This window comes from Pinus tabuliformis, chromosome 4_2 (assembly GCF_031772625.1).
Source record: "Pinus tabuliformis cultivar Carrire ecotype Pingquan chromosome 4_2, CPIR1, whole genome shotgun sequence".
Lineage (NCBI taxonomy): Eukaryota > Viridiplantae > Streptophyta > Pinopsida > Pinales > Pinaceae > Pinus > Pinus tabuliformis.
Window position 1 is genome coordinate 457558808 of NC_142304.1, and position 72089 is coordinate 457630896.

Genomic DNA, 72089 nt, shown 5'->3' on the forward strand with positions numbered 1-72089 from the left:
CTGACCTTTACCAATGGATTCATTCCAACTGGACCAACAATTGCAAGGTATTGTTATGCTCAAAGGGCTTTTTCATAGTAGTCTTCGTTCTAGATGAGGACTACCAGAAAGCTTTAACTGCAGGCCCATGGTTCTGGGGATCAGTAGGTTTATTCCTCATCGCCTGGTTCCCAGATTTCGATCCCTCTACAACAGTCATCACCAAGCTCCCCATCTGGGCCAGGCTTCCAAATCTCCCAGCGCATCTATGGCATTTTGCAGTATTCCAAGGGATCGAAAATTCTCTAGGCCGCTTTCTAGACACAGACGTCTCTAGAGGGGAAAAAGGAATTTACACCTTTTCCAGAATCTGTGCAGAAATAGACATGAGCAAAGGTCTCCCTGACCAGATCAATGTCAAAATTGGAGACTTCCATTGGACTCAGATCCTGGACTATGAGAACACAGCCTTTCGCTGCCATAACTGCCATCACACAGGGCACCTCAAGGGCTCTTGTCCCTCGACACCTGCCCAAAAGAAGAAAGTCAGTCCTTAGCATAAATCCAAGAGCTGGAAGCCTCATGATCCTCCCCCCATGGACGACTTTGATTTCAGCTCAGATGAAGAGGAACAGGTTGAGGAAGGAATGACAACAAAGATGGCACAGGACCCTCCCTTGACCGATCCTGAGGATTTGTCTGTCCCTCCAATCTCACAGAAAAGGAATCATGAATCCTCCCCCTCAGATTGAGATAAGGAGTCCTCCCCATCAACACAGCCCAATCTGCAAATCATGCCGGCTCAGCAAAATCCTCTTGACTGGGTCAAAGTTGGTAAAAAGAAAGGAAAAAAGTGCCGAATAGCTGATTCTACACATGTTGGGTAGAATCCTCTATTCTGCTCTTTCTCCTTTGTTCTTCTTGTCTCTTCTTGCTCTGCGCAACTTCCTTCTTTTTTCTTTCTAGGGGCCGAGGTGGATATCCTATCCTTTCCGGCAGCCTGTGTTCTTGCCTCTCTTGACTGTAACTTCTTATTGTATCATTTTTTTCTTTTAATAGAATTAGTCTTTACAGAGAAAAAAAAATACTATAATATATATTAATAATAGTAATTGGAGACTTCCACAGTTATCTATGTTGTTCGAGATTTTCGTAATAGCACTGTGGAATATTTGTGATTGGTCGAATGTTTTATATGGTAACTTCATCCACCATTAGCGCCAAAGATAGACTTTTCAAGAAACAAGGCTCTCTTTGGTACCCAATTATGGATGGAGTTACAAATATTACACAATGTTATTCCCTAAATCTCCAACAATATAAATTAATATTTTATGTTAAAAACATAGTAAAATAGGAAATTCAAATCTATACCTTCCAGATGAAATATTTAATTTTTATATTTATATATATGAAAATAAAATGCTTAATATTATTATTATAATAATTATATTTATAATATTTATGACTCTTTAATTTTGTTTATATTATTAGTCCCTGCCTGGGACTCTTAGTGATCGATTGTGCGTTGACTGCGTATTAATCTCTTTTTTGACTAAAAAATATTGTTGTACATCACAAATTTAACTAAAGTTTTCATATTACAAAATAATATAAAATTTATTATGTAATTTTTTATTGGACAATAAAGTTGGGGGTCTTATTGCGCGCTTCGCAGATTTCAAGACATTATGTTCGGGGTAAATATAAGATATCCAAAGTTCTTCCTTAATCTTCTTCCTCATTAGTATTTATTCTGCCTTATTGCTCTTCTTTTATCATCATTCTTCAACCCTGATGATGGATCCCACTTGGGATTTGAAACGTTGGTATAAATATGTTCAAACTGTGGATTCTCCGATCACTGATTCAAAAAATATCCAAAGTTTTCGCAGATGAAAAGTTTTTGTTATCCAAAGTTTTCAGAGATGAACATACATTGTGCTTCATGCTATCAATAGTGCAAGAAAAAACGTTTTCCATGAAAATCATATACGGGTAGAGACTTATTGAGGCAATGGGCCATGTACATCAGAGCCATATCGGTGGACCGGAATACCCGGTGGAATGTGAAAATTGGAGTCTGGGTTGCGGAAATTTGACGTTTTGTGGAACAATTTTTTATTCTCAAACGTATTTGAGGGTGAACAAAAATTACTTTAAATTTGAGGTCCAATTATTTAGGGTGCGTGTCATAAATGAGTAGTTTACCAATAAGTAATTTACAGATAAAGATTGAGTAATTTATATAAGTAGTTTGCTAATAAGTAATTTATAGACAAAGATAATGGAAGTTATATAAACGTAAGAAAATTCGTAGTGTCAGGTTCTAGTTTTACATTGTTGTTATATATTTGTTAAACTATGTCTTTAATAATTATAAAATTTTGAAAATGTGTTTTATTCATTTTTATTAAAAATGAAAATTTATTGTATATAAGTATATTTGATGATAATAGTTGAATTTTTCTTATTCATTATTTCTTTAGTAATAAACTTTTCCATTAGTAAGCAAAAGAAGTATGGTTGATGGTAGATTGCATTCTTAAGGTTTAGAATTTTTTTCCTTATTTAATATTAATGTGTATATGTGAAATAAACAATTATAAATAACCAAACATGCTTTAAATGGCATGTAAAGATTCAAAAATTAAATTCTATAATTACATATATTTTAAGATAGTGTGATTTAACATATATGCCATGTTATTCTATAGTGTTTAATTGCAAATAAAGTCTTGAAGTAAATTAAAATACCATTCATTATTATTTTATTTTTAGGTGTTGTCCTTCCCTAATTGACATAACTTTATGTTTGTAGCATCACTTTTATAAATTGTGGTGATTTTCAAGAATCACTTAAATCTCAACATATTTTTGGTGCTATAGGACCAAACTAATATATCTCTCAATTATTATGCAAAATGAGAATTTATTGTATATGTATACATTTGATAATAATAGTTGATCTTTTTCTATCCATTATTTTTACCATTAGTAAGCGGAAGAAATATGGTTGATCCTCAAGGTTTAGGAAATTCCTATTTTAACATCAATGTGAATATGTGAAATAAATAATTATAAATAACCAAGCATATTTTAAATGGCATACAAGGATGCAAAAATTAAATTTCATAATTACATATATTTTAAGATAGCGTAGTTTAACATATATGTCATGTTATTATTATATAATGTTTCATTGCAAATCAAGTCTTAAAATAAATTAAAATATCATTCATTATTAGTTTGTCCTAAGTTTTTGCTACCTGTTCTCCGTGTCATGCATGCAGTGTCCTGCATCCTGCAAGTGCCAGCTGTTTGCATATGCAGAGGCGTCCACGGTGGTCTACAAATGCCTTGTCCGGAGTGCGGAGTAAGTTCAGAGCAGAGAGTGTCGAGCAGCTAATTCTCCAGAGTAGGTTCAGAGCAGAGAGTGTGGAGCAGCTAGTTTGAGGAGCAGAGGAGCAGAGAGCATCGAGGAGCTTCACCTTTACAACTTGTAAGTTCCCAGACCGAACGAAGCATTCCCCATCTAATGTAATATTCACCATAAAAAAATGTTGAATTTCTACAAACGTTTAACATGGTTATTTGATGGCATGTAACTCTTTGCACTGTTCCCTTTGTCTATTCATGGCAATAGTTTTTCTTCTATCACTCAAGCTTTCACTATATAAAGTGTTTTCTTAATTCATCAGGATTTAATTTCACTCTCATTTCATTATTATTTCTTCGCTATGTGCTTCGGAGGTGGTTTTTCTGATTTCATATTTAAGGTTTTTCCATATGCTTCTATTTCTAACCTTCTATCATAGCAGACAATGTATCAAACACTCCAAAATCCTGAGCCTTTTGCAGTAAATAGTATCATCTTTCTATTTCAAAAAGAGTTATTATTGAAAATATGCATTATTAACCTTTGCAAGCCTGACTACGAATGGAAAATCTCTTTTATTCTGAAATTTGGTTGTTTTATTTGAAGTTTTATGAGTCTTTCCAAGTATTGTTTAGTGTCATAATCTGCATTGTTGAATCCAGATTTAATTTTCCACTCTAGGATTGCAGACCTAAGTGCATGATTTGGAATGAGGAACTTATTGTCTAGGGTCTGGTTAGTCATTGGGGATGTATTGATCTTGTTTTCAAGCCAAGTGTTGATGGTGTTGTACTCGTATGTGAAACCATCAGCCGTGATATGGGGATCGTCCATGACCTCCTGCATACAATAAGGCCAACATAGTTTCAGTATTAGAAACCAGACAATTTTTAATGGACAGATGTTTAGGAGTCATGCACATTCAGTTCTGTCCACATAGTTAAATGAGGACAGCCTCTAATGCAGATGGGTACTTTAATTTCAACTTAGATTATTATAGTCATTAACCCTTTCTTTAAAGGAAGTCTGGATGAGCCCATTGGGTTTGGGTTTTGGTTTGATAGTGAAGAGTGTATTGCTAAGGTACTTTATGTAATAGGTTACTGGTTCCAATTCCTATAAGTACTGATTTACAATAGAAAAAAGAAAAAAACCTAAATAAAAACACTCCATGCGATAAGTCATGGGTTCCGGTCCCCATAAATACTGATAAAAAAAACATGGATGAAAAAAACTAACCTGAAGTATAGGACAAAAGAAATGCTTTGGAGGCATAGCATCCATTTCCTCTTTGATATGTCTGGTTTGAACATATGGCTGCTTAGATTCAGGCGCTTTCTGTGCTTTCTTTTTCACTTCTGATTCTATTCTGGCTCTTATCTCTGCGTCTCTTTTGTGTTGCTCCTCCCTTTCAGCAAGTTGTCTTGCTATCTCTTTTGTTATCTGTTTTGTTAGTTCATTGGCCTGTCACCATCATTTAGCTAGTAAACATCAGCCCTTCAATGTACTACCTGGTGCCACAATGGCATACCTGATATTCAATTCGACTGTAGTTTTTATGATAGGATAGGCAGATAGACTCACCGTGATGTTTGCCTTCGTTGCTTCTTGCCTGGCAATAGCATATAACATGCCTTGAGTCCGCTCTAACTCAAGTTTCAGCCTTTCTACCTCCATCATAATATTCTGCTCATCAAATAAATAATCAAAATAGATCAGACCAAACCCATTACATGCCAAGTCCACATGCTGTGAAAAAAATTTCAGCCAGAAACAAAATTATATAAAAATGAAATCAAATTCATCTGGCTCATATTCTGTGGGTTTCCAGGGAGCGCTTGTCAGTGCCGTGTTTTGTTGTGCGCGGCAAATCAAGGAGTCAATTGGGTGTGACGGCTGGTGGAATAAGCTTATTTTCTCAGCCCTTCTTCTGTCAACCCTTGTTTCCTCGGCAACGATTGTCGTCGTCCTTTACGAATTCGTGGAGCAATTCGAGCTGCTCAAACTTGACTGCAACTTCGACAAGAACGCAATTCCCTAATCGACAGCTGCCTTCAAGATGGAAGATTGACGGGGAGTTGGCGATTTCTGCTGTCCAACTACAGAGGAGGGTTCGCTGTATCTGGAGATCGCAGGGAATCATATTGGTGGGTACTAAGATGTGGATTTCTTGTGATTTTAATCGCTTTCTCAGCATGTCTCCTCTTCTTCTGCACCTGTCTGCTAGGCCCATAACATTTCCAGTTTTGTAAAGTCGATATACCTGTTTTCATTTGTCGTTTCAGTCGGCGTTAGAGTTTACTTCTTGAATTAATTTGTGAATCTGGATGGGTAGTCCAAGTGATTGAATCTCTGTCAGGTTTTTGGCCCTGAGGGTGTGCATGGGTTCAATTTTCCCTAGCTCCATAGGGTCAGCAAAGGCGCAGGTTCAATTCTGCTTGAGTGCATCAGATTCAGGATCCGCTAAGCGTGAGGCCCCTTAGGGTGGGCCCGCATAGGGGTTATTACAAGAAAACCAAAGAAAACGTGTTGCGGTTTTAATCAACCTCTTGGATTTTGTCGTTCTAGCGGGTTTAGGGTTTACTCGAAGAAATGTGTGGAAACTAAGCAGTAACTTGTATTTTTTAATGATTTGTTTTTAGTGATATTTTGTTTGGAAGTTTTTAAGGTAGGTTTTTCTAGTATAATTTTTTTAAAATATAGCAAGAATTTATTAAAATCACAAATTTGATGGTTAAATTCTGTACAATAGAAGTGTTTTTAAGTTTTTTTAGAGTGTTGAATCTATATATACAGTGAAAAATCTGCACGTGAGTGCATGATGTAGCGGTCAGGGCGGTTGGTTTGCACGCTCCCGAGCCGCCTTTGAATCATGCGAAGCTGCTCAGATGTTGCAGCGTATATTGTTCCATGGAGATTCCGGTGATGGCGATTAAAAATATGTTTTGATGTTACCGACTGTCAGCATGTTCTGACACGCATATGTACTAATATATATGTAAAAAAAAAAGAGGACCATAACGCTTCTAAAGGGAACAGCCCCTCCCATTTTTTTAAATATATAAAGTCAAAAACCAATTTAAATAACACAAATCAAAATTTTATCTCAAATTTTTTTTTAGGGTGATAAATCCATATATAGTCAAAAATGCAGTTTAAATAACACAAATCAAGATTTTACCTCAAATTTTTCACCAGATTCCAGCACCAAAAAAAAAAAAAAATTCAAACCAACCAAAAAAATAAAATTATGTTCCGTTTTGGACATGAATGTGAAAATGCACGTTTCATGTTTTTCTTAATAACAAAGACAAAGTGATCATGAATAAGGGAAACCGTCGCTTTGTTGACAATTTGGGATCAATTGTCTCCAAGTTGGTTCTCCGTAATTCAAGGTCCTGATTTATCTCTATTCTTCCAACACCCTAATTCCTAGGTGACTTGGGAATCTAATATCGGTCAAGGTTTTGATATCTTGTTAAATTGTAGGTCTTAGTAAATTTCCAAACCTCTATTATTATTTTGAGTAGGAAGTTAGTCTCATATCCTTAAGGTAGTGGTCCCAATATATAACAGTTGATACAACACTAAATTCAGAAACAACATTTAAAAAACAAAAAAATGTAATCCAAATAAAAATTCTTCAGAAAACTAAAAAAATTGTAAATCATAAAATAGTTAGGAATGCCAATAAACCGTACTTACTATATATGTTGTGTTGTTTCCGAGATGAACACTCGAAGGGTATGCTCTGTCGATGCTGCTTGCTCCCATAGTTATGATCCAAGGTGCCACATTTTGAGCTGTCGCCGGTCTTGGACCAAGATTTGCGACGGAACAGAGGACAACCTTCCCTCTTTGAACTGCATGGAACGATCCAATTGAAATTGAATCTTGAAAATAATCCGGCATGGGAGGTTGACCTCCCAGAGAAACTGAGAACACATCAACTCCGTCATGTATCCCTTCATCGAATGCTGTAAGAATATCTGCATCATAGCAATTGTAGCCGCTTGAATCTCTAGGCCAACAAAATTTATAACTTGCAACTCTAGCATGAGTGGCTCCTCCTTTTGCAATCCCTTTTGCATGTCGATATATACTTGCATTTTTCATGAAATTCCCCCCTGCTGTAGACAGAGTATGAGTTCCATGTCCAGACTTGTCTCGCACAGAGAGAAATTCCCCTGTGTCAGAGAGATTCAAAGGTTTATTTTCAACATCACGCCCCTTGATCAAATATTTTCACCCAATCAATTTCCTATTGCAGACAACAATTTGGAGAGTGAAACTTTGGAAGCATATAAAAAGGCAAGGTGAAAGGCTTTCATAAAATCAACACAGAAGCAGTACAGCTTCGAGCGATTCTGTCTAGCCTCCTAAATGCTAGCTCAAACAGTGAATATGTGATGCACTGTCTGGTGCTCAATTAGCCTGTCTAATCTTTTCTTTCTTAAGTAGACTTGATTGACTACACTCTTTTGATGTTTCATCATCTCGTTTCTAGCTTTCCATCATTGGTCTATCTAAACATATATTGAGGTTTGCTTTTGATCCACTTATAACTGGTTTATCAACTAAGCATATCTTTATAAACATTTCGTAATATTTAGTAAACACATTATTTCAATTGTTTGAATCACGGTGCCTGTTTCTTTCACGGTTGCATATATATCCATAACTAAATTCGTTTAATCATTGTAGTTAGGGTCACTTCTTATATTCTAGTTTAAACTAAAATAGAATATGGTATTTAAGAGACTTCCAAACACAACTATTCTTTAATATAAATTATTTAATTTAGTCTAAATTTTTTTAGGGGTAAATAAAACAATTCAAATTTACTAGACAAGTTTGCAAATTATTCACCAAAAGGGGCATAGATTCTAGAGTGCAGCCTGGCCTGGAGTCTCCTAGGACCTGAAGTATCCATATCAACATAGATTTCCCTTCAATCTCTTCTCGAATTGGATCGGTGTTTAGTGGGTTTTCATGCTAGTAGGCATTACGCTTTTGATAGATTAATGTGCCCCATCTTGTCCATGCCAAGATGCTTGAGTATGTGATAAAAAACAATGTTACTAGAGAGTCATGGTAAGTGCCTTCCTAATTTACTGTGCAATGGACGATGAAGAAACCACCATAAGGAAATACCACTCAGGCATGTGCATAAGGTACTAAACAAGTCGTATTTTCCTTTATGTATATTCCCCTTAAGTACTTTGTGATACTTGTATTCTGGCTATAGTATTTCTATTTTTAAACAAATACACAACCTTCAAAAATACTTGTGACAAATATGGCTGCTCTCAGAGTTTCCATCTTCAAACAAAAAGGCAACGTGAAAAAATACCTCTGACAAATATGACTGCTCTCAGCGTATTTATTACGTTGTTGAAATTAATATTTTGAACAGTTTTTAAAAATGGTAAATTTGGAATAATGTAATTTGAATAATTTCTGTAGTTTAGTAATTTAAACATTTTTACAAGTATTGAGTTTATTTAGATATTTCAAAATATATTTTAAACAATAAAAATTTATAATCCTATGAAAAATATCAAATCAATTAGAATAAATTAAATCTTGATTTAAAAATAAAGATAATTAATGTAATCCACTATGTTAAATATACGCATTGCATTTTTTTGGGTTAAGTAAAATAACATAGGGAGTCCCGTACCTTCCCGTAACCTCCTCCACCAATCTCGTTATCAGGGGAGAAATTATTAGTAGCAAGTTTCAGTTCTTCAAATGAGAACAATCTGGCACTTTTTAGTTTGGGAGCATCTCGACTATCTCCACCGTATGCTAAACCCCAAGAAGCTAACGAAAAACCAACATGAATTAGTTTCCTCCTCTAACACAGAATTTATGTGGAACATGATAAAATCAGGAAGTCAAATAAGAAGGTCTAACACGAAATTTGTATGAAAAAATGAAAAAAAAATTGTATGAAGATTTCTTACCAAATGGATTTGTTGTTTCACAATCCTTCACTGCATTCCTTCTATTCTGTAACGCGTAAAATATTAGGGCAACAATGCCAAGGAACGAGGCTGCTACATCAACGGCTAGTCCAATTATTGACCTTGAACATAAACCCTTAGACTTATCTGAAATCAAACAACCAGAAACCTTATTTTCAGTTCAACGCATAGTACGTACAGTTCATCATGCTTGGATTTTGTGAAGTAGACTTCATAGTAAACAGCAGATGGCGATGTTTGGATTGGGTGAAGTAGATTTCATAGTAAGATAACAGATGGGAAAAGCTATTGGTTAATTATCCATGTTGTTTACTATCTCCATCTAAGTGTTACAAAATCGCCATGATCGTATCTCACCTTTCATATTCTTTGGCTTTGGTTAATGGGTTGTCTTCCAACAGTGGAGTTCATCAACACAAAAATCATATATTTAACCATAAAGAACTCTCTCTCTCTCTCTGTTGGTAGACAACTCTACATTCATTGACATGTTGAACGTTTGGTGGGAGGAATTGAACTGCATGGAACGATCCAATTGAAATTGAATCTTGAAAATAATCCGGAATGGGAGGTTGACCTCCCAGAGAAACTGAGAACACATCAACTCTGTCATGTATCCCTTCATCGAATGCTGCAAGAATATCTGCATCATAGCAATTGTAGCCGCTTGAATCTGTAGGCCAACAAACTTTATAACTTGCAACTCTAGCATGAGGGGCTCCTCCTTTTGCAATCCCTTTTGCATGTCGATATATACTTGCATTTTTCACGAAATTCCCCCCTGCTGTACACACAGTATGAGTTCCATGTCCAGATTTGTCTCGTGCAGAGAGAAATTCCCCTGTTTCAGAGAGATTCAAAGGTTTATTTTCAGCATCACACCCCTTGATGAGATATTTTCCCCCAATCAATTTCCTGTTGCAGACAGCAATTTGGAGAGTGAAACTTTGGAAGCATATAAAGAGGCAGGGTGAAAGGCCTTCATAAAATCAACACAAAAGCAGTACAGCTTCAAGTGATTTTGTCTAACCTCCTAAATGCTAGCTCAAACAGCAAATATGTGATGCATGTCTGGTGCTCAATTAGCCTGTATAATCTTTTCTTTCTTAAGTAGACTTGATTGACTACACTCTTTTGATGTTTCCTAGTCTCGTTTCTAGCTTTCCATCATTGGTCTATCTAAACATATATTGAGGTTTGTGTGTGATCCACTTCTAACTGGTTTATCAACTAAGCATATCTTTATAAACATTTAGTAATATTTAGTAAACACATGGTTTAAACAAAAAGACAAACAAGGCCAGTCCTCTGCACCAATAATGTTTTCATGGCTTGCAAAACAATTTGTAAAAGTAAACTACTTACATACACATTAAGAGGATTCTAAATAAAAGAAAATCATAGAATTCATACATAGATTGCTTTGAAGATGCAAAGTGAAAAGAATTTAGTAAGACAACATACATGTTGAGAGAGTTTTGATCCCGTAGTAACCATTAATGTACCTACTTGTGGTCTGGCATAATTAGTCAATAGGGGTCCCTGTCGACCATCCAATACCTACAAGCATTGTATGACTATTCAAATTAAGGACAGCAACAAGGAAACAACAATTTCTTAATGAATTAAAATTTATATGTAGGTTATATAATGGGAGGTTGTGACAAATATGACTGCTCTCAGAGTTTCCATCTTCAAACAAAGAGGCAACGTGCAAAAATACCTTTGACAAATATGAATGCTCTCAGCGTATTTATTACGTCGTTGAGATTAATATTTTGAACAGTTTTTAAAAATGGTAAATTTGGAATAATGTAATTTCAATAATTTATGTAGTTTAGTAATTTAAACATTTTTACAAGTATTGAGTTTATTTAGATATTTCAAAATATATTTTAAACAATAAAAATTATAAGCCTATGAAAAATATCAAATCAGTTAGAATAAATTAAATCTTGATTTAAAAAATAAAGATAATTAATGTAATCCACTGTTACTACACATTGCATTTTTTTGGGTTAAGTAAAATAACATAGGGAGTCCCGTACCTTCCCGTAACCTCCTCCACCAATCTCGTTATCAAGGGAGAAATTATTAGTAGCAAGTTTCAGTTCTTCAAATGAGAACAATCTGGCACTTTTTAGTTTGGGAGCATCTCGACTATCTCAACCGTATGCTAAACCCCAAGAAGCTAACGAAAAACCAACATGAATTAGTTTCCTCCTCTAACACGGAATTTATGTGGAACATGATAAAATCAGGAAGTCAAATAAGAAGATCTAACACGAAATTTGTATGAAAAAATGAAAAAAAAATTGTATGAAGATTTCTTACCAAATGGATTTGTTGTTTCACAATCCTTCACTGCATTCATTTTATTTCGTAACGCGTAAAATATTAGGGCAACAATGCCAAGGAACGAGGCTGCTACACCAACAGCTAGTCCAATTATTGACCTTGAACATAAACCCTTAGACTTATCTGAAATCAAACAACCAGAAACCTTATTTTTAGTTCAACGCATAGTACGTACAGTTCATCATGCTTGGATTTTGTGAAGTAGACTTCATAGTAAATAGCAGATGGCGATGTTTGGATTGTGTGAAGTAGATTTCATAGTAAGATAACAGATGGGAAAAGCTATTGGTTAATTATCCATGTTGTTTACTATCTCCATCTAAGTGTTACAAAATCGCCATGATCGTATCTCACCTTTCATATTCTTTGGCTTTGGTTAATGGGTTGTCTTCCAACAGTGGAGTTCATCAACACAAAAATCATATATTTAACCATAAAGAACTCTCTCTCTCTGTTGGTAGACAACTCTACATTCATTGACATGTTGAACGTTTGGTGGGAGGAATTGAATTGCATGGAATGATCGAATTGAAATTGAATCTTGAAAATAATCCGGAATGGGAGGTTGATCTCCGAGAGAAACTGAGAACACATCAACTCCGTCATGTATCCCTGCATCGAATGCTGCAATAATATCTGCATCATAGCAATTGTAGCCACTTGAATCTGTAGGCCAACTGTTGAAATTATAATTTCAACTGCAGTGAACAGAACAACAACAGCTACTTTATTCATTTGTCGCGATCCGGCGCCCCACATTTTTTCCCGATCTTTTAAGTCACCGCCATTACCATCTTTTCACTCTTTAATTATTTTTGAGTTCCTGAAGGATGAAGATCAGATACAGCACTACATCATTACTTCTCAACAACCATATTAATGAGCAGAACAGCTGAAAGAGAAAAGAACCAGCCTCGAGCCGACGCAGCATTTATCAGTCATAGATTTCATCACCACCGACTCAAGAAATACAGCAAAAGATTAAATCTGTTAATCATGAGCAGCAGAGACTTCATCAGCAAGTTAAAGCGGTGAAGACCCTTTCCTGCACTATAAAATGCAGACACAGGAGTGTAGAAAAATATAGATAGATTGAAAGTCCTTTTGTAACACACAGTAGTGTAGAACAAGAGAGTTTTTTTTTTGTATTGCACAGCAGTGCTGAAATTTTCTGAGATAGTTGTTTTGTGGAACTGAAGCGTTCCTGTTGTAATCCCTCTGTCAAGAGGAAGATGCTCTTTAGCATAATATTTTGTGAAGATCCCTCTACGTGAGGAAGACTTATTTTATCAGTTAGTTTATCATTCATAAATAGAAGTTTCTTTTTGCCTGTTGCTGTTACATCGTAACTCAAAAAATACTTGACGTCAAAAATTTACGTTGCTGCAACACCACGAACAGCGTTGCTGCAACACAAGTTACAGCAACTGAAAAAAAAAACTGTGTTGCTGCAACACCGTTTCCAGAGAACGAATTTTTCTGTTTTTCTGAGTTAAAAACAGAGTATTTTTCTGTGTCAAAAACAGAGTATTATTTTGATCAGTTTTTGATCCTAAGGCAAAGTAGAGTATTATTTTATGCTCTGTTCTTGTGTTTTTGAATTATCAAAAAACAGAGTATTACTCTCTGTTCAGATTTTTGTTGTTTCGGAATTTATCAGAAAATTCTCAACAGTGGAAACAGAGGATTTTTCCACTGTATTTTGTTTGGAATAACCAGAAATTCCTGACATGGTATCAGAGCTTGTCCAGGCTCTTTGAAGACATCAAAGAAGTTGAAAGAAGATTTGTTGCTGCAGCAAATTATCTAGCAGAGCGAAAACGCTGTCAAGGTATTTTTCAGATTAGTTTTTTGTGTAGTTGCTGAAGGCAATTAAGTGATTTTTTTTACAGTCAAGTATTGCAAGAATGGCCAGCACCAGCGTGGGTATGTTTAATACCCAGCTCGCACAGTTCAATGGGAAAAATTATGACTACTTGGCAATAACCATGAGAGCCGTGTTTGCCTCACAAGATTTATGGGAACTTGTTGAATATGGATTTGAAGAACCAGCAAATGAAGAAGAGTTTATTGGATGAACTCAGGCAGAGAAAGAGATGTTGAAGAGCAATAAGAAGAAGGACTCAAAAGCCTTTGTACTTTTATATCAAGCAGTGCATGAGAGTGTGTTTCTGAGGATAGCAGCAGCCAAGACATCCAGAGAAGCATGGCAAACTCTCAAGACAGCCTATCAAGGCATGGAGAAAGTGAAGACAGCAAAACTACAGTTGCTGAGGAAAGATTTTGAGAACCTGCGTATGAAGGAGTCAGACAATATTGACTCATTCTTCACACAAGCAATTGGTTCGGTCACACAGATAAGGTCTCATGGAGAAACTCTTGAAGAAAGGAGGATTGTGGAGAAACTATTGAGGTGCCTACCCTCAAAGTTTGATGTGATTGTCACCACCATAGAAGAGACAAAGGATCTCTCAAATTTTTCAGTTGATGAAATTCATGCATCACTGATAACACATGAGCAAAGGTTGAGTAGAAATCAAAACTCATCTCTAGAGCAAGCCTTCAAGACCCAGATGTCATTTGGAAGAGGAAGAGGTCAAGGCAGAGGAAACAAAAGAGGAAGAGGCAGAACCCAATACAGAGGCAGAAGAAACAGTCCAGCAAACGTTCAAGGAAGAGGCAGCAATCCAAATCAGAACCAAGGCCATGGCAGCAGCCAGCAAAGTGGACATCATCATGCTCAAGGACAAAGGTATGAAAAATCCAATGTCCAATGTTATTATTGTAAAAAATATGGGCACTATGCAAATGAATGTAGGAAGAAGCAGCATGATATGAGTAATAGATCTAGTGCAAATATTACTAGAGAAAATATCAGTCAAGATAATGTGTTGTTAGTTTGTAATATGGCTGAAACAAACAGTGAAGATATATGGTTTCTAGATTCTGGTTGCAGCAACCATATGACAGGAAACATAGCCCTGTTTTCTGCTTTAGATCAGAGTGTGCAGTCACAAGTCACACTTGGGACTGATAGTAAAATTTCTGTTATCGGAAAAGGAGAAGTTAAAATATTTACAAAGAAAGGTGAAAAGAAAACCATAACATATGTCTATTATGTTCCTGGAATGAAGTGTAATCTCTTGAGTATTGGACAGCTTGTTCAGAAGGGTTACAATGTTTTCTTTAAGAATGATGTATGCACCATCATGGACAGATTACCTAGCAAACGTTGTATTGCTGAAGTGAAGATGACAAGGAACATGATGTTCCCTCTCAGAATAAGGGCAGATCTGAAAAATAAAGAAGAAATTGCAGCAGTGAAACAAGAGGCTCTCCAAAGCGTACCAAAGGATGAAAATTGGTTGTGGCATTTGAGATTTGAACATCTCAACTTTGGAGGTCTTAATTTGTTGAGTAGAAAAAGAATGGTAAGAGGATTACCATTGATAGAAAAGCCAGACAACCTTTGTGAATGTTGTATATTGGGAAAACAACACAGAGAAAGTTTTCCAACTGGGAAAAGCATAAGGGCAAAAGCACCTTTAGAAATTGTCCACTCAGATTTATGTGGACCGATGCAAGCTCCATCACTTGCAGGCAACCAATATTTTCTAACATTTATTGATGACTTTACCAGAAAGACTTGGGTTTATTTTCTGAAGAATAAGAGTGAAGTGTTTGAAAATTTTCAAAATTTCAAAGCACTTGTAGAAAATCAGAGTGGGCTGCATATCAAGATTTTGAGAACTGACAGAGGAGGTGAGTATATCTCCAAAAAAAATTTACGTTTTTGCAGAGAAAATGGAATTCATAAGCAATTTACAGCAAGGTACACCCCGCAGCAAAATGGAGTTCCTGAAAGGAAAAACAGAACAATCATGGATATGGCGAGGAGCATGCTAAAGGCAAAGCATTTGCCAAATGATTATTGGGCTAAAGCTGTACACTGTGCAGTATATATTTTGAATAGATGTCCTACAAAAGCAGTGATGAACAAAGTGCCAGAAGAAGCATGGAGTAGGAGAAAGCAAGGAGTCACCCACATGAAAGTTTTTGGTTGTGTGGCTTATGCACACATTCCAGATCAGCTAAGGAAGAAATTGGACATCAAAGGGGAGAAATGTATTTTCATTGGATACAGTGAAGAATCCAAAGCTTACAGGTTATATATCCCATCCACCAAGAAGTTTTTTGTGAGCAGAGATGTTCAATTTATTGAAGAGGAAGCTTGGGATGGAAGCATAGAGAAAACAATTAATGTTAAAAACTGTTTGTCTCATGATGATGATGATGAGGAGTTGGCTGAAACACATCCCCAAACAGCAGCGCCAACAATAGAACAACAAGAGACACCCTTGAAGAGAAATGAGAGTGCTTCTCCAAGCACACCACAAGGAGGAAATTCAAGTGCATCTACAAGCACTTGCACACCGAATGAAAGAGGTAAGAAATTCAGAAATTTAAGTGATATCTATGATGAAGGAATGAATTCCCTGTTTGCTTTGTATTGTCACGTTGATGACCCTGTTCATTTTGAAGATGCAATTAAAGGTAAGAAATGGATAGAAGCTATGGATGAGGAGATGAATGCAATAGAAAGAAATAAGACATGGGATTTAGTTGAGCTACCAAAAGGTAAAGAAGTCATTGGAGTTAAATGGGTCTACAAGACCAAGAGTAATGTTGAAGGAAAGATAGAAAGGCATAAGGCAAGACTTGTTGTCAAGGGATACAAGCAGCAATATGGGAGAGATTATGAGGAGACTTTCGCACCAGTTGCAAGAATGGAAACAGTAAGACCAGTGCTTTCCATAGCAGCACAAAACAAATGGAAAGTTTACCAAATGGACGTGAAGTCAGCATTCTTGAATGGAGTATTAATGGAAGAGGTTTACATTGAGCAACCTCTAGGCTATGAGAAGAAAGGCCAAGAGCACAAAGCCTGCAGATTGAAGAAAGCTCTTTATGGGCTGAAGCAAGCGCCAAGAGCGTGGTACAGTAGGATAGATTCCTATCTACTGGAGAATGGATTTGAGAAGTGTGAGGGAGAACCCACTGTTTACATCAAAGAAAAAGACTGTAAAATTTTAATTGTTGTGTTATATGTTGATGATGTGATTTTTACAGCTAATGATGACTACCTCATTGAAAATTTCAAATCAGTCATGAAAGAAGAATTTGAGATGACTGACATGGGTTTGCTGAGATACTTCTTAGGAATAGAAGTAGATCAAAATAAAAATGGAATTTTTATTTCACAGGCAAAATATGTAAATGAAGTGTTGAGCAGATTTAACATGCAGGACAGCAAGGCAGCAATCACTCCCACAGTGATGGGATTAAAACTCAGCAAAGAGGACAGTAGCAAAGATTTTGACCCTAGTGTGTACAAGAGCATAGTTGGCAGCCTTATGTATTTAACTGCAACTAGGCCAGACATAATGTATGCTGTTAGTTTAATTTCCAGATTCATGGAGAAGCCAAAAGAAACACATTGGCAGGCAACAAAGAGAATTCTGAGATATCTTAAAGGTACAAAAAGATATGGCATATTTTATATTGTTTCAGAATGTTTAGATTTAGTTGGATACACAGATAGTGATTGGGCTGGAATTGTAGATGAACGGAAAAGCACATCTGGTTACAGTTTTCACATAGGTTCAGGAGCCATTTCATGGGCTTCTAAGAAACAGCCAATTGTGGCATTGTCTACAGTAGAAGCAGAGTATGTGGTAGCTACAGCAGCAGCATGTCAAGCGGTTTGGATGAGGAGAATGTTGAGAAGTCTATGCCAGGAGCAGGCAAAAGCAAAAGTTATTTTTTGTGACAATAGCTCAGCTATTGCATTATCCAAGAACTTAGTATTCCACAAGAGAACGAAACACATAGACACAAAGTTTCACTACATCAGAGAATTGGTGAATAATGGAGAAATCGGTTTACAACATTGCAGGACTCAGGAACATGTTGCGGATATTCTGACAAAGCCATTGGATCAGAAAAGTTTTGAGTTTTTAAGGAAACTTCTGGGTATGACTGATAACCCAACAGTTGAAATTAAAGGGGAGTGTTGAAATTATAATTTCAACTACAGTGAACAGAACAACAACAGCTACTTTATTCATTTGTCGTGATCCGGCGCCCCACATTTTTTCCCGATCTTTTAAGTCACCGCCATTACCATCTTTTCACTCTTTAATTATTTTTGAGTTCCTGAAGGATGAAGATCAGATACAGCACTACATCATTACTTCTCAACAACCATATTAATGAGCAGAACGGCTGAAAGAGAAAAGAACCAGCCTCGAGCCGACGCAGCATTTATCAGTCATAGATTTCATCACCACCGACTCAAGAAATACAACAAAAGATCAAATTTGTTAATCATGAGCAGCAGAGACTTCATTAGCAAGTTAAAGCGGTGAAGACCCTTTCCTACACTATAAAATGCAGACACAGCAGTGTAGAAAAATATAGATAGATTGAAAGTCCTTTTGTAACACACAACAGTGTAGAACAAGAGAGTTTTTTTTTTGTATTGCACAGCAGTGCTGAAATTTTCTGAGATAGTTGTTTTGTGGAACTGAAGCGTTCCTGTTGTAATCCCTCTGTCAAGAGGAAGATGCTCTTTAGCATAATATTTTGTGAAGATCCCTCTACGTGAGGAAGACTTATTTTATCAGTTAGTTTATCGTTCATAAATAGAAGTTTCTTTTTGCCTGTTGCTGTTACACCGTAACTCAAAAAATACTTGACGTCAAAAATTTACGTTGCTGCAACACCACGAACAGCGTTGCTGCAACACAAGTTACAGCAACTGAAAAAAAAAAAAACCGTGTTGCTGCAACACCGTTTCCAGAGAACGAATTTTTCTGTTTTTCTGAGTTAAAAACAGAGCATTTTTCTGTGTCAAAAACAAAGTATTATTTTGATCAGTTTTTGATCCTAAGGCAAAGTAGAGTATTATTTTATGCTCTGTTCTTGTGTTTTTGAATTATCAAAAAAAAAAGTATTACTCTCTGTTCATATTTTTGTTATTTCAGAATTTATCAGCAAAATTCTCAACAGTGGAAACAAAAGATTTTTCCACTGTATTTTGTTTGGAATAACCATAAATTCCCGACACCAACCAACTTTATAACTTGCAACTCTAGCATGAGGGGCTCCTCCTTTTGCAATCCCTTTTGCATGTCGATATGTACTTACATTTTTCACGAAATTCCCCCCTGTTGTACACAGAGTATGAGTTCCATGTCTAGATTTGTCTCGCGCAGAGAGAAATTCCCCTGTTTCAGAGAGATTCAAAGGTTTATTTTCAGCATCACGCCCCTTGATGAAATATTTTCCCCCAATCAATTTCCTGTTGCAGACAGCAATTTGGAGAGTGAAACTTTGGAAGCATATAAAGAGGCAGGGTGAAAGGCCTTCATAAAATCAACACAGAAGCAGTACAGCTTCAAGTGATTCTGTCTAGCCTCCTAAATGCTAGCTCAAACAGTGAATATGTGATGCACTGTCTGGTGCTCAATTAGCCTGTCTAATCTTTTCTTTCTTAAGTAGACTTGATTGACTACACTCTTTTGATGTTTCCTCGTCTCGTTTCTAGCTTTCCATCATTGGTCTATCTAAACATATATTGAGGTTTGTGTTTGATCCACTTCTAACTGGTTTATCAACTAAGCATATCTTTATAAACATTTAGTAATATTTAGTAAACACATGGTTTAAACAAAAAGACAAACAGGGCCAGTCCTCTGCACCAATAATGTTTTCATGGCTTGCAAAACAATTTGTAGCTAAGTAAACTACTGAAAAAGAAGCCATGTACATACACATTAAGAGGATTATAAATAAAATAAAATCATAGAATTCATACAGATATTGCTTTATTGCTTTGAAGATGCAAAGTGAAAAGAATTTAGTAACACAACATACATGTTGACAGAGTTTTGATCCCGTAGTAACCATTAATGTACCTACTTGTGGTCTGGCATAATTGGTCAATAGGGGTCCCTGTCGACCATCCAATACCTGCAAGCATTGTATGACTATTCAAATTAAGGACTGCAACAAGGAAACAACAATTTCTTAATGAATTAAAATTGTTTTTTTTCCTAAACAATTTTAGATGCAGTCTAAAGATTAAATAAATTGGTAGTATATGAACAGTTGTTATTCCTTACAGCATTGGCATATTTCTTATTCCAGTGAAGCTTCTAGAGTTGTATTTGAACCGTACAATTTGATTTTGAAATTCCATCCCATGCCGACAGTCCGTTAATGATGTAGTTATTGACGCGTTACAGTAGGTGTCGCCGTGCAGTGAGATGTCCAGTCCCATTTGGATTCTAATTTTTATGGGATTTATAAATAATAGGACGCCCAGAATAATAGGCACCTTTACAAGCATCCAAAATGCAGCGTAAGACGATATCGATTCCGAAGGGCCTCCATAAGTCGTGTCGAACTTTGCGACTCACATGAATGGTGGGAGTGCCTTGCCCTCATTATCATCACTGTCTTAGAAGAACACTCAGTAGTATATGCTCAGCTTTCCGCCAAACCCTTCAATCCGCAAAACTGACAGCCGTATGTTGAGGAATACCACTGTCTCTGTTTCGTTTCTTCCTTCTGTCGCTGGCATTCTTTCTCATTAATTAAATAAAAAATCATAACTCATTTCATGTGCCAGTGTGACTATGTAATAATCATAACCATACCTGCAAAATACATTGATTTCCACACAAGAAAATATACATAAATTTTGCATATTCACTAATCAACATTACCGCATTTATCTTTTAAGTAAGAGGTCCATGAAACTAAATGCTAAAGCGTGATTTTCTAACCTAGGTATCCAGACACTACCCCTAAGCTAAGTTGAACCCATCAAGGCAAAGAAAACATGTTTGGATGCCTCTTTATCTTTTTACGGAACCATTTTACTCTCATGCTCAATTCATTTACTCACTACACAACATTAAAGATATCTCATGTAACCATCAACAACTAAAAACCTTTCTTCCACCGCCGTGAGTTCTTTCCCTTATGTTCTTGATATAAGTGCCTAGGGATATTCTCCTTTCTCTTTAGTGTGGGTCAATAAATCCTAACTTTTTGTGTTTTTTTTCTAGAATTTCTTAAGAGATCAATACTTTCCTCTCAACCATTCAAAAAGAGGAAAATGCATAGTAAGTGAAGGTTAACTAATTTATCCAACTTCTATTCTCTCATGTAACCATCATATTTTCAACAAATATCTACAATTTTCTATTAAGAATGTTGATTTCAATTAGTCTCCATATTTTCTCATGGAAAACCATAGAGAACATAACATGAGCAACGTAAGATATGAACATAAGAGTATTAGAATGAATGTTAGAGCCAATGGGAATGCAACAATTGGTGGCTATGATAGCGAGCATTATATTTAACTGCAAGAAGATAGGACTCTTACAAATCCTACAACAATTATACTCACAAAACAAGAATATTCCTAAAACCAGATGTTGAGAAGTTAATGAATAAACCTAAGCACAAAATCAATGGATTGCGTGGGGATGAGGTGAGGTACTGTGTAGGCACTGGAAGTCCTGTCACACATAACAGATGATTCTTGTCTGCTTTTCAAGGGATACCCACCCAAATCATAATGATAAAAACCACAACAAAGTATAAACCTTGTAATGATTTCACCAATGTTGTAGTCAAGGTAAATATAATGTAAAAGAGATCCCCTTAATTCAAGGGGAGCCAGTTGGTCTCCTTGCACAGCTTGGTGATTAGAAAAGCAGGCTAAAATTTCAAAAACGGATTAAATATAGTGGGAATGGCCAGATGACAAAGTTGGCATTAGTTGTTTGTTTCCACCTACTGCCAACCGAAGCCTGAAAGGAAGGCACCTGAGGTTTTCTCAAGAGAGAGTGGCGAGTATGATATTGCCTACTCTGAGAACAGAGGAAAGTAATTTTGTAGGGCGTTTTCAAGTGAACTTTCAAGAGGCCACCTATAACCAACATCTATTTAGTTTTCCAAGTTGCATTACATTATTAGTAGGCCTGTCATGTTGGTTGAAATGTCAATAGCTAACTACAGAGGACGGTAGAATGTTGTAGAAAAAATAGAAAGAAAAAATAGAAAGAATCATATTCTCATATATATGCCCTTCATCAACCATTGTGTGTCTATGAAGAAGAATGAATGTTTTTATACATGTTTTTTTCTATTTAAATTAATTAAAAAAATAGATGGAGTTAAATCTCCTTCTCCGAAAACAAAGAGACCCAGCTCAATGAAAGCTAGGTGGAAGCAGGAGGATCCATCTCAATGGAGTTATCCCATGACGATTGGTTGGTATCCTTGGATCAAGGTGATGGGGTGTATTGTGCTTCAATTCGCTCCATTCTTCATCCTCGGTCTTTTATTCGTAGCTGCATCTCATATCAAAATTCCCTCTTTGTCGTCATTACATTTGATGGGAATTTTGCCTAATAGTGTCTTCATTCGTTAACATAGATTTAAATTAACAACAAGTAAAATTTATTTTTATTTAGATTATTATAGTGATATCAATAATTTTTCAGTCATTTAGAAAAAGAAAAATTCAATGAAAGGGATATTGTTTATCCATATTAAATTTATAAATGAATAATTGTTTTTTCAAAACTTAATAAAAATGGTGTCATATTTTCATTTTATTTTATTTTAGTTACAAAAATATTATTTCTAGAATTCATTTTTTAAAATAAAATTTTTGAATATAAAAAAGTTAATTTATATAACTTTAAAATCATATAAAATAATTTAGGTTTAAAATTCCAATGTTTAGACAATGGGTTGAAGAGGGAGGATCTTCGGATCACTTTCCAAGCCCCCTCATAAGCTGGCAACACCTTTCAAATTCAATGCATAACAGAAATTAGGCATAAGTTCATTTAATAAGCTATGTGGCAAGTGTTGATTGAGTCATCATTTTTTTTAGTTTCCTATCTTCTATTTTTACTCATCTTCATGACAAAATATGATTGTTTATTGTCTTTCCAATTCACGGGAAACAATTTCTCGGTTCATTGATACCTTGGAATACTTGTCATAGAATTATAGCATAATTTCTCAAGAGTTGCAACAAAAACCATGGGGGGGGTTGTAGCATCCCTACTGAGGCAAGATCCATGTCATAGTGAGGTGGGAGTTGTTGCAAACAAATTTGTATCAATGATGGCAACAAATCAAAGTTGTAGCAATTATGTCCATAACTCAAATAAATTTGTATAAAATACACTCAACAATTGAAACACCTATACTGAAGTAGAGTTGGAAATACTACACATAGGAGTTGCAATAACTATTTAGCAAGTTTCAACACTTATTCTACCATTGTTAAAAATATAAGCATTTCATAAGAATAAACACTGAAATGGAATTTTAATAGGATAATCATAGATTGACCAAAAATGAATCATTGTGTATGAACAAGGTATTAATATGAGATGGAAATGAGAAAAATATTGACAAAAATGTATTGGACAAGTGCTAAAAATATGAAAATTTGGGCACTAGTAATCTCCCGCTAACTAAATTCATTACATGCACGTATGCAACCAATATTCAAACTAATTTTGAGAAGGTGATGCTCCTATGGACGTTGTTGAGGTTGTAATGAGTCTAATCTGCGTCATGTGCATGTGAATATCCTCATCTTTCTTGAATTTCCTTCTAGTGGTCTAATTATTCTCTTTTAGGCAACTTGTACTCCTTCATGTATTCCTTGGTTAGAAGCTAGATCATTGGATAGTGAAAATTTAGACCTATCAATCCATATCCATTGTTTTTAATGCACTTATTATACCTATGGACTCTCTACTTTCAATAAGATATTCTGAGCTTTTGGAGTGCGAGCATGACTTAAATCCTACTACGAAGAATGTGGTCCCAATTTTTTGAGAGATTGCTTGCATCTCATAGATTGAGTTGTTAAGACATATAATGTTTCTTAGATAGAGAAGTTAGAACATGACCTGAAGTTGCAAATCTCTTTATAGTTTAGTAGATTAGCCTTAATGAGCCATCAAACAATAAATAATTAGTTATATAATATTAGATTTCACATCAAATTTAAAATTCCACCCTCTGAAACATGTATATCGAGCATGTTATCAAGTAATTCAAAAATCTCTATATCATAGCCTATCATTATCAATTATTAAATGTTTATTGAAAATGATAGCATTGATGCCTATTTCAACTCTGGAAACTACCATTCGTCACTAACCAATAGATGAATTTACATTGTTATAAGTTGATGTCATCATTTATACTATAATAGTTAATATTTCCTAGTGGGTACACCTCATATTTACCTCATCATAAGAGTAACCCTAACTCTATCAGAATTATAATATAGATATAGCTTGTCAAATTATCAAGCTAAGTATCAAGGATGAATTTCAATAAAATAATTGCCGCATGTGTGTAATTTCACTATGTCCAAAGCTCTCTTCACTTAATATATATAATTTAGATTGTGGCTACTTGAAACAAATATAATGTAAAAGAGATCCCCTTAATTTAAGGGGAGCCAGTTGGTCTCCTTGCACAACTTGGTGATTAGAAAAGGAGGCTAAAATTTCAAAAACGGATTAAATATAGTGGGAATGGCTAGATGACAAAGTTGGCATTACTTGTTTGTTTCCATCTACTTCCCTCATACATCTAATGATTTATGTGAGATATTATATAAGGATAATGCCATATCTTTTTGGAAGAAACAAAAAAAGCCCTCTTCTCTTTCACGAAAATGGATATTACCTTTTACATATTTATAAGAAAAGGATTGTGATGATAAAGTAGTTTCAGTGAACACTCGTCAACATCCAAGAATACACTTACTCAACATAGTAGCTCTAAAGTTGTCCTACTCTCTGAAATAGTTATGAAGGCCAAGGTATTTTTTAAATTGGCGAGTATGATATTGCCTACTCTGAGAACAGAGGAAAGTAATTTTGTAGGGCATTTTCAAGTGAACTTTCAAGAGGCCACCTATAATCAACATCTCTTTAGTTTCCCAAGTTGCATTACATTATTAGTAGGATTGTCATGTTGGTTGAGATGTCAATAGCTAACTACAGAGGACGGTAGAATGTTATATCCAGGAGAATGTAATCTGTATACTTTTTGTATGCATGAAATTTTTTAAGGGATTTTATTCTACTTTCAATAAGATATTCTGAACTTTTGGAGTGCGAGCATGACTTAAATTAGGTGTATTTTCTATTATAAGTCCTAGGAGGATGTTTCACATCTTTTCATATTCTGCCCTATGTTTGTGGAGGTTTTGAGTAGCCTAATGTAACATGTTCAAGTTTTTAAGCACCTTTGATTCATTGGATTCCTTATTCAAGTGGTGGTTTAATCGAAAAAGTAGATATAAAGCATTACCTTTATTTATAGTATGGGATAGGCAGAAGGCTCGAAATCTTGAAATATTTGAAAATAAACCTCCAATTGTCCATAATATTTGTTCACAATCATTAGTATTATTATGTGAGAGGGCTCTCCCCAAGTGGATTGTTCAACAGGCTCTGCGGGCTAATCGCACTACAGCCAAGGTGACCCAATCCACCTTCGATGTCACAACCTGCCATGTTGCAAAACCCCTTTCCAATGCAAGGCTATGTAGCCACTCTAGGATCCACTTATTCTAGTCAAACTGTTACTCCCATAGTCATGCCTCATGGGACCTTTTAGATCCTTTACATGAATGAAGTGGATGTTCATCTCCAAATCCAAAACCTTTTGTACGACATACCTCCTGTTTATTGTTCATATGACAATTAAGGATTCTTCCTGTATTTAAAATGAGAAATTTGGACGAATATTTAAATATCTGAGGCATCTTCACAGTCAATTTGTTAGGTAAGAGTTTAGACAAAAGCTTCATTGCCTTTGGAGCTTCTTTGTCACTCCCTACCTCCTGAAGTTATGGTGCATTTTTTTATTATGTCTTTGCCTCCCAAAGTTATGCTACCTTTTTTCGTTATGTCTTTCCACTGCTTCCTTTTGTCAAGTTATATTGTTCTCCAAAGCAATTTCTCCATTTCCAATTCCTTATTTATTTATAAATATGACTTGTTGCTACAAATTTGATATTTGTATAGCAACATAATGCAAGAGCCTATTGTTTTAATATATACATTTTGTTCAAAACAATCATCTTCACTTTTTGCTAATTTGATCAATATTTTTTGCAAAGCTGTAGAAGACAATTGGAGAAGGCAAGTTTGGTAAGAAATTGTAAATGATGGAAGAAATAATAGATGTTGATAGTTACAAATTCAAATTACAATGCATTTTGCCTGACAGCATTGATACTGTCTTAAAAAGAAATGGTCTTTTTAGATTAAATGCATTTTCATATACTGTAGGAGATTATCTATTTGACTCATTCGAAATGCTTCTACATTTTCGTTATACTTCAAATGAACTACGAAATGGGTTAATAGAACATTTTCTTTTTTGCTTAAACAATAATGATGTTGAAGCAATAGAGTCATATGAGTATGAGCTAGCACCTAACTTCCTATACGAGTTACATGGAATTAATGATATTGGTACATATCTTCATAGAATGTGTTGTTCTGCATCTACAAATATAAAGGAGTATGACCGAGGTTTATGGGGCGATACCTTTTGCATACGTTGGTTAGCTAAATGGCTAGATATATCAATTGCAGTTTGGTCATTGACACGAAAAACAAGATATTTGCTTTTTAATCAACATGAAAATACAATTCCATATTGCATTCTCTTTCATGATGCAAATCCTGTTAGTGGTCATTATGAACCATTGCTTTACCAAAAGTTTCCAATATGCATTTGCAACCAGTCTAATATCTACCTGTCATCTATTTGCAAAGATATTGAAAGCCATTGGATGCATATTGTAGATAATATTCTTTTAAATGAATTAACAATCGCAAAGCAAATGACATCTAATTGTGGTGACAGTCTCTTTAATGCAATTTGCTATTTAGTGGCAACAGAATTCGATGCACAGTGTTTGCGACTTTACATTGTCCAATCTTTTTGCAATGCACTTATGCATAAGAATCGAGATGCATTACATTGTTTAGAACAATACCTAGTACTTGATGTGATACATTATGCAATGAATAACAACTGGAAACAATATCTCATAAATATGGCAATGCCATATGAGAAAGGACAGGTAGAAGGTGGACCATTCTGTTTGCAATGGATATCTGTGATGTTCAAAGTCAATATCCAGGTATGGTCCTCTGTTGCTAATAACTTTGTCAGTTACAGTTCTGCTTATTCGACATGCAATCATATTGTTAACATCATGTCATTCAGGACAGATACATCACATATTCACTACCACGCAATGATACAAAAATATGTTCATAATTCTCAACAAGTGTACATGGAAGCAAAACAAGATTGTAATCAATTGCATCATAAGCATATACTAGGAAAACAACAATGTATATCTCAAGTACATTTTAACAATAATATTGCATTTGAGATAGCATCTCATTTAGAACAAATGCAGCCAACTAAGCATCGTAGGCTCAATTATCACAAACTAAAGCAATTCATACGTACAAAACGCAAATGCACCAATGTACATAACAATGATAACATCTTTTGTGATAATCATGTACTAGAAAATAAACAACCTAGTTCTTGCATTAGCAACTTTGGTAAGCAATTGGAAATGATGCAAGAAATAATAGATGTTGACAATGACAAATTCAAATTACAATGCATTGTGCCTGACAACATTGATTGTTTTTTACTAGAAAAAAAAACAATGTATATCTCAAGTACATTTTAAAAATAATATTCAATTTGAGCTAGCATCTCATTTAGAACAAATGCGACCAACTAAGCGTCGTAGGCTCAATTATCATAAACTGAAGCAATTCATACGTACAAAAATCAAATGGAGTGATGTAGATAACAATGATAACATCTTTTGTCATAAGCATGTACTCCAAAATCAACAATCTAGTCCTCACATACATCTCAATAACAAGATTGAATTTGAAATAGCATCTTGCTTACAAAAATTGCCCAGGTGTCATAAGCTTACTTATCACAAAATGAAGCAATTCATACGTAGAAGAAGCAAATGCAATGACATATGCAAAAAAGCATCTTCTAATAAGAAGTCAAGAATGACAAGAAAGAAAGATGCAGTACAGATTTATATGGAACAAGTCGAAGACACGCCTAGGAATACATGTGCAGTTTGTACCAGATTGCATTTTGCAAAAAATATCAGATTCTTCACTATAGAGTTGCAAGAAAAGCATATGAATTTGACATTGAACAATAGGACCTTCAGCAATGAAAATATATGTGTTGCTTGCAAAAAAGCACTCAAGAATGGAAAGCTTCCACAATTTGCAACACCTGAACAAATAAGACGTAACATTCCATTGCCAACTGTAAATACACTTTCAGATCTAGAAGAAAGACTTGTGTCATTGAGAATTGCATTTGCACAAATCAGACAATGGGGATATAGGCGATCAAAAATTGGCTTAACAGGATCAATTATCAATGTACCTGTTCATATGGACGTTGTGCAAAAAACATTGCCACAATATCTAAGTGATACAATGACAATTGCAGTTGCATTAAAAAGACGATTGCAATAAAAAAATGCATACCAAATAGGTAAAGTACGTCCAATTATTGTCATGAAAGCATTGAACGAACTATGTTCTAGAAGTCTTTATAAAGCTGAGAACATTTGTATAAATGAAAATTGGGCCCATGTTTTACAAGAGAATAATGAATACATTATACAAAATTCAAACAGTGACAATGAAAGTGATACAGACAGTGATGCAAATAACGAAGCACCTACTGAAACATTGGTGCATGGATTAATAGAGTCACAATGCATCTACGATTTGCAAGACAAGATTATTGAAGTAGCACCTGCTGAAGGACAACGACCACTGGGGATTTTTAAGGACAAATATGCAGAAGAAATGAACTTTCCAACATTATTTTATGGCGATGCACGTGATCATGACATCACAAATAGGTTTAGCTACCAAAAAATTGTACAATGGGAATTGTTACAAGCAAGTGGTGACTTCTCATATCATACAACAAATTTGTTTTTCAAGACAATGCGAATAATAATTGATAAAGTGCTTTCTTGCATATGGGTACGAATAAGAAAAGGACAACTAAAAGGCAGGAAAATATTAGCAAAAGATGTCAAGTATCGAGCAAATTTGGAAAAGTTATTGAAATCTGATATTGGATATATAGATTTCAAAAACATTCGCATATCTTCTGATCATTTGGAACAAATTAAGAAAAACATATTTGCAATGATACGACAATTGGGACCTCCAACTTTCTTTGTGACATTTACAAGTGCAGAACATCAATGGAAACCATTAGTAGATACACTGGTCACATTGTTTAGAAATAAAGCAAGTAAAAATGCTATTGATATATTAGAAGATGATGACATTGACTACCTTATAAGAAAATATCCAGTCACATGTAGCTAGTACTATAGACATAGAATTAATGCTATAAAGCGAATGATATGTCAAGATACTACATTCTTTGGAAAAATATCTGATTACTATTTCGTAACAGAATTTCAAAATAGAGGAACTGAACATGAACATGGATTGTTATGGATAGAGAATGCTCCAATATATGGAAAACAAAGCAATTTAGAAATTGAGAAGTTTCTTGACAATTACATAACTTGTAATACAGATCATTTGGAGCCAGATGTTGCTAAATTGCATAAACATCACCATACAAGAAGTTGTAAGAAGCGAAAAAATTCAAACTGCAGATACAACTTCCCCATGCCACCAATGAAATCAACAATGATCATCGAGCCAACCAATGCACAAAATAAAAAAATCGTCGAGAAATCAATATCACTTTTGGCATTCTTGGAGCAAACAGACTACAATGATTCAATAACCCATGACAATTTCCTCCTGCAAATAGGACTAACAGAAAGTGAGTACATAGAACTATTACAACATATAGTAAAGCAACCAACAATTTTCGTGAAACAAAAACCTTCTCACATTTGGAATAACGGTTTTGCAAAGGCTATGCCTACTTTATGGAATTCAAATACAGATGCACAATTTGTGCTAAATGCATATGTCGCAGCATCATATTGTAGTTCATATATGACCAAAATTGACAAGTCTATGACAAATGCATTTAGAAGAATACGCAAAGAGCATTAGAAAAATGAAATTAATGCTATGCAAATGATTCGTAAACTCGGAAATACATTACTCAATCTGCAACAAATGTCATCTCAACAAGCAGTGCATATAGCACTTTCATTACCATTGAGTTGTAGTTCAAGGGAATGTATATTCATAAACACATCTCCAGTTGATGAACACACATTTATGCTTAAACCGCCTATTCTTTTGAAACAAGAACCTGATGATTCAGAAGATGTTATGTGCCATTCCATTATTGACTACTACATTGGACGCCCAAGTTCCATTAGCAAAATCTGCCTTACAGAATTTGTATCAAATTACAGGAAAGATGGCACACCCATATCTAAAAGGAAAAAACCAAATGTTATACGATTTGTCAAATATAACAAGCACAATGATATTGAAAACTTCTGTCGAGAGAAATTATTATTATATATGCCATTTGAAAATTTTGAAAATACATTGAAACAAGAATTGCCTACGTGGCTCTCTGCATATACATTACATGAAAAAACAATTCAAGCCAATGAAGCCAAATTTACATATAACATCAATCCAACATGGGGTGATTTAGAGACTGCAGCAAATGAGAAAATTAGTTCTTTGAATACTAACCAAATGAATATGCGAAACCAAGAGAACAATTTCCATTATGAAGAATATGATTTGCAATCGGACTTGTAATTTCCAAAACAGTTTGAAATGAAGAAAAAAATCAATCTTGGATTTGAAATTACTGCCCATCCATTTTTAATGGAGAACAATGAGTATTACAAACTTAGAAGAATGTTGAACAAAGAGCAACAAGCAATTGTAAAAGACGTTGCAATTAAAAAGAAAAAAAACCCCAAGGAACCAATTTACTTTTTATTACAGGTGGAGCAGGCGTAGGTAAAACATTCACAGTGAAAGCAATTTTCCAAATGCTTATACGAATTTATGATTCACAAAACACAACTGATCCTATGAAACCAAAAGGTCTAATATTAGCATACACAGGAAAGGCTGCATATAATGCAGGTGGAACAACAATCCATTCTGCATTGCTAATGCCTTTTAACAAGTCTCATATATTCCCACTCAACAAAGAAGTATTGGACAACTTATCAAAGCTATATCAAGAATTGCAGCTAGCTTTCATAGATGAGGTATCGATGATTGGTAGTCGGTTCTTATATTCTATTGACAATAGATTCAGAAACATAAAACATGTCCAAACCAAATACTTTGGCAACATTGACATCATATTTTGTGGTGATTTCTATCAAGCACAACCTATTCAAGACTCTCTTATTTTTGAACAACCAAGAATCAACAATTAAACAATAACACATGATTTCTGGAAGGATAATGTCAAGTGCTTCCAATTGCATATGACTATGCGACAAACAAATGAGAGATTCATATCAATTTTAAATAGAATGCGAACAAATTTTCAAACATCTGACGATATAACATATATGAATACAAGTTGCATGCGCCCTGTACCAAATGATCTGACATTTCCCTATTTATTTTACAAAAACAAAGATGTTGCAATGCATAACAAGAAAATGTTAATGCTCATGCCTGGCAAAGAAATTTTAATTAATGCAATTGATGAAAATGAGGAGAATAACGGCAATTTCCCAACACATCAACATACAGCTACTTTGCCTTCGCAACTTCTGATAAAGTTGAACATGTTAGTTGAAATGTATGCTTGTAATTATGATGCACCATATGGGCTAGTAAATGGTGCAGATGGAATAGTTAAATCATATACCCATACAGATAAGGTCGATGTTCTATGGATTAAGTTCCACGACCCTAATATTGGTCATCGACAATCTAGAAAACTCGCTCATTTGTATACTTCAGGCATAGCACATAATTGGACACCAATACTGCGAATATCAAAAGCAATGCCTATCACATCAAAGATGGCCTAGTTGAAAATACGGAAACAATTTCCAATTCAACTTGCATGTGCACGCACAATACATAGATCACAAGGCTAAACCTTGGATAGGCTTGCATTCGACCCTACTGGAGTACAAGTGCATGGCCTAGTATACACAGCACTATCACGTGTCAGAAACATAGAATCATTGTATTTGCTTAATCCTCTTAAAGACAATAATTTTAAGGTTAAGCAAGAAGTAAATTGTGAAATGCAACGTTTGCAAACCACTGCAAAATGGAAATTAGAATATGACTATTCATCAATACAATCATTGTGATCCATCTTTATTCTTTCATTGAACACTCGTAATCTTCATGCACATCTTACTGACATATGCAATGATTATGACACAATGCAATCTGATATCTTATGCTTACAAGAAACACATATGTCATTGTGTATGCAAAATGAATATTTCAAAAATTTCAATTGCATCTCAAGTTGCATTAAGCATGGAGTAATGATATTGATAAAGAAAAATATCATTATCCTTGAACATACCCATTTTGAAGAGCAACTTGTAGAAGCATTGCTCGCAAAAATAAAAGTTCATGGATTACAAATTGCAGTGCTCAATATATATGCATCGCCACATGCAAATGTAAACAATATTTTGAATGTCATTGCAAAAGCTTTATGCCACCTAGATCTAAACAATATCATAGTTATATTAGGGGACTTCAATATTGATATGCTACATTGCAATCAAAAAGCAAAGCAGCTAGAAACCTACATGGAAAACTACAATCTTCATTTCCTTATTGACAAAACTAATGCCATGCATAAATCATTCATTGACCATGTTTGGGCAAATCTAGCTAATATAAAATATAGAATTTTTATATTGGATACATATTGGTCTGATCATGATACAATATCTCTTTTCCTTGAGCTATGATATACACATGAAATAGTTTACAAAATTGCAAATTTTGACATTTTTGCAATACCTCATTGTTTTTACCATTTCTATTTTACGAAAGCATATTACAATATTCTTTTTGTACTAAACCAAATAATAACACTATACATACTATGCATTCTATCGTAAATTTACATATATGACCTTTGTTGAGATTGCAACAAGATGATGGAGCTTAGTGAAAAGAGTCGCCTTCACTAAGTGGGCCCGCAGGCTATTTTTGGCGCAAGTCTATTTTTAGACTATGTCTATTTTTAGACATATGGATCATGTCTATGGATTGCAGGTTGCTGTTTATGGATGATTGATCAAGTTGGGAAAAAATAGATGGACTTTTGTTTTTGATGAAAGTGTGAGTGATCACAGTGTGAGTGATCAAAGTCAAAAATAGAAAAGTCAAATATTATTATCTCACAATAATATTTGGACTATAAACTTAATCTTATTCTCTTGGAGCACTTCAGTTTGAGCTACAGAGGTGGCACATGCAGCTGTCAGAAGGAAATACACTTTTCTTATGAGTCAGTTGAGTTGTTGCATGCATGACTTCAGTTAGAACTCAATCAGTTGAGTTTGGTGGAGTTGATTGTGGAGTTGATGGAGTTGTGTTCAGTTTAGCTTTGTTAAACTAGTTGTATTTAGTCTAACTGACAAATAGACTAGAGATGAGTTGGGTGAATTAGTTATTAATTAATTCACAAGTTATTAACTCATAATACAACTAATGAATACATCAGTCAACTCAGTTGCATGTCAGTGCATGTTCAGTTCAACAGGGACAGGTGGTAGAGAATCAGATTGCTATCAGTTGTGACTATAGTTGTGCACCAGATCTTGCACAATCATGGGATTGAGTATGCCAATGAGTTTGCGCATGTATTTGCCCACATTATAGCTTGTTCTCACGTCCAACAAAGTGTGAGTGACTATTTTTCAGGTGAAAAATGAGTTTGGTAAGCCATTCTCATCAGTTCTTGAGTAGGTATTGAGCAGTGGAGGCAGGCAAGCAGTGGAAGAGATTTGGAGATCAGATCTGAGTTGTATTGTGTGTAACAGAGGTGGAGATACTTGTGAGAAGTATTATGCTGTGTAATGTTACATGACTCAATCATTAATATACAGATAGTTGGGGTTTTTAGCGAGATGCTTTCCCCGGGATACATACTGTGTTAATGTGTGAATGCTCTTGATGTTTTATTGTTATTGATCCTGCTATATTGATGATCAACGTAGAGGAGGTTATGTATTGTGTATGTTTTCCGCAATAGTACATGATCAGGACAATCTCCATTGAATATGTGTTAAATTATTCAAAATTTCTGCATGGTATCAGAGCGAGCTAGATAATTGTAGAAAAAATTTCTACATGGTATCAAAGCTGTTGATCATCAGATCTACTATTCAGGAAGTGTCTACATTCTATTTCTTCAGGCAGAGTCTGTAATCAGGCCAGGTAGCCTCTGGATTCATCCTTCCTTTGGAAGGTGAGATATCCGGTGAATGCCCATACAGTCAATCTCTGTACGAGAAATATTGTGTTCTCACGAATTTTAGATCGGAGGCGGTTGAGTTTGGAGCTGGTGGAAAATCGAATTTGCAGCATTGTTGTTGAAATGTCTTTCAACGGATTGCAAATGTTATTACAAAGAAAGAGCGACCTGGCGCTCAAGGATAAACTCAGTAACAATAAAGATGAGAATGGATCTTCATCAAAGGTATCTGATGAAGAGAATTGCGCTTTGGCTGCCAAAGCAAAGAAGGGGAAGAGCAAGAAAGCTTCTCAGTCTGGTGCGAAAGGCAAGAAGCAGGATATGTCCAAGGTGAAGTGTTTTCACTGTCACCAGCACGGACACTATGCCACAAATTGTCCGCAGAAGAAGAAGAACAAGCAAGCTGCTGGATCTGCAGGGGGAGAGGCCTTAACTTCTCAGTTTGAGCTTGATTTTTCATTGATCGCATGCATGGTTTCAAGTGTGATGGGATCAGTGTGGTTCTTGGATAGTGGTGCGTCTTTTCACATGACGGGAGATAGAGATTTGTTCTCTGATCTGGAGGACAAGGATCTTGGAGTGCACATCGAGATGGGCGATGATGGTAGATACAGTGCGACCGGTATCGGTACCATTTCCTTTGAGAGGGAGTCTGGTAAACCCTTCGTATTGAAGGAAGTCATGCATGTTCCAGGATTGAAGAAGAATCTTATCTCAGTGGCGATGTTAGAAGACAAGGGGTATGATGTTGTTTTCAGCGAGGGAAAGGCTTTCTTGCACAGCAAGACAACTGGTGAGACCCGGAAGATAGGAGTTCGAGTGAGGAACCTTTATCAGTTGCATGTAGATGGATGCGCAGCAATGGCAGGCAAGGCAGAAGGATTGGTGAGCCGGGATGATGGCGAGTTGTGGCACAGGAGATTGGGTCACCTTTACCATGGAGCCTTGAAGATACTGCAGCAGATCACTACAGGGCTTCCTAAAGGCACACTTGCGCAGTCAGATCAGTGCAAGGGGTGTACTTTGGGGAAGTTTGTGAAAGCCACCTTTCACGAGAAGGATAGTCGCACCACGACGATCCTTGAGAGAATTCACACAGACGTGTGTGGACCTTTATTAGTTGCTTCGACAACAAAACACGAGTATTATGTGATTTTTGTTGATGATTTCTCTCGTAAGTGCTGGATCTTCTTCATGCAAAAGAAGAGAGAGACATATTCAAAGTTCTGTGAATTCAAAGCACTGGTCAAGAAGGAGTCGGGGAAGAAGGTGAAGGCTCTTAGGAGCGATAATGGTGGTGAATACATCTCGGACGAGTTCAAGGATTTCTGCAAGACAGAAGGGATTCGTAGAGAGCTCATAGCTCCCCATAACCCACAGCAGAACGGGGTAGCTGAGCGAAAGAACAAAATGATTGTGGGTGTTGCACGGGCAATGTTGCATGATCAAGGCCTACCCCTTCACTTGTGGGCGGAAGCATGCAATACAACAGTTTATGTGCAGAACCGTTGTCCTCATGGGATACTTGGCATGAGTACACCCGAGGAGGCTTATTCTGGTAAGAAGCCTGATCTTTCTCATTTGAGGATTTTTGGTGCTAACGTTTACATGCATGTGACGAAGGATGCTAGGAAGAAGTTGGAGCCGACCGCAGAGGTTGGGATATTTGTGGGGTACACTGATACACCCCACAACTATCATGTGTATTTTTCAGACAGTGGTAAAACTGTTGTGCGACGGGATATAAAATTTCAGGAGGAGAAAGCCATGAAGTGTTCGCTTGAGAGGGAGCTACACTTGCATGCAGATGAGGAGCTATTAGTTCCTAAGGATGAGCTTCAGGATGTGGATCAGCCACAGGACGAGGTTCATGGAGTGGAAGAGACCACTCATGCAGCGCCAACCATTAGAGGGCGAAAGCGCTTGACAGAAGCTGAGCGACTGGCTCAAGATGCAGAGAAAGTTGTAGGACCACCTACAGCCCAATGCAGGCAGAGACAGTCACCTGATCGGTACACTGGATATATGGCTCTGATGAGCAAGTGTGTTGTGACTGAGCCATCCTCTTTCGAGGAAGCTGTGGAGGATCCCGCATTGGTAGACGCCATGGTGGAAGAGTATGATTCTATTGTCAGAAACAGTGCATGGGAGATTGTTCCTAGACCGGAAGGGAAATCAGTGGTGGGTTCGAGATGGATCTACAAAGTTAAGCAGGCAGCTGACGGGAGTGTGGAGAAGTACAAGGCAAGATTTGTTGCCCGAGGCTTTTCACAGGTTCAGGGGATCGATTATGAGGAGACTTTTGCACCTGTCGCAAGGTATTCTTCCATATGGACGATTCTTGCTCTCTCAGCGCAGATGGATGTGAAGACTGCGTTCCTCAATGGAGTCATTGAGGAGGAGGTGTACATTGAGCAACCCGAAGGCTTTAAAGTCTTCAGCAGCGAGTCGCATGTGTGCAGGCTCAAGAGAGTGTTGTATGGGTTGAAGCAAGCACCACTTGCTTGGTACACACGGATAGATAGCTATTTCACAGGACTTGGATTCTCCAAGAGCGAGGCGGATCCGAACCTATACCAGATTGTGGTGGAGGGTAAGTTGCTTATCATTGTACTGTATGTTGATGATTTGATTCTAACGGGTGATGAGATGTTGATACTGTCATGCAAGAAGGATCTTGCTACAGAGTTTGAGATGAAGGATTTGGGTCTCCTTCACTATTTCCTGGGATTCGAAATATGGCAGCGCAGTGGTGGACTGTTTATTTCTCAGGGCAAGTATGCTCGGGAGATACTAGAGAAGTTCAACATGCATGGATGCAAGCCTGTTGATACTCCTCTTCCTGGAGGTTGGAGGAAGGAGGATGCCACTTCGGGAGAAGAAGTGGATGCCACTGTTTATCAACAGTTGGTGGGGTGGCTGATGTATTTGGTCAATACACGACCTGATATATGCTATGCGGTTAACCAGCTTTCACAAGCTATGGTTAAGCCTACCAAGCTCTTCTAGAAGGCGGGCAAGCATGTATTGCGCTACTTGAGAGGCACATCGGGATATGGTTTGTGGTATAGACAGGAGGATGAGGTGAAGCTATGTGGCTTCACGGATGCAGATTGGGCAGGGAGCCCAACAGACAGAAAGAGCACATCAAGAGGGGTCTTCAGTATTGGATCGACAACAGTTTCTTGGTATAGCAGGAATCAGAGATCAGTGGCACTCAGTTCAGCGGAGGCCGAGTATATGGCACCAAGTTTGGCTGCATGTGAGGCTATATGGATGAGGAAGATCCTGGTTGGTTTGTTCGGTTCTCATTTGGATCCTACTGTGATTTACTGTGATAACCAGAGTTGCATTAAGCTCTCGGCTAATCCTGTATTTCATGATAGATCTAAACATATTGACATCAGGTACCATCATATCAGAGATTGTGTGCAGCGGAGGATCATGTTACTTTCGTACAATCCAACGGAGGATCAGGATGCTGATATTCTGACGAAGGTTCTCACCAGGAGCAAATTCGAGTACCAACGAAGCAGGATAGGGGTTGCTGATAATCCATATCTTGTTGAGAGGGAGTGTTGAGATTGCAACAAGATGATGGAGCTTAGTGAAAAGAGTTGTCTTCACTAAGTGGGCCCATAGGCTATTTTTGGCGCAAGTCTATTTTTAGACTATGTCTATTTTTAGACATATGGATCATGTCTATGGATTGCAGGTTGCTGTTTATGGATGATTGATCAAGTTGGGAAAAAATAGATGGACTTCTATTTTTGATGAAAGTGTGAGTGATCACAGTGTGAGTGATCAAAGTCAAAAATAGAAAAGTCAAATATTATTATCTCACAATTGTATTTGGACTATAAACTTAATCTTATTCTCTTGGAGCACTTCAGTTTGAGCTACAGAGGTGGCACATGCAGCTGTCAGAAGGAAATACGCTTTTCTTATGAGTCAGTTGAGTTGTTGCATGCATGACTTCAGTTAGAACTCAATCAGTTGAGTTTGGTGGAGTTGATTGTGGAGTTGATGGAGTTGTGTTCAGTTTAGCTTTGTTAAACTAGTTGTATTTAGTCTAACTGACAAATAGACTAGAGATGAGTTGGGTGAATTAGTTATTAATTAATTCACAAGTTATTAACTCATAATACAACTAATGAATACATCAGTTAACTCAGTTGCATGTCAGTGCATGTTCAGTTCAACAGGGACAGGTGGTAGAGAATCAGATTGCTATCAGTTGTGACTATAGTTGTGCACCAGATCTTGCACAATCATGGGATTGAGTATGCCAATGAGTTTGCGCATGTATTTGCCCACATTATAGCTTGTTCTCACGTCCAACAAAGTGTGAGTGACTATTTTGCAGGTGAAAAATGAGTTTGGTAAGCCATTCTCATCAGTTCTTGAGTAGGTATTGAGCAGTGGAGGCAGGCAAGCAGTGGAAGAGATTTGGAGATCAGATCTGAGCTGTATTGTGTGTAACAGAGGTGGAGATACTTGTGAGAAGTATTATGCTGTGTAATGTTACATGACTCAATCATTAATATACAGATAGTTGGGGTTTTTAGCGAGATGCTTTCCCTGGGATACATACTGTGTTAATGTGTGAATGCTCTTGATGTTTTATTGTTATTGATCCTGCTATATTGATGATCAACGTAGAGGAGGTTATGTATTGTGTATGTTTTCCGCAATAGTACATGATCAGGATAATCTCCATTGAATATGTGTTAAATTATTCAAAATTTCTACAACCTCATATATTCATCAATGCAAATTATGCCAATGAAACCCTTTTCAATTAAGCAACACAAGCATCCTATCATAAATTTCCACATATTACCTCATCTATTTATGAATGCAGATTGTACCAGTAAAACCTTTTTCAATTGAACAAAACGACCAAGAGAAAAGAACAACAACATGGAACATAAACAAACAGAGTATATTCTTCTTGCCTTTCCTTTCCTATGGATCTTATGTTCTTTTTCACTTTTTACTTTTATATGTTCTTTTAATTTGCACTGAATATATCTTACTATTCTATAACATAGCATAAATCTTGAAAGAGGAAAAGAAACAATTGAAGAAATAGAATGCATCACCCAATTAGAAAGGGCAAGCCAACCGCTTGTTTTGCAAAGGTATGTCTATGAAAACTATACAAATATGCTAATTTGTATTTAGAATATTAATGTTTACTATATATGCATTCTATTTTTACATATGTATGGTTTTATGGTTTTATTGTTCTTGTTCACTTTTTAGTTCTATATGCACTTTCAAATTGAACTAAATATATGCTGCTATTCTATAACATAGCATAAATTCTGAAAAAGGAAAAGAAACAATTGAAGAAATAGAGGGCATAACTCAAATAGAAAAGGCAAGCCAACCGCTTGTTTTGAAAAGGTATGTTTATGACAACTATACAAATATGTTATTTTCTATTTAGAATATTAATGTTTATTATATATACATTCTCTTTTTACATATGTATATTTAAATCTATATAAATTAGAAAATGTTGGACGAGTGGAGAAAGCACTTGTAGTAAGTCCCCCCAGACAATGCAGCAAGAAGACATGTACAGGTTAGATATCATAATTTGTTTATTAATTGCTTATCACAAAATACATGTGATAATATCCACATCATATTGAAATGTGCATTTACTTGTGTTAGTCCAACTGAAACAATCACAACAAAACTTGATTCAACAAATGTACAAAATGATACATCAAAAAGGTATGCATATGAAACACAACATTGTAATCTATTTATACTTATTCAGTTTTTAGGAGAAACATAGCATCATAGAAATGTTTATAGCAGTATCTAACTAAGAAATTTTTATAGGCAAAAACAGATACTGCCAATTAATGTATCAATTGAACATCTCAATAGTCGTAGAATTGGGCAGCGATTTGTTGGAGACATAATGGTTGTCTATACTGCATCCTTGATAAAGAAAACAAATCACGTCAAATATTACGAGCTGATTTGACAGATGCTCAAGGAATGATGACTATAATGCTCAAGGAATGATGACTATAACGTTAACTATACCTGCACATTTAGTGGAGCGACATGAACAGAAAATTTTGCAAGGCAATAGCATCTCAATTACAAATTTCAAGATATTGCCTAAAGCTGTTTATGATCGCAGTGACTGTGACAAAATAATTTTTCTTAATGAATTAAGTATCATAGAAACAGTACCTGAAGTTTGCAAATAATATCGCTTCATTCCCAATACAACCATTAGGCAATTTGCAAACAAAAAAGAAATGTACCCAATTGGCACAATCGTTGCAGCCGTTACACTTGCCAAACGGGTTGGATTGCATTACATACTCCATATCAAAGATGGAGATTCTGAAAATGACAACACAACTGTATGTATTTGCATGTTACTTATTCCTAATTTTCAGTAGATAACATGCATCACTTCAATATATAGTTATTGTAATTTGTCTATAGTTATTGTAATTTGTCTCTTGCACTTGCAATTTTTCAACACATACGAACAATGTACTTGCATATTGCTTTGTACTTGCATATTAATTTTCGTATTTTTCAATGGATAACAATTTCTCTCTTGCAGTTGCAATTGTTTGACACGTATGAACAATTTTTCCTTTCAATGGAAAAACAACTGCAGAAAGGAGACTTCCCCCTCATCCTTTTCAAAAATTTAACAAAAAAGGTAAACACAAAAGAAACAATATTCAGAGCATCAAAGTCAACGTTCATGACTGAACTTAACACAGATGCAGTAAACAATCTCAGAAAACTAACTACATCTACCTATGCTGTAAGTATAACAATAATGGTGTTTTTACTAGCTTTGCATTTCCCATGTAGTAATGTAGATTAACGTTTGAATATTTTATAAACAGGTCGAAGGTATTCTGATGGCAACAAATCCATATTCAACTCCTTTCGAACCTGTTTGTGCAATTTGTAACTCCCCAGTCAATTCATCCATAGCGATAACCAATGGGACAATTTTCTATTCACAATGCAATGATAATTGCCCTTTCATCTACAAGCATTGTATAAATGCTGTAATAGAATCCATTACAAATAACTTTGTACAGTGCATTATCAGGCAACCCTTATTACATGACTTACTTCCTGATTTAAAAGCAATGTCATATGAGGCATATTTGCAACAGAAAGCTACCACTGTATACATGTTACGTGACTTCAAAATTCACAGCAAGTTCACACTCAATGAAGATAGTGAACTATTACATGTCGGCTAACAAATGGAAGGTACATCAACATATGCCTTAACATCTTTTCTTTCAAATATGTCCTCTCTTCAATCTACAATGTTATCATTTTATTATAACTAACTATTTGTTATACAGATTACAAAATCCAGGAACATGGCAGCCTTCACGTACACAGCAAATGCAAAAGTGATATGAATATGTTTCTTCAGATTATGGTCTTACTGTAATAAAACTATTTAACTTGCAATTTCCACTCATTTACCAAGAAAATGTACTTTCAATATTTGAAATTCCATTGCTACTTCAAACCAATTTTTACATATTTATTTCAGTTTTCTACCTTGTTCACGTTCAAATAGAAACATGTATTTATGTTTTTAGTGTTTTATCTCATTCACGTTGAAGAGGAAATATTTATTTATGCATTTCAGTGTTTAACTTGGTTCACGTTGAAGCTGAAATATTTATGGAAATTGAATTTATATTAGTTATTAAGCTGAAATATTTATTTTTTACAAGGATAGAAAACGTGAAAACGAGTTGGCTTATGAGAAAAGGAACATTATCCTAAATAATTATACAAAAATGGTGCATAATAATATGTTCCACTCAAACATTAGTGGTAAAGAGTAATGTTCAAAATTAAATATAGTTCATGCCTTGTTCAACTAAAAGTCTTGAACTACACCAATAGTTTGCCGTATTGGTAAAAATATGATAGGAATTCAAAATATGTTTATAGTTATTAAAAAATTAAATATAGTAACGAAGGCAGAAAGGAATGGAAGTTCAAGGGAGGTATAACATACTCTAATAAAGAAGGCAGAAACGAAGGCTAGAGTAATAGCGTCCGTTATTAATTTCTGGCTCCGGCGTTAATAACTGGCTCCGGCGTTATTGTTAACATCATTATTAGATAAGTTTACATAATAATAATAATAATAAATTAATAATAAAAAATATAAATAATTTTATGTGTATATATATTAACATAATTTGTTTGGTAGAGTTTGATCTTGCATAGAAGTTGTTCACTAAAAAAATGAAATATACATACCTACTTATACACAAAACACACATGAACATTGATACCTCTATATGCATAAATGAGCATCTAAATACTTTAGTCCTTTTACATCTAGATTAAACATACTACATTTTGAGTTTGAAATTGATAGATTATTTTACTTTTTAATGTTGATTTCAGTTTAAAAGATTATATGTATTTTTAAAATTAAACCAATTGTCAAACAATTGATCGCCTTATTTTTCATTAAATTCTAAAATATTTTTAAAATTTGCAAAGCTATCGTCTAAACATATAGATTAATCAAGCAAATCATTTCTTAGTTGTTCAAATAGAACTTCAAATATTACATAGACTTAACCATAAATATCTATTTATGAAATTTTGATGTAAAATTGGAAAGTTCCACTGACATTAATAAATTGCACATTTAAAAATTTATTTTAATATTTTGTTTTTAAAAAAATACACTCTTATAAATTATTCAATAATTTCTAATTAAATAGTTTTATGTGATTGTACCCTTCGAACATGAATATTTCTTTCAGAGTGAAACATGGTGGATAAACAAGTACCCATATATGAAATAGACGCGTTATATAATACCTGTTATATAATACCTGTCATGCTGCATGTCGTTCGAATACTAAAGCTTATCCAATAGAACATACCTCAGAGTACCAGAGGAACCTATATCTATATATATATATATACATCATTGTCTCAATGGAGCACATCATGTTGCATATTGTTCGGAATAGAATAGAGATATCAACCAGTGAAAAGGGTGATCCCAGAGTAATAGGTAGTTAATCCCAGAGTAATAGGTAGTTAATTATCTGGTAGGAAAAATGAGTTCGGATGACGCTCCCATGTCAGAAGAAGCTCAAATGAAGCTCAAACATGGAGCCATGAAAGGAGGGCTCAACACCGCAGAGGTTTGTATTGTATTTGGTATTATTTTACCTATGTTTCTGTCTTTTCAATAAGCAACCCTACGCTTATATAATGGAAATACACCCTGTGACTGCAAAAGCAAAAGGAAAAGGAAAAATTGCACCCTTCATAAGCTCTGTTTCAGCTAATCAGTAGGTCTAACTAAAACAAAATCCATAGGTTTCGAATAAAACCCAATTGCATATCAAATTCCGCACATCACCGTCGATTTGACAGCTCTAGGTGAACTATTTCAGTTCCATTTCAAATCCCATTTCAAATCGGATAGTATACAATCCATTTGTGTTGTCCTTGCACACCTCGGCAGGGACTACCGCCACGGCAGTGGCTCCTTGTTAAATTTTAAAATTTTCGCTTAAGATGATTGATGTTATGAAATTTTCAATAGTTAAATTGAAGCATTAAAATACATTTATCAATGTTAGGGTTCTTGTGGTTGATGTTAAATGTCATTTTCACATTATTTTCACAACTTAGATTCACTTGAATGAAGGTTCTTAAAGTGTAAACTAGACGGACGAATCACTTATATATTTGCAAAAAAATGGATTATTAACATTTGACAAGTTAGATTACAAATTAAAATATTAAATATAATTGATCATATCAATAAGAAAATTGTAATTATTAATTGGATAGTATTATAAATTATATTATAAAATTTTCATATTATATATAGTAAGGAGTTTTAGAATTTTAAATTATATTGATCATTGTCATGATTAATTTTAATTAAGATGATTATGGCATATCATAGCTCAAGAACATGTGATATTATTTGGAATTTTTCACAAAATCTTTTTTTGTTGGAAATTTATTAGAAGAAGTTTTTAGTGTGACAAATATTTTGAGAATTAAATAGGATGTGTGTATATCATGAAAAATTTAAGATAAATTTATATTAATCTATAACTTTTAGTGTCAAAAACATGGTGCATTCTTTTATTTCCTGGTGTTTTGAGAATTGACCAACACCTAGTTTCACTATGAAGGTCATGAGAGTTTGTTGTTAATGTAATAATCTTTGTTTTGTTCTTAACATTAGTCAATATAGAGAGATATTTTTTATCTCCTAGAATTTGATCACATATTTATAGTATTTAACTTCTTTATAGTATGCCATCCTTACAAAGTCAACGGTTGTACGCTCGGCTAGAGTGGGAAGAAATTTTAGTATAGCCCTTGAATTCCATGTTTTTTAACTTATTCTTATATGTGAGATAGGTAATCACATCTATGGCTTCAATGGGGGAAAGGCTCGCTTTAGTGGGTGAATATTGACTTTAATCTTAAAATGGTAGGTTATAAACTAATTTGGGAACTATAGAGATACTTCAACACCTAACCTTACATTAATATAAAATAACACATGTCATCAAAGCCTCAAATAAGAGTTTTTCTTAATGGCATATACAAGGATATGCTAACTTACAATTGTTTTCAAAATCATTATAACATTTTTGTCCTCCATTTATTCTTTTATAAATGCCATATTTCAAATTTCTCTATTCCAATATATTTGTATGAAGGAATTGCATCAAAATAATTGTTATCATATATGTGAGTATCACATGAAACCCTTGTGGATTCAATTATCATGTCTTTAGATTTTCCATATAAATAAAATTTTCAATATTAAGAGTCATATTAAGGAAAAAATTTGGAGAAATATTAGATAGATGTTGTGTATAAATTTATAATTCTTTAATGAAATAAAATATAAATTCAAATATAAATTAATTTTATAATGCATTTTCATATTATATTTCCTTTTCTCATTTTTTGTCATAGATATTTAAGTAATTTTGAGTTAGCAATCTTCGTAATCACATTTCCTTAATAATAAAACCTATCACCAACTATTTTATGCCCATAGACTTATTATGTTTAGTGTTATTATAGCATAAACTTTAAATGAAATTCAATTCATCTTTTTATAAAGTATAATTATATTTAATAATCATAAAAATTGATATAATTTTCTAAATACTTAAATATCAATATAGAACTTTACTAAAATACAGAAACTATAAATAAAAAAATCTTCAGGAATGAAATAATAAAAAAATATAATGCTTAATATGATAGTAGTATGTACATTTCCAAATGTTAATTGGTTTATGAGGTGGTTGGGAGGACTGCTCATTCTTATTGTTGTTGTATCAATTTTTACATGTTGTGCTCATGTTGATTATATTGTTTTAACCAAATGAAGATTCAAAATTTGTGTTTGAAGGACCTTGAACCATGAAGAATATCTTACATTTAACTTTAGGCTAGAGTGTGGGATGATTTATCACATGGAAAAACATATTCCTCATTTTACTTTAATAATAATCCATAATAATTTCTTTGTTTTGGTTTATTGGTTACTTCATAACTTGCTAGATCCATAGACGTACAAAATGTCAAAATCATCTATTGAATATTATATCCAACATGGATACACCATCCCTTAACATCATTATATTTTTTTTACCTACTACATTGCAAACCAACTCCTTTCCCACCAGCACTGCTTCAACACAACACCATTAACCAACTCCCTTGACACAAGCAATACTTGAACGCAACACCATTTCTGTAATTATTCCACATCGTGTGCTTATCATTTAACATTATTTTTACCATTAACCGACTCCCTTGACACAAGCAATACTTGAACGCAACACCATTTCTGTAATTATTCCACATCGTGTGCTTATCATTTAACATTATTTATTAAAAAATATAAAATGAGATATAATTATTATATTAATAATGATTCAACTTTATTAGTATTATAATTTGAATTTTGTATAATATTTATATAAATATTATAATATTATGATATTTTTTATAATATTTTTATTTAAGAATAATATAAAAATATTATACAACAAACATATAATTATTATATTAAACATTTATTTTAATTTGAATCTATCAAACATTAAAATGATTAAATTTATTAAGGTACAATTTTCTTATATATTGTAAAATATTAAGAAATATTGTATTTTATTATGTTTAATCATTCTAAATAGTTCATATATTTTACTTTAAGAGGGATGTTAGTTATTTTAGCTGATGCCTCATTACACAATATTATGTATAAATATAATGTTATCATTTCAAATTTACTTACTTTCCTCATTTAGTTGAATGTACAAAAATAATTACTATAAAGACAAATGCCATTTTTCATTACACACTCAATCAATTTGTATATTAGCAAAAATTATAACTACATTGAATCTACTCATTTGAAATTTACTTAAATTTCTTCATTGTAAGGATAAAGAATATTGTTCCAAAGTATACATCAAATATTAGAGAATTGGTAAGTTGAATAGAAAATACAAAGTATTTACATTTTGATCAATCCAAGTAGTTTATAGTCACTTGTAGGTTTACCTTTTCTCGTATCAATCATATCAAAATGCAAAATGCAGATTAAAAATTGTAAATCATTAAAATATTTAATTTTTTTATTAGGATGGTAAATTGTTTTAACATGTGTCTTTTGTTTTTCAATATTAAAAGTAATTGTTAACTATATGAAGGCTCATAATTTTTAGATTTTTGGTGACGAGTAAGATTCAAGTGAAGCTCTCTTTTATTCTCTTCTTTTAATATATGGTGTAATGAAAATTGTTCGAGGAATTCATTCATCCCAACAAATTATCAAATAATTATTAAAATATCATGAATTTGGATTAATAATATGTTACTTTAGCTCTAATTATCATCAAAATATCATGAATTTGGATTAATAATATGTTACTTTAGCTCTAATTATCATCAAGAACCCCATTTAAAATCCTACATCTAAATAAATATTATAATTATAATCAAATTGATACATCTAATTGAATTTACACCAACCTGATGGCACCTCTAATAATGTTCAAGTCATAAATATTAATATACCTAATTTATCTGAATTTTATTATAAAATATCACACAAACCAATAAATATACTTACATGAAATCCATACAACTATTTCAAACTCTAGTAATTTAGATAATATGTCAAATCAAATTAAAATACATGAAAATCGATACAACTATTTCAAACTACACTATTTTAGGTAATATCTCAAATCAAATTAAAATTAATGTGTGTATGGGAATAATATATCTTAAAACAACTTTCAAAAAGATTTTGTAATTTCTAATCATCAAAACGAACTATTTTACAGTTTGTTATCTTATTCCTGAAACACTCTTAATTATATGCTTTTATGTACTTGACTCCGGGCAAACTGATCTACCCATCTTCAAAATCGATATTGCAAAGTTACTGCAATTCTACGTTGACATATGATCCCTCCTCGCTCGTGATAAAAATTATGACATATATTGAAACAGGATTCTATTTTACTTAATTTTAACTTGGAATTGCTCAAAGCTCGCTTTCTTATAATATATTTTGTTCATATTATACGACACTCTCGGATATTCTCTTTAATTAGAATACGCACCAAAGACCGGAAGGCTCAGGCCGAAATAGTACAATTCTATGCCCTCTTATTATAAATCCAGACTGGAGGAGAACTGAAGTCTTTGGTATGTCTGGAAACAAATTTGAGAACTCCTTACAATGTTCCCAATTATTTGTGCATGGGGATTGTTATTTTGAAATGTAGGTGCAAAGACCTTGAAGGCTTGATTAATGTGTAGAAAGTAGCGTTACAATATTTTCCCTGCACTGCCCTTAAGCACAATAATTCTGGCAATTTTCATCATTAATGTTGCAAAGTTTGAGAAGAAGGATGAGGACGCATACCATTCTGCGTCGATATATGCTTCTTCCTACTCGTGGCTGCATTGAAAGAGATCATCATTTTTGTTCACGCTCACTTAAATAATATAAGGATGATATTCCTTATCTTTAAAGAGCTAAAGTTAAATTGCATTTTTTTTTATCTAATACATAATACGACGATAACTTGAACACACTTTTATTGGGATGGTTTGTATTTGATATAATAATTACATAATTTTTTTATATTTTTTATAATAATGTATTTATTAAAAATATTTCTCAATTGTTTTTTTTTTATAAATATGTGATACTTTTGACATATTTTTATATTTTCTTTACAACAATAGTATTAATAATATTAATATTTTCAATAATTTTATAATTCATATATATTAATTAAAATAAATAAGTATATAAATATATAATATTAAAAAATAAAAAATAAAAATAGATAATTAATGTTAATAAAGTATAGGTATAATCATTCAATAGGTAGTTATTTCTAGGATAATTTATTCATTCACTAACATGATAATATCAAAATGCCTATTTTTCACATTTTTATTGTCTCTTGACTAGTATACCTAAAAGAAATATTGAATTAACTGGTTCCCTATAACTACTCATAATAATATATAGACAAAAGATAAAACAAGAGTACCCAAGCTAGGGATCAAACAAACCCTAGTTAGAGTTTCTCCTCAATCAGCACATATCAGGAGCTTCTAGTATTCTCTCTCGCTATAGTAGAATTTGAAAGCTTGGCCACACCTTAAGAAATAATTGAGTTGGGATGGGATTCTATGTGATTGACTCTTTTTCTTCATAGTACTTGTCTTATGAGTAGTTTATTTCTCATAGATATGGATTCCTAGGATTTCAATTCCAAATACCATACTGAAAATTGCTTCAAATTTGCCATGAAAGATACTTAATGCGTGTAAAATGTGTATCATATCTACCTTGTTCTTCTCTAGGGATTGACCATTGAACCTTTTACTAGCTAGCAAAATTTTAAGTTCATAAAAGAAATTGTTTTCCTTATACCCGAGTGAACCTCTTCACACATCCATCCTTGAGCGTCCTAAAGAATATGGCACTTAAAAAGGATTAGCATTTTCTCTCGCACCTCCTTCTCTAGATTTTCAATTTTCAATTTTTCCAACCCAATGCATTTCCATGCCATCTCTAATTCTTATCTAGGAACTCTTTATGAATAATCATATGAGCATGAGTGGAGTGTATGAAAGAAGAGGCTCTACAATCCCCACATTATGCTTCCTTTATACCTCACATCAATCCTAGCTAGCACTAGTCTTATACGAAGATCATAAAAGCCAGCAAATAAGACAAATATCAAACAAAAAAGCTTAGGCTTGTGCACATCTACCTTCACTCCTTTCAAAAGACTAAGAACTTTAAATGTGAGAGCACCCTACTAAGAAAAGTTCTCATCCAAATTAAAACCAAAAACCCACAAAAAAGAGAACCTTACTCAAAACTTTAAGTGTGAGAGCACCCTACTAAAAAAAGTTCCCATCCAAATTAAAACCAAAAACCCACAAAAAGAAAACCTTGGCAATAATTGAGCCTTGGGTCTAAAAATTGTTCAAAAATACTATCTCTTCCCACCGATCACCTAATATCCAAGAGATTAAAAACTAAATTCATTAGCTAACCAATAACACAGCTACTACTATGTCCATAAATACCTTCTTATTACCGCATTGTAACTAATTTATACCAAACTTTCATCGTCATATGTTAATACGACAATTCTCAAAAATATCTTTCAACACCATGGCTTTAATTCACATCACACTCGGGATAGCTCTCATTCTAAACCATAATTTCCTCCCCGTTTGCACAAAGTCGCCAAGGATCCATTGATGGCTATGATGGGTTACGTGGACTGACATACTAGGTTGTCGCATCCATAGGCTGTGGATTGCTGTTCGGATTAAGTAGTTGTTTTTATAAAATAGTTTAATTATAATATTGATAAAATAAAGTATAAAATTGATTTTCAAAAAAAACTTATAATGTTAAAAAATTATTTTAAAATTTTAACATCGTTTCAATTTCGTGGAATTTATTTGAGAGGCTTTATCATAATAATCATGTCAGAACTTAACTTTTTAAAACTCGTGAGGCCTAAACTGAGAGCATGAGTTCTTGGAGACCATTACTACCTTTAAACGAGGTATCACGTCATAGACCGCACATTATTTTTCATCAGTTTATTTAGTGGGTTTTACTCAACTATTTTTAGACCTTTCTGGTGCATGAGTACACGAGGGTTTGAACACTAAATTTTGAACACTAAATTATGCAGACATCCGATTTTGTAACCAAGAATTCCTCCCTGCGATCTCAAGCACCACCCAGTTTGGCACGACGCTATGGCGCAGTTTAAGCTCACGCAGTCCACTCAAAATTATTCGGGGCAAAAATTATTGACAGGATAAATAACGGGCCCAAATGAAGTGCAATGAATAACATCGAATAGTAATTTGCCGTGGGAGCTGCCACTGGTAACATATCGGTACTGGGTTTGGTGTCGCAGTATAAAGGTATTCTTCTATCCTATTAGCCTATGATAAGCTCATGGCGTAGTTCTTGGCTAACCAGAAGCTTGAACCATAAGTCGGACGGTACGCCCATGTAACACAAATATCCGGAAGAAAAAACCAATTACAACAGATTCAATTGCACTTGATCTGATCCCCTTATCCTCCCGAGGCACTATTGCTAATCCTTCCGGATTCATAATCTCCTCGCACCAGACCAACAGTTCATAGTGGACATAAAGGATGGAAGAGCAGCAGGAAAATCCGACACGCTCGGCAGTGTGGAATAGAAGTAGGTTAGTAGGTTCCTTGCTCTCCAATAAGTTTGATTCCAAGCGAGGCAGCGCAAGATTTAGTTTTTTAAGTTGTCCATAAGGGTTTGACAATACATGTGACACCAGCTCCAACCCAAACCCTAGTTTATATCTGTTGAGATATTAATTTCACTGTGTTAGCTGTCATTATATTTGATTTTATTTAGCTGGTAAGATTGAAAATTCAATTTTACTACAATTCTATCTATAGCTATAGAAACTTTAGTCAATTATTATTGATATTTACAATATAATCTATTTAACAGAAAAACAATCTCTGCTTCACTTTTTTGGTAGCTGCTATACCTAAGTGCCAAGCTATATGATTAGCTTTTTTCATTTAAGCTCCTTACATGTTAGATCATACTCTGTCAACTCTCTTGTTCTTCCATGTGCTTATTCCCAATTGGAACTTATGCAGAAGCATCTAGACTTAGCGAGCAATGTGAAAGTTTGTTCACATGTTGTGGCTAAACAAGTTGAAATTCATTGACCTGATGGGTCAAAGGGAAGTTTTATTGAGAGGGTTTGATCTCTCAAGAAATGAGTTGTATTTAATTATTGTAATAAGATAGAAATTGTCTTATTTTAGGTTCAAAGATGAGTTGTTAGCGTAGGTGTGAGATAGAGCTAGGAATTAGAAGATTTGTTGTTAGATTTATTAAAAATAGGGATTGATTTCTTAGACACGGTTAGAGTGATATTCGATTTATGAAAGGGAGGAAAAATGTAATGAAAATGAGAGAGGATTGAGGAGTGGATTTAGTAGAGCGAGAGAAAGATCGTGTGTGGATTGTATTTGAGACAGAGGTTTTTATTTGTGTAATCATTCCTAAGGCTGACACTCTGTAACTCTTTTATTATGAATAAATTGTTGTTGTGTGCATGATTATATTTATAGCGTGTGGAAATCCTCGAATGCTTTGTGTTTTTTGTATTTGGATGATATTGATGCTTTCTCTGTTTTCCATAGAAATACTGAGTTAAAAGAATAATCGAGAGTTTATTATATCATTTTGGTTCCCCAAGTGGAAAACCCAACATACACTAAGGATCGATGCAAAACATATTTGGATTTAAAATCCGGACTTCAAATATTATGGACGGAGGTTTTTAATGCTATCGAGTCCGTGGAACCCAAATCGCATCGCTCCAGTGGAAAGGAACTAGCGTATTGAATCACCGAATTCCGACATTGCGATATAACTGGATTTGAAATGTTATAGAGAAGGGGTGATAATCTATCGGGCCCACAAGGGTTATCGCATCATAGCTTTGAAGTGGAAGAAGTTTACATAGTGGGCATTGTGGTTTGTGATCGACCGATTAGATCGTGGCCATTAGATCACGATATATCACATCTGTTAGATCGCCAAGCAGTCTCGCTATAGTGGACTGTATTTCGGGTGTGCTAAAGGTTGTAAGTTGTTTTGAATAGTCGACACCCAATTCCATTGAAACGTTGCCACATAGCAAAGGTGGAGGGGAACAAAACCGCTTTATTGGGTGGTTAAACCTCGATTTATTATTCTATTTGAAAACTCTGACGATTGTCAGATCTCACTGATCCAAATCGATGGTTCCAAAGCAATGGTGCATTGAATTTCGGTATACGCTAAGCGCACCAACATAAAAAGGTAAATCCCATTGTTTCGGCGTGTGTTTTAGTGCATTTCAGTTTAAAAGAAGAACAGTCAGGTTATAGTTTAAAGGGGATCCGTAGGGTGATTTTGGGGTTTTTGTGAGTTCTACTTCTGTGTTCCATCATTTGTGGTATCAGAGCAGAAGAAAGGGTTGTTTGCAACGAAAATGCCGCCAAGGAGAGGCATTGGTCGAGGAAGACCTGAAGCAAATGCAATTCTATTGGAAGAGGTATGGAGTCTGCATACGAGAATGGAGACAATTGAGATTGCCGAGAGAAGAACGCCTAATGAAGGACATTAAAGTTCTTCAGAAGAATCTCTTGTAGAGGAGGTAGTAGACGAAGACAATGAAACTGCCAAAGTCATTAAGATGTTGGTGAAAGTAGGAGGAAAACCTAAGGCGGAAATTCCTATGTATGAATGGAGTCTAAACGCAGATGAGCTAATGGATTGGATCACATCCTTAGACCAATACTTTGACTATGAAGAGGTTGATGAGAGGAAGATGATGAAGTTTGTAGTTACCAGATTGAAGGGTCATGTAACTATCTGGTCAGACAAGTTATAGACACTAAGAACAAGGAAAGGGAAATCCAAGATCAAGCTATAAGACAAAATGTTAAGTAAAATGAAAGCCAAGTTTTTGTATAAAGACTATAATTTGAATCCTTTTAAGCAATTGCAAAATTTAAAGCAAAAAAGAATGTTTTTTAAAGAATACACAGAAGAGTTTTATAGATTGAGTATTATAGCAGGGCATGTAGAGGATGATGTGGAAAAGGTAGCTAGATATATCAATGGCTTAAGGTATGATATAGAAGATGAGATTAGCTTGTTAAGTATGAAGACTATTGAGGATGCCTATCAAGCAGGTTTGAAGGCAGAAGAGAAGATATTGAGGAAACAGAGTGAAAGGAATGGAGGAAAAAGCTCAGCAAGAGGTAGGGGAACTACCAGACCAAGGGAAAAACAACATCAACATGAAGTAAGAAGCTCAATTAGCAGACCACCAGAGAGGGTAGAATTTAACAGAGGAAGATTTGTGCCCAGAGGAAGAGGGCAAGGAAGAGATGTTCGGTGTTATACATGTGGAGAATGGGGACATATGTCATGGGATTTTCCTCATAATAAACCAGGAAGTCAGAGGAATGCAAATGTGGCTGAGGCAAAGCCAGAACCACCTTGACTTATGGAAAAGGAAGAACCCCCTGAAGAAGGTGAATCACTATTATTGAGAAGGACTTTGCTGAGCACAGAGTCAGAGATTAGAGAACCAACACAGAGGAAGAATTTGTTTAGAAATACCTATAAATCAAAAGGTAAGTGATACAAGGTAATAATTGACAGTGAAAGCACTGACAATCATGTTTCTACAAAGATGGTGGACAAGCTCAGACTAGCAAATACCATGCACCCTACTCCTTACAAGGTATCATGGTTACAGAAGGGACATCAAATTATTGTGACTAAATAATGCAAGGTGGAGATACAAATTAGTACGTATAAATATGTGATATTGTGTGATGTAATTCCCATGGATATATGCCATGTATTGCTGGGAATACAATGGCAATTTGATCGGAAGGCTATTCATAATGGAAGAAAAAACACTTATACTTTGGAGGAGGATGGAGCTAAACATACGTTGTTACCATTGGAGGAAGATGCTGACAAAGGAACACCTAGAAGTGGTATTATACTGATAAGTGGAAAGGAGCTGCTGCAGGAAGTAGTGAAGAATGACGAGTTGCATTTTGTTATTGTGGGAAGACCAAAGGTAATTTTGAATTCCACAAACTTGGATGATTTTGCTGAAGAATTTAAAATGATGTTAGATGATTTTGCTGATATTATTGTGGATGAGTTGCCGAATGCATTGCCACCGATCAGGAGTATTACTCATCATATTGATCTAATACCAGGAGCAAGTTTTCCAAATAAAGCAGCATAAAGATTAACTCCTCAAGAGAACACAGAAGTTGGAGGACAAGTGCAGGAGCTGATGGATAAGGGGCTAATTAGAGAAATTCTTAGTCCATGTGATGTACCAACAGTACTCAGTTGAAAGAAAGGAGGAGAATGGCGTATGTGCATAGATTTGAGAGCCATAAAAAAGATCACAATCAGGTACAGATTTCCTTTGCCACGCATGGATGATTTAATCGACTATTTGAGTGGATCAAAATACCTTACTAAAATAGATTTTAAGAGTGGATATCATCTAATAAGAATCCGAGAAGGTGATGAGTGGATGAGTGCATTTAAAAGTATGCAGGCAAGTTTGTTATTGTTTATCTCGATGATATTCTAGTTTTTAGTAAGAGCAAAGAAGAACATTTAGAGCATCTTAAGTTGATTCTAAGAACTCTGCAGAAAGAGAAACTACTGATAAATCTGAAGAAAAGTAGATTCATGAAGGAAGAACTAGTTTACTTGGGATTTGTAGTTTCTAAAGAAGGCTTGAAGATGGATCGAGAGAAAGTCCAAGCAATTTGGAACTGGCCTACTCCCAGAAATATATTTTAGGTAAGAAGCTTCCATGGTCTTGCAAGTTTTTATAGAAATTTTATCAAAAGCTTTAGTCAGATTTGTACACCCATTCTTGAAACAATCAAGGAGATTAGTTAGCCATTTAAGTGGACAGAAGCAGCAGACAAAAAACTTAATTTGTTGAAGAAGAAAATCACAGAGGAGCCAATCTCGGCTTTCCTTGATTTTGAGAAAATATCTCAAGTAGAAACAGATGCTAGTGGAGTTGCAGTTGGATCAATTGTGAGTCAGGAGCAAAGACCAATAGCATATTTTAGTGAGAAACTGAATGATGTAAAGAAGAAATATTCTTCTTATGATAAAGAGTTTTATGCTATTGTGCAGGTCTTGAGAAAATGGACACATTATTTGCTGCCAAAAGAATTCATATTCTATTTAGACAATCATGCCTTACAGTTCATCAATAACCAACCACAGCTGAATCATAAACATGCCAAGTGGGTAGAATTTCTGCAAATATTTAGTTTTGTAATAAACCACAAGAGTGGTAAGTCAATAAAATAGCAGATGCATTGAGCAGGGTAAAATTTATTGTGCAAGAATTCAGAGTGTGTGTTGTAGGATTTGAGGAAATGATTGAAATGTAAAAGGATGATGTAGATTTCAAAGATATCTATACAACAATTTAGAATCCAATGAGTCATAACAGAAGTCAGTGGTTTGACTATCTCATTCAAGAAGGCCTATTATTTAATAGCAATAAGTTGTGTATTCCCAAATGTTCCATGAGGGAAAATATAATAAAGGAGGAACATAGTGGAGGATTATTTGGTCACTTTGGACAAGATAAAACCTTTGCTCAGGTGAATGCTTTTTATTATTGGCCAAAAATGTAAACCGATGTGAGGAAGTTTGTTTGAAGTGCAGGATATGTCAGCATGCAAAAGGAAGGAGTCAGAATGCAGGATTGTATCATCCATTGCCAATACTAGAGTGACCGTGGGATGCAGTTAACATGGATTTTGTTCTCGGATTACAAAAAAACCAGAGAGGGAATGATTTCATTTATGTTGTAGTAGATAGATTTTCTAAAATGGCACATTTCATTGCATGTAGGAGAACTAGTGATGCAACACACATAGCCAATTTATTCTTTTTAGAAATTGTAATATTACATGGGTTACTTGTAAGTATTGTGTCTGATAGAGATACAAATTTTGTAGGGCATTTCTGGAGGACTCTTTGGAAGAAACTGGGAGCTAACCTCAGTTTTATTTCAACATACCATCATCAAGCAGATGGATAGACCGAAGTAGTAAACATGAGCTTGGGGAATATATTGAGGAGTTTAGTGTATCAAAATCCTAAGTAGTGGGATTTAGCACTAGCTCAGGCTGAGTTTTCTTATAATGATACTCTAAACCAAAGTACTAGAATGATTACATTTCAGATTTCTTTTGGAATGAATCCAAGAGGTGTGTATGAGCTCAGGGATTTGAGTAAACAGGAGACCAGAAGTGCAAAAGCTGAAGAGTTTGCCAAACAGATGCAGAGACTATAGGAAGAAGTGAAAGGAAAATTGCAAGAAAGTAGCAATAAATAATTTAGAGGGTAGATATGAAAAGAAGAGAGAAATAATTCCAAGTGGGAGATTTAGTGATGGTATATTTGAGAAAAGAAAGATTTCCTGCTAAAAATTACAATAAACTGAAAATGAAAAAGATAGGACCATGTAAAATTGTAAGAAAGTTTTCAGCTAATGCATATGAAATTGAGTTGCGAGAAGGGATTGGAATATCACCCATTTTTAATGTTGCAGATTCGTATCCATATAAAGAGGCAAAGGCAGAGTTACAGGAGGAAACTACAGGAGATGAAGTTCAAACTGTGAACTGGGAAGAACAAATGGCAAAGACAGCTAAGAAGGAAGTGGAAGTTGTTTTGGAGAAAAGAGTATCCAAAAGAACCAGAGGAAAGACTTATTTCTCATATCTAGTCAAATGGAAAGGACAACCAGTGGAGAATTCTAGCTGGTTGACAACAACAAAATTACAAAAGTATGGAGTAAGTCCTGAAAGTGTGAAGGACGATTCTTTTCTTCCCAGGAGTCTCATGCAGGAGCATCCGAACTTAGCCAACAATTTAAAAGTTTTTTCACATGTTGTGGCTAAACAAGTTTAAAATAATTGACCTGATGGGTCAAAAGTCAGTTTTACTTTGAGGGTTTGATCTCCCAAGAAATGAGTTGTATTTCATTATTGTAATAAGTTAGAAATTGTCTTATTTTAGGCTCAAAGATGAGTTGTTAGCGTAGGTGTGAGATAGAGCTAAAAGTTTTAAGATTTGTTGTTAGATTTATTAAAAATAGGGATTGATTTGTTAGACACAGTTAGAGCGATATTCGATTTATAAAATGGGGGAAAAATGTAATGAAAAGGAGAGAGGATTGAGGAGGGGATTTAGTAGAGCGAGAGCAAGATTGTGTGTGGATTGTATTTGAGACAGAGGTATTTATTTGTGTAATCATGCCCAAGACTGAGACTCTGTAACTCTTTTATTATGAATAAATTGTTGTTGTGTGCATGATTATCTTTACAGCCTGTGGAAATCCTTGAATGCTTTGTGTTCATTGTATTTGGATGATATTGATGCTTTCTTTGTTTTTCATAGAAATGTTGAGTTAAAAGAATAATAGGGAGATTATTATATCGTTTTGGTTCCACAAGTGGAAAACCCAAAATACACTAAAGATTAACGCAAAACACATTTGGATTTAGAATCCCAACTTCCAATATTATGGACGAAGGTTTCTAATGCTATCGGGTCTGTGGAACCCAAATCACATCGCTCCAGTGGAAAGGAAATGACTTATTGAATCCCCAAATTCTGACATTGTGATATAATCAGATCCAAAATGTTATATAGAAGGGGTGATAATCTATCGGGTCCGCAAGGGTTATCGCATCGCAGCTTTGAAGTGGAAGAAGTTTAGACAGTGGGCATTACGATTTGCCAACTCCTGGCTGAACGGGGGAAGATGGTGAATCTGAAAGGACGGGCTATTGAGTCCTGTGAGGATGAGCTTATCCTAGCTAATCCAATTGCACTGATTGTCATTTCCATTCTCCTCCAAGATTTTGATCCCCATGCGCGTGTTTTCGGAAAAATGATGCGCGGTTTCTGCCTTCCTTCAGGCTGCAACATGGATTTCACATAAGCGAATAGAAGACTACTACCCCTTCTTTATATCCCAGGCATCAACGTACAACTATATGAAATATCATTTCAATAGAATTAATTTTTCTAAGTTGTGATATTTGGTTTATTTTGATTTAATTATGTGAAGGTATATTTTTTAAATATAATTCATAGATTATTTAAAATCAATATCGAATTTTTATTTCTTCTAAAGTTGATAATTCATGAAGTTGAAAGTTCTATAAAGATAACAAAATAAACTTTTAATTATTATTAAAATACTTACGTTATTTAAAAGGACATAGACTTGTTATAACCTTAAAAAAAAATGTAAAGTTAAGAAACATAAATCTATATATAACCCCCTGCTATCTAGTATATAATTAGATTGGAATTTGGATTGTTGACATGTTACCAGTTAATTAAGTAAAATTTTATTAAAAAAATAGATATGAAAGTAAAAGAGTTGTTTTATAATGGTGTTTTTGGTGAGCAGCTCACTTCATTTTCAGTAATGAAGTTCATTAAGTAAAACTTTATCAAAAAATCCTATGTTGCAAAAGTTTCTGGTACACTGTTACTTCCGATAAGTGAGAACGAGTATCTGGCATGACTAAATATATTGACCAAATTTACAGTAAACCTCAAGTTGGGAGCTTCAATAATATAATATATTAAAATTTAATATATATTAAAAATAAAAATAAAATAATTTATTTATTTCCATCCAAAACTTGCCAATCAAATTCCATATTGCAAGGAAACATGTAAATGATTGAAGTTTGAAACATTGCCAAAAAAATCAAAATATTAATCCATCAACAATTTCTCAATGAAATTCCTTGCAGAACTCCCAAACTGGAAAAAATGTTGTTATTACTCGATTATTAGGTGATTTCATGCAATGCTATATGTTAAGTCATTGGTTCAATTATTCGCCCTTGATTTAACCTCACCAATATTATATATATTACATCTAATTATAATAGAGATAAGAAAAAATAAAATATATATTAATAATAATTAAAAAAAATAAAACAACAAAGTTTAAATCCAATGTTATTTTAAAAAGAGATTGTATAATAAAATTATAAATTTCCAAGTTAATATATATTTTATACTTAAAAAAATATGAAAATTAAATTAAAAATTATTTTTCTCATAATATTTATATTTCGTAATTTGAACTATGTTTTTTCTTTAGTATTCCATCTTTTGTCCATTCATCTTAGGATGGTTTTGCCAGTGGCCAGCAATCTTCCTAAATTCTTTTATATCCATTCACCATCCGTGTATATTAGGAGAATGAATACCTTTCAAATGACAAAGATCAAGATTGGTCAGACTCCTCATCTTCATTTAGATAGAAGGGCTTTCCATAAACAGGTTGTTTCTCTTAGGTCCATACCCATATCCAAATCTAAACCCACTGGCATACCCTCCCCTTTGCACAGTTCCATCAGTTTAAGCAACACCCATGATGGCAACCAAGGATGAGTTTAGCGGTGAAGAATAGGTTTTATTTAAGTGAATCCTATGGGCCAAATACCATATTTATAAAAGAGGCATGGTAAATTAATAAAAATATAAATAAATGAGAGGTATGGTAAATAAATAAAACATTTTTTATATTTACTCCATAAGTCACCTTATATACATGTAAGGGTGTAAACAAATAAAAATATAAGTAAAGTGGAGGTATGGTAAATAAATAAAACGTCTTTTTATACTTACTCAAAAGGTATGGTAAATAAATAAAAATATAAATAAACTAGACGTATCGTAAATAAATAAAACCTCTTTTTATATTTAGTCCATAACCCTCGTTCTATTTATGAAGGCTCAAGAAAGAGGTTTTATTTAAGTGAATCCTATGGGCCAAATACCATATTTGTAAAGGAGGTATGGTAAATTAATAAAAATATAAATAAAATCTCTTTTTATATTTAGTCCATAACCTTCGTTCTATTTATGAAGGCTCAAGAAAGAGGTTTTATTTAAGTGAATCCTATGGGCCAAATACCATATTTGTAAAAGAGGTATGGTAAATTAATAAAAATATAAATAAACGAGAGGTATGGTAAACAAATAAAACATTTTTTTACATTTACTCCATAAGTCACCTTATATTTACGAACACTCAAAAAATGGGTTATATTTAGGTTAAACCTATGGCCAAAATACTATGGGACAAATACCATGGACTAGATTATTATTAATACCATGCAAAAAACCATTATTAACCCTAATATTAGAATTAATAAAAATAAAAATGGCACATGGTATTGACCCATGGTATTCACCAAAATGGCACATGGTATTGACACATGGTATTCACCTGGAATGTAGCCTATTTAAATGGGGGAATTAAACTAGCATGTAGCCTATGCTAATATTCACTAGGACTTTACAAAGCTTTATTATTTAGTGAAAGACTCGCAGATCTTACAAGATTTTATAATTGAGTAAAATATTCGCCATGCTTGGTGAGAGATTCGCCAAAAAATTATATATACATATTATATTATTGATAAAATCGTCTTCCATTTTTCCTATATACCATGGAGATTCGCCCATTTATTATATTTATAAATTTAGGGGGGGTTCTTAAAATTTTCCCTGATGGCAACGTCAAATACACCTAAATTTTCACTTATTCATTACAGTGAAGCTCCAAAAATGTCAAAAATCAGTTGCTATGGAGCTCCCAGAAAGCTCGAAAGTACCTATTGAAGCTCCTGGTGGTTTTGGAGCATTTTCGATAAGCTCCCAAGCTGTAGGAGAGGGGAAGCTTTGGGTACATGCTCTCGAATGCCTGGGAGCAGTACCCATGTAACTATGAAAAAAACAAATATGAAACTGAAAATATTGTGCTAAAATGGATTTTTGGAGAGCATCCAATAAAGGTGTAACAGTTAATATGTTGTTACTGTTAATTACTTATTTTTACTTAACAAGACTATGGGTAAACTTTAAGTGATAAAATTCTTTTGATTTTTTTGTTTTAATAAGAACTGTAACAACCCTTGAAACTCATGGGAAGATACCCTTAACGATTACAATTAAGGGAAGAAATCACTTGAGAGAAATTCACCTAAGCAGGTCGCTCAGAATGTGTGGTAGGAATTTGCCTTAGTATTTCCTGAGCTGGATTGAGGCCAATAGAAAACTCTCATATAGACATTGGTCTAGAAGTTATAGGCTTGGTTAAACCTAATTTCTTGTCGACTGACCCGAAAAAGGTACTTGTTGAAATAACTATTCTAGAAAGTTAAGATCTAGGGGAGAACTGGAGTAATTGTTGTTCTCATTGGAAGGGAGGAGTGGCCTTTCCCTGAATGAGTTTCTCAGCGAATTGCATTGATAGAGATAAGTATTTTAAAATTGTTTGGAATGATATGAAAGTTGTAAAATGTTGTGATTATGTTGCTTGAGTTGATGGAAGAGTATTATGAAAGTGTTAAAAGAAACAATAGTTACGTAGTTACAGAAGATGAGAGATATGAAAGTTGTAAAATATTGTGACTATGTTGCTCGAGTTGATGAAAGAGTACTATGAAAGTGTTAAAAGAAACAATAGTTATGTAGTTATAGGAAATGAGAAAAGAGAGGGTATTGATGTGAAGTATGTATTGTTGTAGCATAATTTGACAATAACTTTCGTACAATGACATTTTAATTGGATTTGTTATAATTTGATAATTAAGGAATTCAATCATTTTGGGTTTTAGGGCATATAAAGGGCTTGTGGAGTCATGAATAGGTTGCACATAACTCCTATACAACAAACTAACCTAAGTAATACACAATTTGGGTGGTCATGGACTGGTGGTTAATCCCAAGAAGGGGCAGTTAACTAGATTGGTGTAAACCACATGGTTGGAAGTAACTTCCAGCATGTTCATTAGAATCTCATTACACTAATTAAATAAAATCAATAACAATAATTACAATAATAAAATGGGTACCTGCTAAACACAATGGCATCCTCAACCTGCTTACCTGTGTCATTAGAAATGTGTACTCCAAAATTCACAAAACCTTTTCTGCAACTACGCTTAACCTGCATAGCGGTAACCATCCTTATTGATGTAGGCTTCTTCTTCCCCTAGAGTGTCCTCCTTTCCCCACTATCATCCACACATGCAATGGCCTTCTCAAATAAATCCACTTTGGTTCTCTAAATGTATAGCTAATCCATACCCAAAATCATACTATATAAACCCTATGGAAGTACATCCAAATGTGCTTCTATAGGCATGCCATTAAATCAAATGCATAAGATTTTACCCAATGGTGAGCTCGCTTCTTTTTACCTATAGCCAACTATACCAGCCAAGATTTTGCATGCACTTCTTTTCTTAAAACACACTTAGACACGAGGTCAGGATTAATATAACTATAGTTAGATCCAAGATCAATCAAAATAGAAATAGATTGATCACAAATCTGACCGTCCATCTCAATGATCAATGCCTGATGATCCCCCTTCCTATTGTCCAAAGCTGCATAGATCTGAGGAATGCTATGACCAACATCACCAACTCTATGCACCTCCTAAGTACTGTAGATATGCGGTCTACCACTAGTCATATACTATGGAAAATCCCTCTTACAATGATCCTTATCACATACCTAACGCTGCGATGGTTCCCTACCATTGCCTCTAGCCTACTCCTCTCCACATCCCTTCCTAGCTGTATTGAATCTCTTGTAAGGAACTACATTTTCTCTCTCACTTTCATCTTGAGGTCTTCCTCTCTTTGGTGAACATTTTCCTTTATCTTTCTCATTTATTTTCAAGTCATGCTTAAGCTCAACTTTGCACTTTGACTGCTCATAACAATGATTTAACTTTCATATGGCCTCCTCCAGCAATGTACGCTCATCAAACTCAATATGGTATCTGTATACAATTGGTAGTCCACTGGTGAATCTCTGAACCTTGGCCTTCTCCTCCTCGAGGTAAGGCAGATATATCAACAACTCCAAAAATATGCTAGTATACTCATCATTTCTCATAGAACCCATCTGCAACTCATAAAAATCCTTAGCTCCGTCATCATAGTACCTCTCAAACAAATACATCTTCGTGAAGAGCCTTTCAAATGCATGCCAAGTAAAATATTCCTCATGTATACCTTTGACATTATTCATGTCCTCCTTCTTGTAAATTAGCTGCTCTTCCATTCAGCTAGGACCCTTTAAAGAATTAGACTTTTAAAAATTAGACCTTCAAACTTCATAAGTTGTAAATTCTATAACTTTCAATGTATTAAAGTCTCAGAAATCTTTTACTAAACAAGCACAACAACATCAGAGTTGCAGGTTCCTACCTAATGGTTACGGAAGTTATGACCGGGTATCGGGAACTTATGTGTAGTGTTGCTTATGGAAAAGAGAAAGAGGAAAAGGATCGCCTATCATACCTATTAAAATGCCTACCTATTGGAATAGAATGAAAATGAAAAAGTGCAACGTAGATATCTGAGTCCATGTTCAATGTATATATGTGAGTTTGGAAACATGGTGGGAGGATTTTCTATTCTAATTGGTGTACTTAGGGAATGGTCCTAGTAAGGGGATCACCTCAAATGGTTTACCCTAACTTCTTTCTTGCTTTGAACCAACCAATAAGTCTCCATTTGTTGGGAACCTCAGGTGGTATTTTCTACTTCCTCTTGGCTAACCTTGGTAGATGCTTCCTTAGGTTGTGTAATGGTGAATAAACACCCTAGAAATCATAGGGAAACTACATGAAAGAGCATGGTTGCTTGTTTCCTATTTAGGGAGGTGCTAAGGATAACCTCTTAAATAGTTTAATTGGCATGGAGCTTCACTCTATCTGAAAATATGGATGGGGCAGGGCTATAAGCCTTAACTATAGGGCTAATGTCCTAGCCACTAAGTTCCATAGAATAATAAGATCGTGTCTCAACTCATTGGCACCAGGTTTTTATATAAGAAAGTGGTACATATAGGAGACTCAATATTTTCAGTTTAATACTCAATTAGAAGTGAAATTATAAAGACATTTATAACCTATAAATTAGCTATAACTAGCAAATGCACCAAATATTGCAAAAGAAATATCATAAGGGGATAGCAAATAGAAGAAGAGAATTGATGAAGACAGATGAAATATGTTATAGGTTGAACGAAAGAAAAATCTCAATGTTTTTCTTGTTGGGTGTTTTTTAATATATGGGACTTTCGTCTTTCCTTTATCATGTAAAAATTCAAATAACAAATTACAAATTTTAGTCATCTAAATGATATCTAAACTTTTGTGCAAATGTAACATGGATCTCTGGAAACCGTGAACCTCATAGGCTAAAAAATAAGATATATATATATATATATATATATATATATATATATATATATATATATATATATATATATAGACACACACACACACACAGAGAGATGTAGTAGCTAAAAATTTGCATCTTGAGCAGTTAGATGTAAAGACAACCTTTCTCCATGGGGATTTGGAGGAAGAGATATATATGTAGCAGTCACAAGGATATGAGGTAAAACAGAAGGAGAAACTAGTGTGTAGGTTGAAGAAGAGCTTGTATGGCTTAAAACACGCTCTAAGGCAGTGGTATCTAAAATTTGACAAGTTTATGTCTGAACAAGGTTATACTAGATGTCACTCTGATCATTGTGTTTATCTCAAAAGGCAAAATGATGGTAGCTATATTATATTGTTATTGTATGTAGATGACATGCTTGTTGCAGGTTCTAACATGTAGGAAATAAATGTGCTCAAAAGGAAATTGGCAAACTCATTTGCAATGAAGGATTTAGGTGCTGCAAAACAAATCCTTGGTATGAGAATAACTAGAGATAAGAAGAATCGAAAATTAACATTGTCTCAAAGTGAGTACATAGAAAAGGTGTTCGAAAGGTTTAATATGTAGAATGAAAAACTAGTTGGTATACCTTTGGCTAGCCATTTCAAATTAAGTAAGGAGGTGTGTCCCAAGACTCAAGAAGAAATGGCTCATATGTCTAAAGTTCCATATGCATCAGTAGTTGGAAGCTTAATGTATACAATGGTCTGCACAAGGCCTGATATTGCACATGGGAGTTGTAAGCAGGTACATGAACAATCCAGTAAAAGAACATTGGATGGAAATGAAGTGGATTCTCAGGTATTTGAGAGGTACTAAAAATCAAGCATTATGCATTAGTGTTTCAAACATTTCTCTACAGGGATATGTTGATGCAGATATGGTAGGTGACAGAGATAACAGGAGGAGCACTATAGGATATGTATTTACTGTAGGTGGAACAACTACCAGTTGGGTCTCAAAACTCAAAAGTGTTGTTCCACTCTTAACAACAAAAGCAGAGTATGTTGTTGCTACAGGGGTTAGTAAAGAAATGATTTGGTTACAAAGGTTTCTAGATGAATTGGGTAAGAAGCAGGAGTTGGGAAAGTTATACAGTGATAGCCAGAGTGCCATACATCTTGCAAAGAACTCTGCATTTCATTCCATGACTAATCATATACAACTCAAGTACCATTTCATACGGTCAGCATTGGAAGAAGCTGGAAAAGATACAAACTAGCCAGAATCCTACAGATATGTTAACAAAATATGTAACCAAGGAGAAGCTGAGAATCTAATCAGTTTCAATTGGTCTTCAAGTATGATGAGGAGGATGAGAAATAGCCAGGTCCAAAGAGGAGTCATTGTCTATCAAATGAAGTCGCAGTGGAGTTGCTATAATCAGTCTCCAAGTGGGAGATTGTTGGGTGTGGAGCCTGATTATCTTTTGTATTCAAAGGTATCGCCGCATTAGACCCCAGTTTGTAATGGGGCAGCCCGTAAAATATTCGTTGCAAGGGGGGTCCAGGGGGGGCGGCTATGACCTTTTGGGGGTTTCGGGGGTAGTGCCCCCGAAGCTAAGAATAGATGTAAAATTGCCTTGTAAATTGTTGCAATTTTGTATTCAATCTGGGCCATTCATTAGGCAGACATCTGATGGTAGAAGTTATGTTTAATTTAGGTTTTTTTCCATAGATGGCAACCCCTCAGTATATATGACGGAATTGTCTTGCGTCTATTTATATCTGTATTTTGAGTGAGGAAGAGAGTGGAGATTGTGAGTGAAGAGGGAGTTATAGAAGATCTGATGTAGGTTGTATCTCTTTAGTTGTTGGATAATAGAATAAAAGAAGGACTGGCTGTTTCTCCGTGGACATAGCCCAAATTTGGTGAACCACGTATATCTATGTCTCTCTTGTTTTATGCATTTTCTGTGTTTATATTTCTGCAATATTTTATGTGTTCCATTGCTCTGTAATATATAATTTTCTAACAACAACCTACTAACCACCACAAGACATGGTCTCAACCCTCACTTCTATTTCAAATTTGACATGGCCATCACACAAAAATAACACTAAAATTGTTAGGATATTCCGACACATAGGAAATAGTTAAGTTCAACTTGGTCTAGTATAGAGTTAGGTATAGAGTTAGGTAAAGTGTGTTTCTTTATCGTTGTACATTTTATCCGACGGTCACGATATGTAGTGATCTGATGGTTCACTCTCTCCTCGGTATTACCGACACTTGATCCGTGGCTTGACACCCGATTGGTCCATGAGTTCTATTTAAAGCGCATGGAGGGTCATTGTTCAGGTAATCCGTCTATGAGAGAAAGCTTATGTAAATTTTCATTCTTTGATTAATAAATTGCCTGAAGTGGCCACGTTGGCTCAGGCCGTGGACTGTTTCCCTCTTTGAGGGTTTTAACCATGTCAAAAATACTGGTGTATTGATTTGAGATCTGGTTGTGAGCGGTGTCCTTTTGGTGTTCTTTCTGAGGAACTTACCCTGTAAATTCCTACATGGTATCAGAGCTATTTGAGGGCCGCGTTCGTTGGTGATCCAAATCTGAAGCCGGTAGAACTGCATGCGGCTGTCGTTTCCTAGATCTACAGTTTCTGACTGCTTTCGGGCCGAGAGGACTGCTCTGTTGTGTTTGGAGCATCTGTTCTAGTGAGGAACCCCTGTCGTTTCACGCGAAAAGGTTTCCGGTAGCCCTATCTGCGTCATTTTTAAGATCTGGAGGTATACAGTGTTTATTTGCAGTTTACTGTTATTTTCTCTCTGGTTATTTCGGTTTCTGTTTATTTAGTTTTTTTTTTTATTACCGGATCTATACCTTTCATTTCTGCGTATGCTCTTTTCCCTGCGACTCTGTGCGATCTGGGCAAATCAGAAACAGAAAAGAAGTTTTTTTTCTCATGCGTATGCTCTTTTCCCTGCACCTTAGTGTGATCTTCGAAAATCAGAAACATTGAGAAAAATATTTAGTTTCTGGCTAAAGCTAACTTCGAGCCGTAAGGTTCGTTTTTTCTTTGCATATTCGTGTTGGGTTTTGTGTTTTTGTTTTGTAGGAAAAAAGAGCTTTCTCAAGGCAAGCACGCAACCCAAGGCCCCCCCCCCCCTCTCTCTCTCTCTCTCTCTCAAATTTTTTGTATAGCTCAATTGGTTCAAAGCTATTTTAAGAGAATAGAGGTCTTGGGTTCAAATCTCCATTTTTGTGGGGGCTTTTTTTTTCATTCCCGCACATTCGCGCACTTTGCTGGCAACTTTAACAATTTTTTTTCAAAAAGCCATAACTTCTTCATCCGGAAGCCTTTTTCAGAGCCATTTTTTTTAAAACAGCCTAATTTTTCGAGATCTATCCATTGGAACACTTACTTTCAGCATCTTCAGCTTCAGTTTTTTTTAAAATGGAAAGTCCATGCCAAGTCATTCATGGCAGCACTAACTACTTACAATGGATATCCTACATGGAAGATTTACTTAGAAGTAAAGGTCTCTACAGAATAACCACAGGCCAAGAGAAGAAACCAAAAGATGAAGACAAGGCTGCAAAATGGGAAAATAGACAAGATCAAGCACGTGGTTTCATAGGGATGTCTATTTCTCCTGATCTTAGATTCCATATTGCAGAACTTGATACTCTTCATGAAGCATTGGAACAAATCACTAAAGTTTTTGGGATTAAAAATGAAATTAGAGCTCATCAACTTGAAAATGAGTTGCTTACATTGGATCCTAATAATTTTTCTTGCATTGAAGATTTCTTGTCCAAATTCAAGACCCTTAGATATCTCTTGGAAGGTGTTAAGGTTAAGAAAGAAGATAGTAACCTTATTTATTCCATCCGTACTAAGTTGGGACCAGCCTACTTTGTATTTGTTTCCACCTTCCATTCTACAAGGGAAGCTTTCATTTGTCAAGGAAAAGACTACAAGGCCCCTTCCTTTGACTCTTTTTGTGATTCTTTAATAAGAGAACAAGAAAAACTATTACACCTTGGTCTTCTTAATCTTGAAAACTCTTCCAAGAAAGCGTTAGCCGCCCAGCAGCAACCAAATTCAAAGAATCCTAAGAAGTCATATCCTAAAAAGAATGGTCCTAAACCAAACAAGGGTCCTAAGCAAACTCAGCCTCAAAATGAAAGATCATTTCAGCAAAATGATAAGACCAATAAAAACAAATGGAATAAGACTGATAGACATTGTAACTTTTGTAATCGAGATGGCCACTTAGAATCTAAATGCTTTAAGAAGATGGAAGCCTTGGAAGCCGCAATGAAGAAACATAACATCCATGTGGAGCATTCTTCAACTTCAACTTCAACTTCATCTTCAGGAATGGCACTTTCTGCATGTCGTTGTCAATCATCTCAGTCTGGTTATGCATTACATGTATCTTCTTCTTCTCATTCTCATGAGTGGCTCATTGATTCTGGAGCCTCTTATCACATGGCAAAAAACAAAGCCATGTTTTCTTCTTTAAATGATTGTAACACCAAAAATATATATGTTGGTGATGATAGATCTCTTAATGTTGTAGGGACTGGAACTGTTCATCTAGACAATGGTCAGTTTAATGATGTACTATGTGTTCCAACCTTATCCTGCAACCTTCTATTTGTATATCAGATAACTCATTCAGGTGAAGGTAAAATTGTTGAATTTTCACCTCATGATGTTGTAATCAAGGATCTAAGAGATCCTAAACAGATTCTAGCTACTGGTATTGCTGATGATTCCACAAGGTTGTATAAGTTTCACAACTTTGGGTCATCAAATCTTCCCTCAGTATTTGTTTCTCATAATGATGAAGTGAGCAAACTTTGGCATGAGCGATTTGGTCACTTAAACTATCGCTCCCTTCAGCATCTATGTAAAGAAAATATGGTGACAGGTCTTCCTATGGTATCTTGCAGAGATGGTGTTTGTTCCGGATGTGTACTCGGAAAACATCATCGGGACAGTTTTGAAAAACGTGTCTCTTCGCACGCCTCAGCCCCTTTACAGCTTGTGCACAGTGATTTATGTGGTCCACTTCCTGTTGCTTCATTCTCTGGCTGCAAGTATTTCTTAACTTTTATTGATGATTTCTCCAGACGCACTTGGGTATACTTCTTAAAACTCAAGAGTGAAGTATTTAACACATTTTTGGCCTTCAAAGCCTTTGTTGAAAAACAATCTGGACATCAAATTCTTAAGCTAAGAACTGATAATGGTGGAGAATATGTTAAAAACACATTCATCAACTTTTGCACCGAAAATGGAATTCTAATGCAACATACTGTTCCATACACTCCACAACAAAATGGTGTAGCTGAAAGGAAAAATCACACCTTAAAGGAAATGGCTAATTGTATGCTGTAATCTAAAGGACTGAGTCTTAGTTTTTGGGCCGAAGCAATTAATTGTGCAAATTATATAATAAATCACACTCCTACTAAGGTTCTAAAGAATATCACTCCAGAAGAAGCTTGGAGTTCCATTAAACTAGATGTAAGTCACTTTTGTGTTTTTGGAAGTGAAGCATGGGCCCATATTCCAGATGAAAAGCATAAAGTTTTAGAACCTAAGAGTGAGAAATGTACTTTTTTTGGATATTCTGAAGATGTAAAAGGTTATAGACTTATTCCATTTAAGTCCAAAAATGTTATCATTAGAAGAGATGTAAAATTTGATGAAAATAAATCGGCCTGCGAGCCTAGTCCGGCGGATGTGCCACCTCTTCCTATCTCTTCTACTTTTGAAAACATTTCTTCTTCAGATGATGAAAGTGAGGATGACAATCCTCCCCCACCTTCTCAGGATCCTCAACTTCCATGATGGGTCTGTGCTACTCGGGATGCAGCAGGTGATCTTGCCGGTGATCCTACAGATCAGCGACGTACACGTTCTCAGTTTGAAAGAGCCTCTTCTTTACTGGCTCAAGCTCCAGTAAATCATGATCCTGACACTTTTGCAGAAGCTTCAGGCCATCCACATTGGGAAGCAGCTATGAATGAAGAATATCATTCATTGTTGGCGAATGATACATGGGATCTTGTTCCTCTACCAAAGGGACGCAAACTTGTTAGGTGTAAATGGGTTTACAGAACCAAGTATGGACCAGATGGGAAAGTTGATAAACATAAAGCTCGTCTTGTTGCTAAGGGTGGCTTGACACCCGATTGGTCCATGAGTTCTATTTAAAGCGCATGGAGGGTCATTGTTCGGGTAATCCGTCTATGAGAGAAAGCTTATGTAAATTTTCATTCTTTGATTAATAAATTGCCTGAAGTGGCCACGTTGGCTCAGGCCGTGGACTGTTTCCCTCTTTGAGGGTTTTAACCACTTCAAAAATATTGGTGTATTGATTTGAGATCTGGTTGTGAGCGGTGTCCTTTTGGTGTTCTTTCTGAGGAACTTACCCTGTAAATTCCTACAGAAATTACATGCCCAAATTTGCAGGAGCCACCTCTCTTGAGCTCAATCTACCAGAAGAGAACCAACAATATGCCATCCTACTTTCTCACTCGAACCCATTAAGATATGTGGTATTCTTGTGAACTCTCACATGATGATCTTTCTCTTGGCTGATGATCATGACCTTCTTTTAGCAACCCTTACTCAATCCCATAACTCAGCTTAATTTAGGATGAAATCTCCCCTAGCATCCTTGATGAAATGAGCTCCTTCTCACTTGATGTACTTGCCTTCATACTAATTCCTCCTTAAATAGATTTTCCTAGCTAGGCCACTTAGGAATCCTCTAGAACTTATAAGTTTTATCTACATAGACCTTAGTAAATATTAATTTTCCTTTTTAGTTTTCTTTTATATTTTAAACCCCTTCTCTTGGGTTTTTTTCCCATAAATCCTTTTGTGGTGAAGCTCACAGAAACCCATCTCACTAGGCTTGTGGAGTACCTCCCAAGCTACACAATTCAACAACATCGTATATTTGTAGTAATCATAACTTTTTTAGGATCCTATAGTCAAGCGAGGACTTGGTTGAGTTCCCAAGTTTGAAATTAAGTAACGGTAGTTGTGAGGGCATGATAGTTAGGGAGGGTCAGGGCATGACGAAGAATGAAAATATGTGCTAACACATGTTGGACAATATCAATGCATGTCGAGGAGTGTTAAGGAGTTTGAAGACATCACAAGGGAGAACTAGGTCAAAATGCATAGAAATGAACAAATAAGAATGTGTACCAGGGAGCATGGAAAATTTTAGGG